General features: G+C 35.1%; 1 protein-coding gene, 2 non-coding genes and 1 pseudogene across 4 annotated transcripts; 3 read left to right on the top strand and 1 right to left on the bottom strand.

Moving 5' to 3' along the window:
- Positions 1–7,909: 7,909 nt before the first annotated feature.
- Positions 7,910–14,891, top strand: LOC107639667 (MATE efflux family protein). Of its 2 annotated transcripts, none has more exons than XR_015881194.1 (13): positions 7,910–8,252; positions 8,817–8,941; positions 9,349–9,501; positions 9,621–9,763; positions 10,671–10,806; positions 11,314–11,410; positions 11,516–11,616; positions 12,279–12,442; positions 12,775–12,846; positions 12,966–13,160; positions 13,773–13,868; positions 13,998–14,119; positions 14,439–14,891. XR_015881194.1 is itself a non-coding variant. In XM_016343219.3 (13 exons), exons 1-13 carry the CDS (start codon positions 7,972–7,974, stop codon positions 14,497–14,499), a joined length of 1,668 nt encoding a protein of 555 aa, XP_016198705.2. In that variant the 5' UTR covers positions 7,910–7,971; the 3' UTR covers positions 14,500–14,891. The 2 variants fall into 2 exon arrangements, 1 of the variants encoding a protein (XP_016198705.2); XM_016343219.3 differs by having other exon boundaries at positions 12,966–13,082.
- Positions 14,892–19,613: 4,722 nt separating this feature from the next.
- LOC107636903 (uncharacterized) lies at positions 19,614–21,369 on the bottom strand (annotated as a pseudogene).
- Positions 21,370–44,343: 22,974 nt separating this feature from the next.
- LOC148568923 (small nucleolar RNA R71) lies at positions 44,344–44,451 on the top strand. Its single transcript, XR_015882720.1, has one exon. It is a non-coding gene; the product is annotated as a small nucleolar RNA R71 (small nucleolar RNA).
- A 20,745-nt stretch (positions 44,452–65,196) lies between these two features.
- On the top strand, positions 65,197–65,304 carry LOC148568924 (small nucleolar RNA R71). The gene has a single exon (XR_015882301.1). It is a non-coding gene; the product is annotated as a small nucleolar RNA R71 (small nucleolar RNA).
- The last annotated feature ends 6,785 nt before the right edge of the window (positions 65,305–72,089 follow it).

The following is a 72,089-nucleotide window of genomic DNA, read 5'->3' on the forward strand; positions in this document are numbered from 1 at the left end:
TTATGAAAACAGAGGTCAAGTAAGATGTCCTAGAGGTATCCGGCTTAGAACTCGAGCGGATGATCCCATTAATCGAATACATAAAATTTGACATCCTACCCAAAGAGGAAAAAGAAGCCAAGAAAATTCGTAGGGAGGCACAAAGCTACACCTTGGTGAAAAATATCATATATAAAAGAGGAATATCCACACCATTGTTGAAGTGCGTCCCGACCTCAAAGACAACAGAAGTTTTGGAAGAGGTGCACAACAGTATTTGCGGAAACCATCTTGGAGCAAGGTCTTTAGCCAGGAAAGTTATCCGAGTAGGATTTTACTAGCCGACCTCACAGAAGGATGCTACCGAGTTCGTGAAGAAGTGTCAGCCATGCCAAATGCATGCTAACTTTCATGTCGCTACCCCTGAAGAACTTATAAGCATAACTTCTCCATGACCTTTTGCAAAATGGGGATTGGACCTACTCGGATCTTTTCCCCAAGCACCTGGACAAGTAAAATACCTCATAGTGGGAGTAGACTACTTCACAAAATGGATTGAAGCAGAACCCTTGGCCACCATTACAGCCCAGAGATGTCGAAAGTTTCTCTACAAAAATATCATTACCAGGTATGGAATCCCCTATTCCATCACCGCGGATAATGGAACCCAGTTCACCGACTCTACATTCAGAAACTTGGTAGCCAGTATGAAGATCAAGCACTAGTTCACCTTGGTTGAACACCCACATGCAAATGGGCAAGTTGAGGCAGCCAATAAATTCATACTGGCTGGATTAAAGAAAATGCTTCTAGATGCAAAGTGGGGCTTGGGTCGAGGAGCTTCCTCAAGTATTGTGAGCCTATCAAACCACACCTCAATCAGCTACTGCAGAAACATCCTTTCGACTTGCTCATGGCATAGAAGCCATGATACCAGTTGAAGTCAATGAGCAAAGTCCAAAGGTGAGATTCTATAATGAGGTCGGCAATATTCAGGCACATAAAGAAGAACTCAAACTACTCCCTGAAATTCGAGAACAGGCCATATAAGGGAAGCAGCACTAAAGCAAAGGATGACAAACAGATACAATAAGAAAGTCATTTGTAGAAGCTTCACCTCAAACGACTTGGTCTTGATTAGGAATGACATCAGCGTAAACAAGTCAGGTGAAGGAAAGCTCGCTGCCAATTGGAAGGGGCCATATAGGATAATAGAAGTACTCGGAAAAGGGTATTACAAAGTATCCGACCTAGAGGGTAATGAGCTCCCCAGGTCGTGGCATGCCTACAACATGAAGAGCTATTATAGCTAGAAGCAAACTCTATTCTCTGATGTACTCTTTTTTCTAACTTCATGATTTTTCCCAAAAACGGGTTTTCCTGAAGGAGGTTTTAACGAGGTATCAAAGTGGGAACTAAGGGTTAAAAGTTTTAAATCCCTTAGTAGCTAGACAACAACTTTTGTAAAAGTTATCTCCATCAATCAATAAGCATTTACTTTATCTCTTTATAAATTCCATTAGTATTATTATCCTATGAAACACACCGATTTAAGCTCAAAAAAGTATGCAAATTCTTTGACCGACCTGAGTGGTCGGCAAGATAACAACGAGGTACAAATCGGTGTAAAGAGGTTATAAGAAACGATCATGATAACTCGAAAGTAATATCGCTAACAACTTACAAGTCGGAAAGCCCGAGAAAAACAAAAGTGTATTGCAAAAATAACCTATGAAAATAGTTCAAATAAACAAAATTGAATATGTAATTTCGAAATAATGGAACACAAAATGAGATAGGAAAACCCTTCGAGGATAGAAGCGAAGGCTTTCTCAAATTTCTAAAAAGAGTTTTTGACAATAAATAAAATTGTCTAACTTAGACAAAAAGCCCACACGATAAAAAGATTTTCTCACAAAAATAGAAGGGTTTTTTTGTAAAAAACTCAGGAAGAAAAAAAGCATCAAAACATCCGCAAGCATGCATAATCAAAATATTTTGTTAAAAAGGCCCTTATCCAAAAAAGGACTAACCAAGCAAACAACTTTTTTGTTAATGACCATAAAAAAGGTTAAAATGTCAGGAAACCACCACCTCAAACAAACATATAAAAATAAAATTGTTCAAAAAGGGCCCACAAGCTGGGCCCTAATAGCTAAAATCACTGGAAAGGAAGATTGGAGACATAAAGAGGAATGGAGCTTGGGTCTGCAGCAGAAGTCAGAGGGGTCACAGGAATCTCTTCGGCAACAGAAGTCGGAGCCTCAGAAGAACTCGGCAGAAATCCTTCCTGTTGGTCCACCTTGCGGGAGGAGACTCAACGATTCGTTACCTACGAGTCTTCAGCTCGGAATCGGTTTCAGGACGAGGAGGAGAGACAATCGCGCCATCAATGACCACTTTGTCAGGATAGAGGGGTGAAAGGTCCAAGTCAGGAGCAATAACCCTGACTTATTCCTTAAACACCCTGAAAGCCTCTTCTGAGCTCTCAACGATTGAATCCTCCAGGTCCTGATAGGCCTCCCGATTCGACTCCAGCTACTTTTGAAGATCAATATTCTCGGAAAAAAAGCCTAACATAATTCTGCTCCGCCTTCTCCTTCAACCCCTCAGTCATGGCACATTGGCCCATCAATTTTTTCTCTCTCTCCTGGAGTTGGGTCAGCTCCTCCTTCAACCAGGCATTTTCCCCCTGCAGCCTCTTTTTCTCTTCTTGATACAGGACAATCCTCCCCTAAAGGTCCTCCACGGTTTTTAAAAAGAATTCAAGGGAGTTTTGTCGAGAATATAAAAAAGGGCAGTACAAACTCCAGCAGTCCGAACTCCTCCCCGAACCAAAATCTGAAGATGATTTCGAAGGGAGGTATCATCCATAGCAATTTGGCTATGAGAAAAGATGTGCTTCCGAATGAACTTTGGACCATCGAAACAGGCCTCTCCAGCAATAGAACCGGACTCTAAGGTCTTACGCTTCTTCTTTTCAAGTTCGGAAGAAGGCTGGACTGGGGGGACAGGGGGAGGAGGAGGAAGAGAAGAAGCAGAGGCAGGGTTTACCAAAATAGGGCGAGAAGAGGTCTTCGAGTTGTGAGGAGGAGTGCTAGAAGCTCCGACCTTCGCAACATCAGCTCGGGCACGAGCCTTCCTCTTGGCCTCCTAGACATTTTGGTAAGCAGTGCTAGATCCACTTTTCACCATTTCTGAAAAGAAGAAAATAAAAGTTAATCAACATACAAAATCGGAGGAAAGCACATTGCAAGTCGAAACTCGTAAGAAATAGATACAAAGAAACATAAACTACCTAGCTGGGTCTGCACAAAACTCGGAGAGCCTAGAAGGAACTTCTTTGTATCTAGATTTGGAGCACGTCCCCAAGCCTCTCAAAAAAACTCAACAATAGCCTCCTCTACCTCATCCAAATCGTCTAGACCATATTTTTCTACAGGGGAGGCCTCCGACCAATACAGAGGAAATCGGGGTTCATTGTTATCATTCAAGAAAAGAAGGTGATGGCCTTCTACGGCCTAGACCTTAAAGAAAAAGTTTTTAAAGTCGTGGAATGATTCATCAAAGATTGAAAAAACCTTTCGTCCCTAAATAGCTCAGAAGGATACCTACCGTTGCTTGTTATTCTGAGTGCTAAATGGTTTTGTCAGATAGAAAAAGATCTTTAAAGAGGTCAGAAAGTCCAGCTCTCGGCTAACTAGTTGGTAGACTTAATGAAACCCCAAGAGTTAGGGTGATGCTGGGAAGGAGCTACTCTACAATGAGACAATATCTCCACCTCGAAGTCAGAAAAAGGAAAAGCAACCCCTAGGCGGGCAAATAGACAATCGTACACAAAAAAAAAGAGAATCAGAATTAGCAATTCTCCCACAACAAATCCGGTCCTCAGGATCTGGGGCCACCAATTCATACTTGGGCTCATCCTCATCAACACTACAGATCCTATGATGCTTCCTAAGTTTAGTAATAAAAACATCATCCACTAAGGGATGCTCATACAAAACGGAAGAATCTACCCAGCGCGACAAAGCTTCAGGAATACAGGAAGACATTTTCAAAAAATAGGGGGCGTAGGTAAAAGCAGTAAAACCTACATAAAAGAAAAAGAAACCATAAAAAAAACAGGGTTCTAACAGCAAGGCAGTCCTCTCAAAGCAAATAAAGAAAAACGGCCAGCAAGCAGTAAAAGAAACAGCTTCTCCGAAAAGAAGGACATAAAAATTCCAAAGTTTCTCACTACATCAACAAACATACATAAAAAATATACCCGAAAACCCCTCTCTAGCGTACAGCATAAGTAAAACACGACCAAGAATAATAAAAGAAGGCAAGAAGAACTAACCTTCTTTTGAAAAAAAGGGAGGGATTCTAGTAGCCGACCTGAAGTACCCACGAACGAAGAGCCAAAAGGGAGTTTTTTGAGCAAAGGAGTATGAAAGCAGGGAAAAACTTCGAAAAGAAGACGAAAGAAAACAAAGAAAGAAGAGGGAAAAGTATTTATAACAGGTCAGAGGCACAACGGTAAAATAAATCATTAAAGAAACGCGTCGTTACAGTGTTACTAATATAACTGCCTCCACGTGTAAATGCGAAATCCCAAACGGATGTGACGTTTGATTAGATACGACAGTTGAGAAATTCGAAATCACGTTGCTTTTAAACTAAAATTACGTCGGTTTCCGACTTGAACGAACCCAAGTTCAATTAATACTCGAATCCCACTCATGGCTAAAAGATCAGACTCGAGTAGGGGCACTGTTTATACCCTAGTCCAACACTATGATTCAGGCCCAAGTAAGCCAAAAAGGTCCAATCTAGAGGTTGGCCTTCACCACTTATCCAACCTCGTCAGAACAGGTCGAGCTCGACATAAGCTCCTCTCCAAAGAAGTCGGGTTCGACATAAGCTGGCAGATAACACTTATTCAAATAAGTAACTGCCCCTAAAATCTCTCACCCACTTCTAGAAGAGATATCTCAACAACCCTAAGATAAAGGGACGGTTATCCACCTTCAGAAGTAAAACTACTCCAACGGTGATTATTAGATCATCACCTATAAATACATTGACCCACTCAGGTAAAAGCAAGTTCCAATACATTCTAAACCTGTTTAACCCCTTGCTGACTTAGGCATCAGAGTGTCTTTGCAGGTATCACCCTCCATTCCATCCAACGCACAACTTGGACGGCTGCTCTCGAACGTGAACAAATCAGAGGCCACCTTCCACTAACGTTTGGGTCAATTCTTCAAGCCCAATCCACCTATCTCAGGTTACCCACATAACAAACATTATTACTTATATTTTAAATACGCTATTGTCTTTTGGATTCATGAATTTTTTTTGTAATAAAAATTTTAGTACTATGTCATAAAATTATGTTTTAAATATTTAAATTTATAAGACAAAATGTATAAATAAAGATAAACTATCAAAATCATCTCTAATTTTTTAAAATGTTAATAAAAATATTTCTCACTTTTATTAATCACAAAAATATTTTTAAAATATGACAAAAATGTCAAACATTATATATATATTCTCTAGGAGTGTTTTAAAGATTGGTTTTTGATATTTTTTATAAAAAAAAGATATTTTTATCTTTAAAGTTTGGTATTTCAGGTTACGTGGATTTGTTTTGCGATTTTTATTGGCAATGACTAAAATTACTTTTAAAAAATAAAAAATATAAAAATAAAATTTATATTCAAATTTTTGTATATATTCTTTAAATAGTTATTCAAATATTCTTATAAAATCTTAAATCAAATGTATAAGTGGTTTAGTAAATATAAAAATCGCCGTTTCCTACTTAAAAAAAATAATGTTCTTTTTAGTTATTTTTTTCGTATTTTATAATATTTTAAAAATATTTTTATTGTTATAAAAATGAGACATATTTTAATGAAGAAAAATAAAATTTTGTTAGTTGCATGAACTATATACATATTATAACATCAATAATAATATTAGATATACATTAAAATTAATTATTAAAATTAATTATTATTATAAAATATTTCTTAAAATATAAGATACATATTAAAAATAAATTAAATAAAATATATATTTATACATAAATATATAATATCTAATTATAGTAATTAATTTTAATATATAAATAACATTTTTGTTTAGTCATTTATATTGATTAATTTTAATTTCCATTGACAAAGAAGAGGAGAATTATCAATGATTCAATACTAAGTACCAATACAAATTGTATTATTTAATTTATATTTATAAAAACAAAAGTAGTTTAGAAAGATGCCAACAACTAATGAAAGATAGTAAAAGTGGTATTCCTACACAATAGTACACATTCAAGATCGGAGAAACAATACATTCTATTTGTTTCAGTGTTTTGTAATGATAACTTGAGAACAATTGAGTTAACAATTGAGTTTTTGTCTCCTTCTCTCTTCGTACACTTTTATATATTTCTATCTCTTTTAGGAAGCGGAAATACGGGACAGTTATGTATGATTTTACATGTTTCTTTTTATATTTATCTTTTTTTGTGTACATAATAAAAAAATATTTATTATATCTCATTTATTTATTTATTTTTTCTAATACTTGATTTATGCATCAATGATTTATAAAAGTAAAAAATATTATTATGCTGTAATTTTTAAAAAATCAAACTTTAAATATTTTAATCATTAAAATATTAATACTATATTATAAAATTATTTATCTCAAAATTTAATCTGATAAATAACAACACATATCAATGAGGTATAACTCAAATGACATAGTCTCTCCATACTCATTTAGAAGTTGCAGTTTTGAGTCTTCCTATCTTTAGTAAAATATATATATATATATATATATATATATAATTGAAATTTTAAATTTTAACTAATTTGATTTTTGGATGTGTATTTAAATTCTAATTAATTAATAATTAAATATATTAAATCTGAAATAAAAATTTAAAATTAAAATTAAAATTTTAAATTTCAGTTTTATTTAATTTTTATTTTGAATGTGTATTTAATTTTAAAAAGACACTAAATGTATTTATAATTTTTAGATGTATTTATTTTATTTTTTTAATTATTGTAATAAAAAACTGAATATTATACAACTTTTAAATGATACCTAATTGAATTGTATTTAAATAATGTTACGTCAAAATATTTAAAGCACTTTTAATTGTCTAAAATATCATGTAAATAACTAATTTATTAAATTAAATTTAGATTATAAAATTTAATTGGTAACTTGATTTTAATTATTATATATCTTTTTTATAATTGTCTTTTATTAAAAATATATTTTAAAATTATCATTAATGTGTTTGTAATTTTACGAGAAAAATGCATTAATGATTTAATAATCCTATCAATATGCATGTACAATCAAATTAATATACGATTAAAATGAGTTTTTACGGTATTTTCTTTTTAAAAATTTATGGAGTTTCAATTTTCTAAACAATAAGAGAGTATCCTAACAGCACAGACTAATAAATCTATTCTTTATGTAGGTTTAGATAGACAAAACAAAATTATTTGGACCTTTTCTCTTTGTAAAATTAGACTTGTCCACTTTAGATCTAACTTTATTATTGAGTTAGAATATGAACAATAATTAACACTTAAATATTTCAAATGGTAGTTTATTCTTTATAAATCTTTTTTTTCCTCACAAAATTTATATTTTAAATTTGTGATTCATATTTTACCACTACCAAATTGAAAATCTCAGATTCAGAATATGAGGCCGAAACCATTAAGTTAACAATCATTTGAGGCCCAAGCAGTACATGGCCCCACCAAATACATATTTATTATTGCTTTTATTTATTTTTTGCGACAGAGTAAAATTACGTGTCCATTAAAATGAAAAAAAAAAAAAAAAGAAGGAAAATAAATAAAATGAAAATGAAAATAAATATATGGTTATGTTATGCCGTTATTCAGTGCATGACATTCCGTCAAATTTCGTTCTTCACACTGTGTGGGTGGTGCAGGTGCTTCAATGGCATCTTCTCAATGTCACCGCTTTCTTTGCATTCACTCTCTGCAACTTCAACCTCACCATTGCTATCATCCACCATTCAAATCTCCTACTTTAATCCCAAAGCCTTATCATTGCTTTTCTCGCATTCGAATCCGAATCGCACCAAAAGCTTCTTTGAAAAACAACCGTGCCACCACCACCACCACCAATGATTCCGTTGAAACTAGCTCCCTTGAAGATGAATCTTCTCGCAATTCGTCTTCTTCGGATGATTCCTTTGCTTTTCTTCGTCGATTCGGGTAATGCTTCAATTGAGTTACTATCAGAGCTGGATTTTTTTTCCTTTTCTTTTTTCTATTTTTTTTGGGCTTAGTTTATGCGTAATTGGGGCTTAAAAGTGTGTTTCTTGGGGTTTCAGCTGAAATGTGTGGCTTTAACTTGATCATGATTGAGCTTTGTTTGAATTTAATTTGTTGCAGAATTTGGGATTTGAGTTGAAGTTAGTTTCTTCTTTTTGAAGAGATTTGAGTTGAAGTTAGTTTCTTCGTTTTGAAAGAGATTTAAAATTAATGAAGCTATTGTTAGCTCAATCTTACATGTAAATGGAACTTTTGAAATTAGTCTATGGCTTTATTCTTATGTTATTTATTTGTGATTTGGGATTTTGAAGTTTGTTTCTTCGATTTTAATTAAGATTGAACTTTGAGGATTTAATTTGATAAAGTTTCTGCCTTCTCTTTCTTTGAATCTGATTTAATGTGTGACTGAGAATTTTCAGTTAAAAAGTTTGTCTTTCTTTTCTATTTTTAGGTTATTTGCATGTAAATTGGAGTTTTGAAGTTTAATATACCTGCTTTGAACAGAGATGGGTGGCTTAAATTTGATGAACTGGGGAAGGAAATACTGTCCATTGCACTACCTGCTGCTTTGGCATTGGCAGCTGATCCACTTACCTCACTGATCGACACAGCATTTGTCGGCCACATAGGTACTTATTATTACAGATGGTGAATTAGTTAGTTAGTTATTAGTAACTTTCTGTTAATAATCTCTTCAATCATTAACTCAAACATACTCTTGTATAAAGTAAGCTAATTTGATTAAATTAATTTTATTTATTGGTTTGCATTTTCTTGTTTTAAACTGGTCGAAAGTATGGAATTGTAATTTAATCTGCCTGCAGCTTATTTGGCTTAATTTTATTCTCACCCTGAAAGCCCATTCTGAATTGCTAGTTTGTTGTTTATTTAATAGATAGTTGTAATCTTGTAATTGTAGTTGGTGATGACGGTTACAAGTATTTGCTTGTCTTAGGTTCTGTTTGTTTGGACATACATTTGATTGATGATTGTTGTTGTAGTGAGAAATCCCCCTTAATTATATTTATATATGCAGGGCCTGCTGAATTGGCTGCAGTTGGGGTTTCAACTTCTGTGTTTAATTTGGTGTCAAAAATATTTAACATTCCTTTACTTAATATTACCACATCCTTTGTTGCCGAGGAACAGGCACTGATCAGCAAGGATTCCAGTCAAACTGATGAAAGTAGTAAGCTTTATAAGAAAGCTACACCTCTTTAATAGTCTGACTAGTTTTCCAGACATGGTCATAGGTTCCCTTCTTTAGATGCCTCTACTGACGGTTTTGTTCACTTTGGTATCATCTAGATTTTGGTGGCAAATACCAAAGCAAGAGGCGTATTCCTTCAGTATCAACTTCTTTAGCACTTGCTGCTACTCTTGGAATTGCTGAAACTGTGCTTCTTTCCCTTGGTTCTGGCATCATTATGAACATCATGGGTATACCTGCTGTATGTCAACCTTGGCTGATTATTGATCAATAATTACCTTGTATATTTATTTTGTGTCAACATGTTATTTTCTTCAGAGTCTACACTTGGTTGTCCAAGACAACACCACCCGGCCAACCATATGAATAGGAAAAAAAAGAGAGGGAAGGGGGGGAGGGTGGAAGAATGGATTTTTTTTTTTCCATGTAATATAAATCAGTGAATGCTTTTTTACAACTTCTCTGTAGAACTATTGTGTAAAATCTCAGTTGGAAGCAATCTTACTTTAAGTTGAATCATGAAAGTTCAATTTGCTTCTCATAGGCTTGTTCTCTGTTACACAGTTGCAGATTCATTACTTTTTTTTTTCTTAATCTGTTTTTAAAAGCAGTCATTGCATTTTTCTTTTAAGCCATTCTTTTTATTCTATATAGTGGTGCATAACTTTTTTGATGAATTGACGTCAATATTGCACAATAATAAAAGGAACTGAATTTCATTTCCAAATCCATGTTCAATTCTAATAGACATGTGATAGTTCTTGTTACTAATTCTTATATTTAAGGGTTAGAACCTTATTATAACACCAATATCATTATGTACTAGTTACCTTTCAGTTAATTAATTATGTTGCCATCCACTTCAAGAAATATATTGACAATTAGTCAATCAATGTAAACTTACTTTTTCTTGCTTCAAATTCCCTGTCATCGGTCATTATATGCATAACAAGAGATTTTTCTATGTCCCAGTATTTCTTTTCTCCTTTTAGTTGGTCTGAGCTTAATAGAAATAAACATTGCATTTTTGGAAAACCATTTCACGGAACATTTCGTTATCTATAATTGAACCTTACTTCTGTCTCCTTAGACTTGATAAAAATCTTATTAATATCATCTACTCCATAATCCATTTATTTTCTGTACAGGATTCCCCTATGCGTGGACCTGCTGAGAACTTTCTTATGCTAAGGGCCTTCGGCGCTCCAGCAATTGTGATTGCATTAGCTGCTCAAGGCACTTTTCGTGGATTTAAGGATACAAAGACGCCTCTATATGCTGTTGGCAAGTACTGCATCAGCATCCTATACCTTTATCTTTTCTCGCTCAAATTTGATTGAAAATTAGAAATATTACCCCCCCCCCCCCAATCCTCCCCGCGTGTGAAACTAGAATTCCGTCCTCTTCCCATGGCATTTTCTGTGGTTTACTCCATCCTTTTTAACTCCATGGTTTCTTTTCTTTTCGTAAAGGCCCTGTTTTCCTCCTCTTTTCAACAGTCTGCACTCTTAGTAAAGGCTGTGTTTTCCTATTATACTCAATCCAGAAAGAATGGAATCTTACAACACAGGCTAATAAATGAATGACAAAGCAAATAGCTTATATGGAATATCTGTTCTCATTTTCATTTCTTGACTCTTTACTGTTACTGCATAGAAGAAGCACAAGCAGATTCTCAAATTATTTCTTCGACAATATTTAGTTTTTGTAGACTTATGTCTGCACTTTAGTCTTGTTGATGTGAAAAATTTGTGGATGTATTGATGGGGATTGCTTCGCTTGAATTTTCAGGTGCTGGCAACGTTCTTAATGCGATATTGGATCCAATATTAATATTCTTTTTTGGCCTTGGCATTAGTGGTGCTGCAGCTGCTACAGTGATCTCTGAGTACGTCAACAATGTGGTAAACTTAGTTTTATCTGTGCATTTTGCACATGCCCCTGAATTTATGTAATCTTCTGCATTTGACGCAATTTTTCTTTTGCTCACCAGATACTTAATTGCTTTTATTCTTCTATGGAAATTGACCGGCAATGTGCTCCTAACGCCTTTTCACTTTGATGGGAGAAAATTTTTCAGCTATCTGAAATCTGGTACCTCTTTCTAAATTAAGTCGTAGTGTTGCTAAGTCTGTCCATATACAGAGGAAGTTTTTTTGTTTCGGTAATGATAATAAAATTATCAGAGCGGATTGGAAAAATTATTACTAGTTCTTTCTGTACAAATGCATTGAAAATTTCAAGATGAACTTCAAATTTGCATGATTATTAGCTTTATAACTAATCAGATTAACATGAGTTCAGGGATCAATAGTTTCAGTTTTTCTTTATTTCATGCTTTGAATGGATAGTGTATTCTATTTGTGGTTTTGTATTTATTGCTACTGTTGGCTATAGATTTTACATGTAGCTTCAAGTTGGATTGCGCATTTTAGTAACTAGTAAACTGGAACGAGAATTTCGAGAAACTGGAAGGATTTGCTGATAGGATCAGATATGATTGACTGATTTGAAAATTACGATCCCATAGAGTTCATTTTTCAAGAATATTATGATCGCATTGTTCCTGAAAGGAGAATTTGATTGAATAGATCACTTTAACAGGGCTTTTGTGTCTGTTCACACATTATAATGTGTATTTTGTACTTTTAGTCACGAAATATGGTTTTTGTTTTCTTAACTCTAACTGGATCGGAGACATAACCGAGCTAATTAGGCAGTTAGTTTTACTTTGACTGTTGCATTTTGTATTGTAGGTGGTCTTCTTATCGGCAGGACTGTGGCTGTGTTTCTGACTTTGACACTGTCAACCTCTATGGCAGCTAAGCAGGGCCCTATACCTATGGCTGGTCATCAAATTTGCATGCAAGTTTGGCTGCCGATATCTTTGCTCACTGATGCTCTGGCACTTGCTGGTCAGGTTAGATCTTGCATTCATAAATGACTATGAAGTAACAAAGTACCGCAGAGAACATGATCAAAACATATCTCTCGTTAGTTTATCATATTCAGTTTCCAAGACACAAATGAATCTAGTCGAATGAAGTTTTATTTTATAATTATGAACTGCATTTGTTTATTTTATGGACATTTGGGGGCTTTCCCTGACCAAGTAAACAAGCAGGTTGGGTATGGTCAAGTTTTAAGACTTTTTGCTCATAAGCCAAAGTCTTTTCAAAATTCTGAGTGGGGCTCAAAATGATGTCCTGTTATTGTGTAATATTGTAATGAGTAATGACATTTATTTTACAGACACTTCTTGCCAGCAGTTACTCGCAGGGAAATTACGAGCAAGCACGCCTCATTACATATAGAGTATTACAGGTGCTTGATTATTGCCTCCAGCAACTTACTTTGTTCTTACTTTCTTAGTTGAATGATATAACTTGTACACAGATCCATCCAGAATTCGTTTCACCTACTCTCTTTTATGTGTCAAGCAGATTGGTTTAGGAACAGGAATTACTTTGTCCGTGATCTTATTCTTTGGGTTTGGATCATTTTCAAGCTTATTTACCACAGACTTGGAAGTTCTGAGTGTTGCTCGGTCAGGCATATTGGTAAGAAATAACAATTCTTGTTGACTTTGATTGATTTAAAAGTCAAAGCAACGAGCCTGCAGAAGTTGAAGTTTGTGTGTAAGTCAGGTCCTTAACACCAACTAAAAATTGAAATCCAGTTCAAGACATTAATTGGAGAGCATCTTTTTCTAGCGACATCATTTTCATGCAAAGCATAAGAATCGACTCTTTTTTGTTTCCCTTCTTTTCCTCCCAAATAATGGAGCATCACAAACAATTTATCTTTTCAAGGTTACTTAGTGATGATGAATGTATAATCTTATATCTTAGCTAGATTATCTTCAGGATTTTTTTTTCTTTTTTCTTTTTGGGAGGTTAGACTTGACATTAACTAACCAGTATAAATTGTTGTGAAGTGTTGAGCTCCACTTAAATAAGCAAATGGTTTATTGTTGGTTGGCTAATAACTGAAGGTTCATTTTGTTGTATGTTTATATATTTGTAACATCAGACTATCACGACTCTAGTATTGATGAATCATACCTTGCATGACAAAAGCTTCTTGGACTGATTGAAATATAATATCTTCTTTTTAGCTAGGCTAAGTTTCAGCGTGGCTATTAAATGTCTACTCAGCTATTATATTATGCATGATCCTCCTTTCTGTCTGTGGATGCATGTACGTATCAGTAATGTTTGAAATATCTGAAATTTAATCATACTGTGCAGTTTGTGGCTGGAACTCAACCAGTGAATGCTTTGGCATTTGTCATTGATGGGCTTTACTATGGGGTATCAGACTATGGTTATGCTGCGTACTCAACGGTAATTGTAAAACCTGATGATTACAAATACTTAAAAGTCTCATGACTAATTTTGCTTTATATCTTTTTCTCGTCGTTTGTTCCCTCCTCTATCCTTACATTTTGTTTCTTGGGTTTCGTTATGGGGTAGATGCTGGTTGGACTAGTTTCTTCAATGTTCTTGCTTGTAGCTGCTCCAGAACTTGGACTTCCTGGAGTCTGGGCAGGGTTGTTTCTCTTCATGACTATGCGTGTTCTCGCCGGAGCATGGAGGTAGATATTTGGCATTGACACATCTAATTCATTATTATGGTGACAGTTGGGACACTTTTTGTTGGTTGTTATGACTCACTATACCCTCCATATTGGGAACCTTGCACCAAAAGGAATCCCAGCATGAAACTGGACATGCTTGTCAACATGTGATATGGCATGCTGTCACATGTATGAAAATGTCTTGCAACTTTATTTGAGTTAATCTTTTTCATAGTCCTACTCCTATAGCTAGAGCTATAAGCAGACTTGAGAAAACTTTAGAGGGAATTATGGAAAGTGATTTAAATATAAATAATTTAAACACATGTTTTGATAGGTTGAGCAGCAAAAATGGCCCGTGGAGTATGATCTGGTATAAAGATGGCGGTGGAGACTGACCGACATTATTTTGAAGTCATCCAGTAAAGGCCAACTTTTTGAATGGCCAGAACATGATCAAGAGCTCTATGTTGTGAAAAATAGGCCTGATTTCCATACCCTTGCAATTGGATAGAATACATAACAGTGTAGCAGTACTTGGTGCAAACCAGTTTACCAAAATGAAAATGTTGCTGATACAGCTAGATAGAATTTATATAGTTTCCAAAGAAGTACAGAGAGGGAGAGAACAAGTCATAGAAGAAATTTGTATTTATTAGGAGATTGCAGTCTTTTGTTTAGCTTTCGTAGGGAAAGGCAACCTTGCATATTTGTGACAATTTATGCATTCTTTTTCTTTTGATATGTGATTCTTCTAAATGGAATATAGTCCTTTGCATTGTTCAAGACAGCAATTTTCACATTATTAAACAATTCTGGAAATATAGAAGAATGAAGTGATTTGCAATTTTACGTGTTTTATGTTTGAGGTTGAAGTACATGTTCAAACTCTTAATTAACACTCTTAATTAACACGAAGGATCTCTAATTTTCACATAAAATGACACCACAGTTCAACATTTATAGCTTTATGCATAGTACTTATATAGTATATAATTATATATAGTGATCGAGATGTGGAAAAAGATAATGCAAATTAGGCCTTATTTGAATCATTATAGTGGGGCAAAAACAACATACTGCAATAACCCCACCGAAATGAAAAAAGGAACTAAAAGCACATCACTCATTAACCCCTATTATTATGAAATACGGAAAATAAATATCAGGAACTAGACCCTCTCCATGAAAAGCACACATCGAGTAACTTTTTTCTCTATAATCATGACCTACTTCCATGTTTGCAAACTGTATATTATTTAAGTGTTCAGGCAAGTAATCACCCAATGGATTCAAGAAATTATAATCATGACATATTTCATGTCTGCAAACTGTATATTATTCAAGTGTTCAGGCAAGTTGGTTTTTCACCAACACAGGAAATTTGTGAATCACTTCAATTCCATCTCCTTCACTGATTAGTTGTTGTTGCTGCTTATTGTACTCCTTCCACTTCTCAAGAGTACTCTCTACTGAAGCACTTCCTCCACTGCGTCAACTTCTGTCGAACAAAATCAAAATTCTGTCAACTTCGTTTAACTCCTTAAAATGGTTTGTTAATAAAGCACGGGAATTCATAGAAGATAGGAATTCATATACAGAAACCTGTAAGAATTATAGAAAGAAAATTCTCCAACCACAATGAAACAACAATTGAAAAGAAGACAAAAAAAAATGATGGAACAAAAAAAGAAAATTCTCCAACCACAATGAAACAACAATTGAAAAAAAGATAAAAAAAAAATGATGGAACAAAAAACACAGCTAAAATAATTCAACAAGGAGAAGAAACTAGTTAAGTGTAATTACTGACTTAGGAATAGTTTCAATCTTAACGGGCTTTGAAATTGTTACTGAAATATATAGTTCAAGGTTTTTTCGTTGTTGAGGATGCGTAACATTCCCATGTAACAGTGTGTAAGGAATTTTGAGAGATTTTGAGTATTTGTACTAGATGTAGCCAATTTGTATGGGATGATAAGTACGTACTTAGAACTCACTGCTGTAATCAGCAACGTCATAAGTAACTTGGAGACTAAAGACGTCATGAGTAACTTGGAGACTAAAGAGCTTGTTTGATTTAGCCATTCGGTGGTGTAATCAGCAACATCATTGGTGACCTAGAGATTAAGAATTTGTTTAGTTTAACAATTGAATCAGAAAATGCAAGTTTAATTTTTAACTCTTCAAATTTTTTTTGTTTATTTTTTTCTATCTGGATGTATATGTAATGGAAAAGTATATGAACCAAAAGGTTACCAGCCAAAAACTAAACAAAACCACATTAATTTATATTAATAATTAATTTTAAATTTATGAAATTCAAAATTTAAAAAATTTAAAATTAATTAAGTAAACCTAATTAAAACTTATAAAAGTCTTTCTTTTCTCTCTCACATTAACCTACCCACCTCCAATAATCACACACAGACCTCTCTCTCACTAATGCTGCTGGAAGCGCCGGCGACTTCCATGCTCTCCGAGACGCCCTCAACAAGCGCATCCAGTACAACGGCTTCAACACGAAGTCCACCTTCGACTTCGTCACCGACAAAACCTTCTCCTCTTCCCTCCTCAACCACCTCCTCAATTAGCTGCAAAAGGATGTTGGAAGAAGAGCAGTGTGGCGACGCCGTTCTTGGAAGGCTGGATTTCTGGCTCTACTATGTTACCTACATTTGCGGAGGAACTATTGGGCTTGTGTACAGCAATAACCTAGGACAGATTGCGGAGCCAGTGGGCACGAGTTGTGACATTTCTACACTTGTGATGGTGTATGCCTCCTTTTCCTTCTTCGGTCGCTTGCTTTCGGCTCTACCGGACTATATTGGTAGCAAATTGTACTTTGCAAGGACTGGTTGGCTATGCATTGCACTAATACCCTCCCCGGTTGCATTCACATTTATGGCGCTATGACAAACTCCCCTCGCACTCCCCATAGACACGGCGTTGATAGGCTTCAGTTCCTGATTCAAGTCCCGTGCTTCTCATCAGAATAGCCATGAGAGGGATTATTAAAAAAATATTTATTTAATATGAAAAAAAAACATCCTAATACTTAACAAAAGAAACGTTCAATTATATTTTAGCAAAAAAAATTAAATATATAAATAAAATTTAAAAAAAATATAAAATTTTTAAAGAAATAGAGACATTCACATTTGTAATACAAAAAAATTCGATAAATATATAAAAGAACATCCATTTAGTATGAAAAAGAAACATTCTGATACTTAGCAGAAGAAACATCCATATATATTAACTCGTAGAGATTTTGGATTGACCCAAAGGTATTTGGCTGATTTTTGGCTAATACCCTTTTGGTTTCCTAGCATTGCTCATATGTAATATGTATAAATTCTCATTCACTTAAAATAAAATTATAATTTTTGCTTCAATGCTTAAGTCACGTATAGTTCTCTTTATATAAAATTGATAATTAAAAATTATTAAATAATTTAAAAATTTTAACTAAATTAATATTTTTTTTAACTATTAACTTTATAACTCTACATCAATTTTCATCTATAATTTATTTTTTTACTAATTTTATCTTTTAGCCTCATCTATAAAAAGAAACATAAATAACAATTATTAGAATTCTCATATTTTATTTTTTTATGCCTATGTTAAGTAAAAATTTTTTTTATTTATATCATTTTACTAATTTTTTTTATTTTTCCTATTTATATTATGGTTGTTGTTATTTTTTTAGAATTTTTTTAAATGTTGTGATGGATATTGTTATTTTTTTTAATAAAATTTTTAATATTCATTATTGATATAAAATTTTTTAATCTAAGAAGACCAAATTACATAAAAAAGAGTACCAAAAAAATTCTAAAAAATTATGACAAAAAATTAATAAATACTAATACATAAATTTAAGTTCTCTTTAAAAAAGTTATAGAAAAAAAAGTGTTAACAAATGATTTTAAGTAATATTAATTTATTTTTTTCTAATAATTTTTTAAAAAAATTCCACTTTTCTCTTAGAGATGCTAAAATGAAATTTCCTTTTCAATATTTGTAAAAGGTACATTTACTTCTTTTATGATTTTTAAAAAATCTCCTTCTTACTCCATTTTAAATTTTGTGTTAACTAATGTTAACTTTATTTATTTTTCAAAAAAAAAAAATTATTTTTACAAAAATATCCTCTAGCAAAAATTTTATTTTTTTTGTTATTAAATTTTGCTTACCAAAATACCCTTTAATAACTTTTTTACCAAAATAGTTTAAAAAAATTTAATAATTAAATTAATTTTTTCTAAGATACCTTTAATAATTTTTTAATTATTAAATTGTGATTTTACTAAAATTTTTGTAAACAATTATAGTTATATTTTACTATTAATTTTTTGATATCAATATATATTATTTTAACAAAAATTTTGGTAAAATCACAATTTAATAATTAAAAATTTATTGAAGGGTATCTTAAAAAAATAATTTAATTATTAAATTTTTTTAAAAATATTTTGATAAAAATATAATTTAATAAAAAAATAATTTATTAAAGGGTATTTTGGTAAGCAAAATTTAATGACAAAAATATAATTTTTGTTAAAGGGTATTTTTCTAAAAAATAATTTATTTTTTCTTGAAAAATAGATAAGGTCAACATTAGTTAACACAAAATTTAAAATAGATTAAAGATGAAGTTTTTTAAAAGTTATAAGAAAAGAGAAGGTATATTTTAATACATATTATTTTATATATTTTTTAAATTGAGATATTTTTATCATTATCCTTATATTTATATCTCAGCCTTAAAAGCAAATACAGACCAAGTTATATGACATATGAGACGTTCTTCTGGTTAACCCTTCAAAAGAGGGAAGGGACAAAGGCTCAAAAGACACTGATAAAATTTGGATAAGACCATTTATTTTGTTAGTTTTGATAATCTATAAAAATGTTGCTGATACAGCTAGTTAGAATATATATAGTTTCCAAAGAAGTACACAGAGAGGGAACAAGTCATAGAAGAAATTTATACTTATTAGGAGATTACACAGTCTTTTGTTAAGTATTCGTAGGGAAAGGCAATCTTGCATATTTGTGACAATTTACGCATTTTTTTTTTCTTTTGATATATGATTCTTCTAAATGGAATATAGTCCTTTGTATTGTTCAAGTCAGTAATTTCCACATCACTAAACAATTCTGAAAATATAGAAAAAAGAAGTGTTTTGCAATTTTACGTGTTTTATGCTTGAGGTTGAAGTATATACATGTTCAAACCCTCAGTTAACACGAGAGATCTCTAATTTTCACATAAAATGGCACCACAGTTCAACATTTATATCTTATTGCATAGTTCTTACATAATATATAATATATATAGTAATTGAGATGTGGAAAAAGATAATGCAAACTAGGCCTTATTTGAATCATTATAGTGTGGCAAAAACAAATACTGCAATAACCTCACCAAAATGAAAAAAAAAAAAAGAAACTAAAAACACAAAGCATTAATCCTATTATTATGAAATACGAAAAACAAATATCACGATCTAGATCTTCTACGTGAAAAGCACACATCAAGTAATTTCTTCTCTTCCAATAAACCAAAGTCATAGTCTGGACTCAAGAAACTATAATCATGACCTACTTCCATGTCTGCAAACTGTATATTATTCAAGTGTTCAGGTAAGTAACCACCCAAATTTTGCAACTGTTGCGAAGTATCAGAACACCTAGTATCAGAACACTTCCTACTCTGCCCAGAGCTACATCCGCACTCTGAATTTTCATGATTTCTTTTCTCTTGTAATGTAGAGTCCTTATTAGTATTATTGATATTCAAATCCTCATTTTCTGACACATTTGCAATTGATCCAAAAGTACCACTCGTAACTAGATAATTACTTCTCTGCATAGAATGATTTTTTGAATCTCCTATTATATTGGCTGCTTCATTCTTGCAATCACTAACAATATATTGCTTATATGTAAATTGATCAATTTGTGACTGAACATTATTCATCTCGGAACATGTTCTGTAAAACTGCAGAATTTCTGCAAGTACTCCCTCCATATCTTTGGTTGGAATAGTTGCCTCAGATTTGAGATTATTGAACTGCTCATACTTTGGATTACTGTTTGGAATCATATTATGCAAATATCCAAAGCAATGGTTTGTGCAGTTCAACTCATTACTAGATTTGTAATTTTCCACTTCACTCTTCTCCGTCATCCCCTGTGCAGTAGTATCACAAGAGTTATAATCAGCTCCTATATTCATAGCCATGCACGTCATAGCCATGCACGTAGGATTCTCTAGCATGTAATTATTACACTCTTCAACTATACCAGAATTCCTTTACATACTTAAAAGGCTCTTGAAGAATTCCTCCCTCACATTCCATCTCCAATAATTCGTTTGCCTGAGAAAACTTAAGTTGTTCTTCCAGACCCATACCGAGATTCCCCTCCAACCAATCAACTTTTGCAACATTATCACTGTTCAAAATATCTACATAGGTTCCACTTGGTGATTTTTGATCAAATCCTGTACTAATAGATGATCCATTAGAACCTATTGATTTTATGCCATAATGGTGAGGAAAGTTCAAACGAGCGCCAGGGCCATACATGGTCCTTGCTGCTTCATCATAAGCAAAAGCAGCTTCAAGTGCAGTAGAAAAAGTTCCAAGCCAAAGCCTGTTTGCTTTTTCACCAACATGCTTGCTGTTGATAGGTTTGCGGATTTCTGCAACCCATTTGCCCCAAATCCTCTGCCTCACACCCCTGAATTTATAATCATAATTCTGTGGTCCACCTTTACCTCTCATACACCCTTTTCTGGATCCCTTTGCAGGAACTTTGTGAATCACTTCAACCTCATCTCCTTCACTTATGAGTTGTTGTTGCTGCTTATTGTACTCCTTCCATTTCTCAAGAATACTCTCTACTTCCAGTGCGTCTCCTACGCGATCTCCTATTTCTACAGCAAACACCAAAATTCTGTCAACTTCAACTCCTTAAAATAGTTTGTTACCAAAGCATGGGAATTCATAAAATATAGGAATTCATATATAGAAACTTATAAGAATTATAGAAAAAAATCTCCAACCCCAGTGAAATAACAATTGAAAACTACTATGAAGACAAAAGAAATGATAGAACAAAAACTATAGCTAAAATAATTCAACAATAAGAAGAAACTAGTCAAGTGTATCAAAAGTATTGAAAAATCAGAAAGAAACTATTGACCTAGGAATAGTTTCAGTCTTTTTGTTGTTGTTGAGGATGCGTGACATTCCGATGTAACAGTGTCTAAGGGTTTTTGAAAATTTGTATTGATGTAGCCGCTTGGTACGGGATGATAGATAAGTACTTAGAACTCAGTGCTCTGTAATCAGCAACATCATGAGTAATTTGGAGACTAAAGAGTTTGTTTGATCTAGCCAATCAGTACTCAGTAGTATAATCAGTAACATCATTTGTGATTTTTTTTTTCTCTCTAAATATACATGTGATTTTATCTTTATTTAAAATTAGTAATTAAAAATTATTAGATAATTCAAAAATTTTAACTAAATTGATAATTTTTTTAACCTATTAACTTTACATGAAAATAATTCTACATCAATTTTTATTTATAATTTATTTTTTTTACTAATTTTATCTTTTAATCTCATCTATAGAAAAAAAATATATAACAATCATTAGAATTCTCATATTTGATTTTTTTTATGTCTATGCTAAGCAAAAGAAAATATTTTTTTATTTATATCATTTTACTCATTTTTTTATTTTTTCTGTTTATATTATGGTTGTTGTTATTTTTTTAGAATTCTTTTTAAATGTTGTGATATTGTTGTTTTTTTAATAAAATTTTTAATATTCATTCTGGTATAAATTTTTTTAATTTAGGAAGACCAAATTAAATAAAAAAAAGAGTATCAGAAGTATACAAAAAAATACAATAAATACTAATACATAAATTTAAGTTATTTTTAAAAAAAGTTATAACGAAAAAATATTAACAAATGATTTTAAGTAATATAAATTTATATTTTTTTTTAATAATTTGTTTAATCTAAATATAATTTTAAATAATATAATTCAAATAATATTCATTTTATTATAATTTAGTTTAATATAAAACTATCAAACATAAATAATAGTAACACTCACTCATTCCTGATATAAATTAATTTCATAAAATCAACTAATACTAACTTCTATTTATAAATTTTAATCTAACATATATACTAAGAAACACTAAAATTGGGTTCCACAACAAAAATAAAAACATAAATACAAAAATAAAATAATTTTTTACAAAATCTATCTTAATATATATTATTTTATATGTTTTTTTTAAATTGAGATATTTTTATTATTATTTTTATGTTCATGTCTCAGGCTTAAAAATAAACACAGACCAAATTTAGATGACATATACAATTTTTTTTATTATCCTTTAAAATAGAGAAGGGGTAAACGCTTAAAAGATACTCATAAAATTTGTACAAGACCATTTATGTGACTAGTTTTAATAATGTATGATGTGAATTTTGGTCATATCAAGTGAAGACATATGACAACAGGAGATTTTATAGTGTGGCAACAGACAGGTGTTTGCAGAAAAACACATGGCCATGTATAAATTAAGGGTCTTTTTTCGCTTTGAAGTACTCTTTACTAAGTACTAATAGTACTTCCTCTTCTTGTATTGCATTGAGCTACTCTTAAATTTCATTTATGTGAATTGCATTTGTTTCTTTGTTCATAAATTTTTTCTGGAACAATTTTTTATTTATAATAATAACAAAGTTGGTATTAGTTTTTAGCCATATTAAATATATAAAAAACTAAATTATCAAATTAATTACATATGTATAATATATATTAAAATTATAAAACATATATAAAAATTTTAAAAGTAATATATATAATAATTAAAATAATTAATTTTAATAAATATATAATATCAAATTATTATCATTTCAATAGCCATTTTCTTTTAAACAGTGACCGTCGTTATTTATTTAAAATGATTGAAAATAATTCTTTAATTAAAAATATAAAATAATAATTTTTAATTATTTAATTTTATTTTAAAATTTATAATTAAAATTTTAAAATTAAAAATTTATAATTTAAAATGTATAATTTAAAATAAATTAAATAATTATAAAAAAACTAAGTTATGTTAACTTACAAAAAATGTTGCATTATGTACTCCTTTTGAATACATAAATTTTAATACAATATGTTAATAGAGTACATTAGGTGTGCTCTATTAGATATATTGTAAGGCAATGATATATGATATAAATTGATTTGGTACTCAAGTATAATTAACATTTTTGTACCATTCTTTTTTATTCTGACTCTTTTATATGTCAAAGTATAATAAATAAATTTTTTAAATAGGCCCATTATTAAGTGTTAATTTGGCTTTAGTTATTATTTTTTATTAAATTTTTTGTCTATATTATTTAATTTAATTATCAAAGTACCATATTTTAATAGTCAAGAATGGCACTCTTCCATTATAGATTTATTCAAACATAAATACCAAAAGTTATGGGGTACTATTACTAAAAATAAGAATGATAATATTATTACTTATATGTTGAATACGCTATTCTCTCTTGGACTCATGAATTTTTTTTGTTGTAATAAAAATTTTAATATTATGTCATAAAATTATTTGTTTTAAATATTTAAATTTATAAAAAAAATATAAATAAAGGTAAACTATCAAAATTACTTTTAATTTTTCAAAATGTTGATAAAAATATTTTTTACTTTTTTTAATAACAAAAATATCCTTAAAATAGTTTAAAATACGACAAAAATATCAAACATTAATAACAAAAGTGTTTTAAAGATTGGTTTTTGACTATGATACACAGACACTGATACGAGACATGATACACGATTTTAAAATTCTTATAAGACACAGAACACGGCATATATAAAAAATATAAAGTATATTTTAGATAAATTGTAATGATATTTTAGTATTTTATTGATATTAAAATATAAATTAATCTTTTAATTATTTTTAATATATTTTTTTAATTATATAAAGTATTTAAAATATTTTTTGTTTTAATAATTATTAATATATTATTTCTAAACTCATTTCAAGAATACATGTTAAAAATAAGGTTAGACACGTTGACATGTGATGGTATTTAGGTGTATCCAAATGTGTCAGGAGAAAATTCTTTTATGTTTTATTAGGACACTGTTAGACACATAAAACACGCGTCGGACGAGTGTTAATGAGTGTCGTGTTCAAAACATCTCCGACACACGGACATGGCAAATCAAAAAAAGTGTCCGTGCTTTATAAATTTTTAAAAAGAAAAGTGTTAAGATAAGTATATGATGTGGATGACCATTAATATGGCTGGCTGAAGTTTTCAAGGAAAAAGCTTAAGATTCCTATGAAGACTAGCTTTTAATAAAGGTCGAAAAAGATAACCTTGTACAAGTATAAATAAGGCTACATAGCCTGAGAGATTGGACACACAGCAATAAACAATTCTCTCTCTCTTTTCGTTGCAATACTTCTTTCTCTTTCTTTATATTTTTATTCTTGTTACCTCTTTATTCTTGTTACCTCTTCCTTATTTATTTAGTTATTTTATAACACGTTATCAGCACGAAGCTCTAACGAAATTTTAGGAAGACTCCAGGTAACAAATTTTCTTTATGTCGAAACTCTTTCATCTTGAATTTAATGCTCTTAATATATTTGGAAATAATTATTTATCATGGATACTAGATGCTAAAATCCATCTTGATTCAATGGATCTTGGAGATACCATTAAGGCTGAAAATAATACATCCCAGAAGGATAAAGCCAAATCCATAATTTTTCTTCGTCATCATCTTGAAGTATGATTGAAAAATGAATATCCCACATTAAAAGATCCTACAGATCTGCGAAAAGACCTTGAAGAAAGGTACAATCATCAAAAGACAGTGATACCTCCTCAAGCCCGATATGTTAAAGAAAACTTTTTCGACCTTCCATGCCTCGAATGTGTTCCTGCAGTAGCTATCGAGAAAAAGGATTTAAAAATTTTTTGAGCTAATTTCTTGCCTTCTTGTTGTTGAGCGCAACAATGAGTTACTCTTAAAAGAATCATGAAGCGCGCCCAGCTGGCGCCGCCCCATTTCCTGAAGTAAATGCAGCAAACTACCCCAGAAGAGGTAAATGGCAAGGTTTAGTAGTAAGAAAAGTTATGGAAGGAAGAAGAATTATATTCACAAGAAATGATCTCACCATAAGTGAGATAAAGAAAGAAATATTGGGCAAAGTAAATCAATTGAGGATAAATACTTCCGTTGTGGTGGAAAGGGCCATTGGTCACGTACCTGTCGTACCCCAAGGCACCTAGTTGATCTTTATCAAGCATCTTTGAAAAAGGATGACAAAGGAAAGGAAACAAGTTTTGTTTCAAATGATGAAAATTCCACCACTCATTATGATGTATCTAATTTCTTTAAGGATTCTGAAGGAAATATTGGCTATTTGATCAATGATGGAATAGTTTGATATATGTATGTGTTTGTTAAGTATTCATGTGAATAATTTTACTGTGCATGTACTTTTACTCATTTTATTATTATTATTTATCTTTGAAGAGAAATGGCAAGGATATATTCTGAAGATATTTGCCTTGCAGATAGTGCAAGTTCGCACACTATTCTTAAAAGTAATATATATTACCCATCTTGTGCCAAAAGAAGAGTATGTTAATACTATTATTGGCTCGGGCAATGTGATAGAAAGCTTTGGAAGAGCTATAATTTTGTTTCCTGAAGGAACAAAATTTGTAATAAATAATGCACTATTATCTACCAAGTCTCTGAGGAACTTGTTGAGTTTCAAAGATATTCACCGAAATGGATATCATGTTGAGACAATGAATGAGGGAAATCATGAGTACTTATGTATCACAACTCATGATTCAAATAAGAAAGTTATATTGAAAAAATTACCCTCACTTTCATCTGGGTTATATTATACCAAGATTAGTGCAATTGAATCACATGCCACTGTAAACCAGAAGTTTACTAGCCTAAATGAAATCATAACTTGGCACGACCGATTGGGTCATCCGGGAACAACCATAATGAGGAGAATTATTGAAAACTCTCATGGACATTCACTAAAGAACTAGAAGATTCTTAAAACCATGTGGATCTTTTAGATATTTTATGGTCCTGATAGACGCATCTTCGAGATGGTCACATGTGTGCTTATTGTCTTCTCGCAACCTGGCGTTTGCGAGATTACTAGCTCAAATTATTCGATTAAAAGCACAATTTCCAGAAAATGCAATCAAAGCAATTCGTCTTGATAATGCTGGTGAATTTACTTCCAAAGCTTTTGATGCTTATTGTATGGCTAATGGAATAAGTGTTGAACATCTAGTAGCTTATGTTCATACACAAAATGAGTTAGCAGAATCACTTATTAAACGCCTCCAATTGATTGCTAGACCCTTAATTATGAGAACAAATCTCCCAACCTCGGTTTGGGGGCATGCTATTTTACATGCCGCAGCACTTATTCGTTTGAGGCCAACGAGTTACCATCAGTTCTCTCCTATGCAATTAGCTTTTGGCCAGCAGTCAAATGTTTTCCATTTAAGAATATTTGGATGTGCAATATATGTTCCCATTGTACCACCTAATCGCACCAAAATGGGACCCCAAAGAAAATTGGGGATATATGTTGGATATAATTCTCCCTCTATAGTGAGGTATCTTGAGATACAAACGGGAGATGTATTTAAAGCCCGGTTTGCAGATTGTCATTTTGATGAATCAAAATTTTCAACATTAGGGGGGAGAGAATAAGCTTCCTGAAAAGGAACTTAATTGGAATGCATCATTGTTGATGCACTTAGATCCTCGATCAGGGCAATGTGAACTAGAAGTTCAAAAGATTATACATTTGCAAAGAATAGCAAATGAATTGCCTGATGCATTTTCCGATACAAAGAGGATAACCAAATCTTATATACCAGCGGAAAATTTCCCAATTCGAATTGATGTCCCAGTAGGACAAGTAGCCACTGAAACAAATTCATGCCAGAAGCGTGGCAGGGTGAAAAATACCCCAATTCGAATTGATGTCCCAGTAGGACAAATAGACACTGAAGCAAATTCACGCCAGAAGCGTGGCAGGCCTGTCGGTTCCAAAGATAAAAATCCTCAAAAGAGAAAAGAGGTAAATATTATTCCTATTGAAAAAGACATAGTAAAGACACCTACAGTTGTCCAAAATTCTGATATAACGCCAGAAGACGTTCAGGTACCTAAAAATTGTGAAAATGACGAGATCTCGATAAATTATATTTTTACAGGAGAGAAATGGGACCGAAATAAGATAATTGTCAATGAAATATTTTCATATAATGTGGCATTAAATATCATGCATGAAAGTAAGGATCTTAAGCCAAGATCAGTCGAAGAATGTCGACAAAGGAATGATTGGCCAAAATGGGAAGAAGTCATGAAGGCTGAATTAGACTCACTTGCAAAACGTGAAGTCTTTGGACCTGTAGTCCGTACACCTGAAGATATAAAACCTGTTGGATACCGATGGGTATTTGTGAGAAAACGAAATGAGAAAAATGAAGTTGTGCGCTATAAAGCCCGACTTGTGGCACAAGGTTTTTCACAAAGGCCCGATATAGATTATGAAGAAACGTATTCCCCTGTAGTGGATGCGATAACATTGCGTTATTTGGTCAGTTTATCTGCATATCATAAACTGCATATGCATTTAATGGATGTGGTAACAGCCTATTTGTACGGCTCGTTAGATCGAGATATCTATATGAAAGTCCCTGAAGGATTAAAGATATCTAAACCATCCAATGAATATTCGCAAGGGTTATACTCAGTCAAATTACAAAGATCTTTATATGGTCTGAAGCAATCTGGACGAATGTGGTATAATTGTCTTACTGAGTATCTGGCCAAAAGTGGATTCAAGAATGATGATATCTGTCTATGTGTTTTCGTAAAGAAATCTGCATCTGGATTCATTATAATTGCTGTGTACGTTGATGATTTAAATATCATTGGGACTCCTGAAGAGATTCCAACAATGTAAAAATTCTAAAAGAAGAGTTTGAGATGAAAGATCTTGGAAGGACTAAATTTTGTCTCGGCCTGCAGATTGAGCATATAAAAAATGGGATCTTTATTCATCAAACAACATACACAGAGAAGATCTTGAAAAGATTTTATATGGATAAGTCACATCCATTGAGTACTCCAATGATCATAAGATCTTTGGATGTGGAAAAGGATCAATTCCGTCCTAAAGAAGAAAATGAAGATATCCTTGGTCCTGAAGTACCATATCTTAGTGCTATTGGAGCATTAATGTATCTTGCTAATAATACGCGACCCGATATATCATTTGCTGTGAATTTACTAGCAAGATATAGTTCCTCTCCAACCAGAAGACATTGGAGTGGAGTCAAACAAATCTTTTGATATCTTCATGGAACGGTTGATATGGGATTGTTTTATCCCTATGGATCCAAGTCACAGTTAGTTGGCTATGCAGATGCTGGATACTTGTCTGATTCACATAAAGGGAGATCTCAAATAGGATACCTGTTCACATATGGTGGTACAGCTATATCATGGAGGTCCATGAAACAGACGATTGCTGCAACATCCTCTAATCATGCTGAAATACTAGCGATACATGAAGTTAGTCGCGAGTGTTTTTGGCTGAGGAGTGTGATCCAATATATTCTATCATCATGTGGACTGATTGATCAAAAGATAGCTCCAACTGTCCTCTTTGAAGATAATACAACATGTATTGCTCAACTTAAAGGCGGATATATCAAAGGTGATAGAACAAAGCATATTTCTTCCAAATTCTTCTTCACTCATGATCTTCAAAATCAAGGGACAATTGATGTCCAACAGATCCACTTAAGTGATAATCTGGCAGATTTATTCACAAAGTCACTCCCAAAATCTTCTTTTGAAAGATTGGTACATCAGATTGGGATGCGCTGATTTCGAGATATAAAATAATGTTGGCAAGAGGGAGAGACTATATTCTTTTTTTCTTGGTCAGGTTTTTTTCCCATTGGATTTTTCTTGATAAGGTTTTTAATGAGGCAGTCCCTATCACAAAGGATATTGTACTCTTTTTCCTTCACTAAGGTTTTTTCCCACTGGATTTTTCTTTAGTAAGGTTTTAACGAAGCAATAATCCTAAATGGTCATCCAAGGGGGAGTGTTAAGATAAGTATATGATGTGGATGACCATTAATATGGGTGGCTGAAGTTTTCAAGGAAAAAGCTTAAGATTCCTATGAAGACTAGCTTTTAATAAAGGTCGAAAAAGATAACCTTGTACAAGTATAAATAAGGCTACATAGCCTGAGAGATTGGACACACAACAATAAACAATTCTCTCTCTCTTTTCGTTGCAATGCTTCTTTCTCTTTCTTTATATTTTTATTGTTGTTACCTCTTCCTTATTTATTTAGTTATTTTATAACAAAAAGATATTTTTATCCTTAAAATTTAGTATTTTAGGTTAAGTCGATTTGTTTTGCAGTTTTTATTGCCAATTAATAAAATTATTTTAAAAAAATAAAAAGTATAAAAATAAAATTTATATTCAAATTTTTGTATATATTTTTTTAAATAGTTATCCAAATGTTCTTAAAAAATTTTAATTCAAATGTATAAACGACTTAGTAAATATAAAAATCGTTGTTTGTTATTTAAAAAATAATATTCTTTTTAATTATTTTTATCGTATTTTATAATATTTTAAAAATATTTTTATTGTTATAAAAATGAGATGTATTTTAATGAGAAAAAATAAAATTTTGGTAGTTGCTCTTGCATGAACTATATACATATTATACACATCAATAATAATATTAAGTATATATTAAAATTAATTATTATTATAAAATATTTTTTAAAATATAAAATATATATTAAAAATAAATTAAATAAAATATATATTTATATACAAATATATGAAGAAAAAGAGGAGGAACCATCAATAGTTTAATACTAAGTACCCACACAAATTGTATTACGTCGTAATTTATATTTATAAAAGCCAAAATAGTTTACGAAGATGCCAACAACTAATAAGAAATAGTAGAAGTGGTATTCCTACACAATAGTACACATCCAAGATCGGAGGAACAATACATTGCATTTGTTTCAATGTTTTTTTATGATAACTTGATAACCGAGTTAACAATTAAGATTTTATGGCTTTCTCTCCTCGTACACCTTTTATGAATTTCTACCTCTTTTGGGAAGAAGGGATACCAGTAGGGGTGAGCACGGGTAGCGGGTACTCGATTACCCGTCTGAATCTGAACCGAACCAATTAAATTAGTTCTGAAATCAATGGGTAATCAGGTCCAACTCGAATCAAACCGATGATTTTTGTTGGTGATTGGTTCGGGTATCGGTTTTGGAGGTGTGGAACCCGAACTAACCCGCGAACCCGATCATATATTAATTAAATAACAAAAAATAAAATAATATATACGACTTTTTCATTAGACAATGATTATACATTATTAATATGTTTGGATTTTAATGAGTTTAGTTTTTAATGTATTTGGTGTTTAACATGTTTGGATTATTTCTATTGATGTTACATGTTTATTGTACTTATTGAATTTTTAAGATAAAAATTTGGTTTTTTTTATGAATTTCAAAGTCATTGGGTATCTAATTACCCGAACCGAACCAATTATATTTTGATCGGTTCGGTTCTAATTTCACCATAAATTCGAACCAAACCGACCCGTGCTCACCCCTAGATACCGGAACAGTCATATATGATTTTACATGCCTCTTTTAATATTTATCTTTTTCTTTTTTTTTGTGTGTACATAATAAAAAATATTTATTATATCTTATTTATTTATTTTTTCTCTTCCATCTAATACTTCATTTGTGTGTCAATAGTTTATAAAAAAAAATATTATTATGCTGTAATTTTTAAAAAATCAAAATTTAAATGTTTAATCATTAAAATATTAATATTATATTATAAAATTATTTATCTCAAACTTTAATATAATAAATAACAATATATAAACCCTTAACTTAATCAAAAGATAAGATTCTCAAAAGAATACAAATATAAAAAAGGTGTTTGTTGTTTAATAGAGGAAGACAGTTCGTACTCCGATCAGTTGGTAAAGCCATACTAATCTATACCTTATAATATTTTAAACTTTGAGACAGCTTGCTAAATAGAGCTCATAGTATTCTAACCCAGTTCTAGTGGAGACAGCAAAGTTCTGAAAAGTGAATGATGTAGATTAGTTAGGATAAAATGACTAGACCTAAAAAAGAAGGCAGGTTTGATTTCAAAGATCTCAAACTCAACTGACTCTTTTAGATAAATAACAAATCTAGTTACTTGGAAGTGTAGCAAACAAACCAAAATTAGCCGCTCCACAACGGAAGTAGAGTACAAATCACTTGCTTAAGCTCAAACTGAAATAATGAGCATCTAGCAATTGCTTGGTGAACTTGGAATTCCTCAATCCATAGCACCCATAGTCTATTGTGATAACAATATCACGTGTCTACTTGCTTCGAATCCAGTTATGCATAACAAGTGCAAGCACTTGGAAATAGATTTACATTTTATTCGTAATCTTGTTAATAGGAAGTAGCTGTATTTAGTTCACATTTCAACCTTAGATCAAGTTGCCGATTTGTTTACTAAACCCCTCCCAGTCATCCTCTTTGATAAGTTTAAAAGCAAACTTAGATTAGGATCCAAATCCTCACTAAATTTGAGGGGGTTGTTAAGGATAGTGTAATAAATAAATGAAAAATATAAAAGAGTTAAAGTTAGTTAGTTAGTTTCTGTTATGTTTGCTAGAGTGTGTTTAGCTCTCTCTCTTTCTCTGGTATGTGTGTATTAAGGAACTCTCTTTGCAATGTGTGTATATGTATATATATAGTAATACTGAATATAGCATTCAATTTATTGAGTACCATCTTATTTTATTTCAGATTCTTCAATTCTCCTTTTTCTCATGTGTTCATAGTTGATCTGAGTTGTTGGTGCACGGAATTGAACTCTGCACAACTGAACTGGCAAGTGCACCGGGTCGTCCAAGTAATACCTCAGGTGAGTGAGGGTCAAATCCCATGGAGATTGTCGGATTGAGCAAGCAATGGCTATCTTGTAAATCTTAGTCAAGCGATTAGAAAAGATGGTTATGTAATTGAATGCATAAACGAAATAATAAAGAACGAAATACCAGATTGATGTGAAAACAGTGATAAGGATTCAGTTAAGGTTTCGGAGATGCTTTATCTTTCCGGATTAACTTTTTTTACTATCTACTTCAATAACGAATGATTCATTCAACGGCAACCGTAAGTGATTAACTCATGTCCTCTCGTCAAGTTAATCTCTTCTAAACCACAGCAGTCTACCATATCCGAGTAACTCATGTCCTCTCATCAAGTTAACTCATGGCTTCTCACTGTAGCCGCAGATGAAGCTCTAAGCAATCCACTCCCCTTAGCGATCCTACTCAAAACGCCAAAGACAAGGTCAGATCTTCCGGATCAGAGAATGCTGCTTTTCTGACTCTAGCCTTAGTGCCACAGAGACCTCAGTAACCCACGGTTAACGGGATTTCATGTCACGTATCCAAAGTTGCCCAGGTACTCTCTTGGAATCCACAATGCATTCTCTAGCTTTAGTTCAATGCTATCCGGGTCAAGACTCGCACGGAATCCATGTAGAACAAGGATGAATGTCACGATTCACCCCCATTTCATTAAGATTGAAGAACGAGAATGCATAAGAGAATAGAATCAGACATATTGAAATAGAAACAGTAATATTATCAATCCATGAGAATCAACAGAGCTCCTAACCCTAACTTAGGAGGTTTAGTTGCTCATAGTGTAACACCCTAATTACCCTAAGCCTTACCTCTAGCCGTAAAGCAAAGGTTATGACAATTCTAATGTTTATACATATTTATATATAGAAGAAAATAATATATTCTAGAAGCTCGATGAAGGATTAAGCTCAAAGACAGAATTACAAAAGCGCGAAACGTTCACACGAAGCTAACGCACAAGATACAAGATATAGATGCAAGAGAAAAGAACATATATAGATATAAGAGTATAATAATCATAGGGAACTAGCCGCAGCTTGCGGAGTTTAAGCCGACTAGTTATAAACAGAAAATACAGAGTTTTGGAGTTAAAACAGCTTATACAACTTATCTCTCAAGTAAGCATCTAAGGCCATAAAGATAAATAGACAAAGAGATGTGGGAGTAACTACAACAAAGTAAAATAGAAATAAAACAAGGAGGAACCATACTCTGCTCTGTCACCATATCCGCAATCTCACTGAGGTGGATTTGTAACCTGCGTCTGAAAAACAACAACATATGGTATGAGAACCGGAGGTTCTCAGTATGGTAACAGTGCCCAATAATGTAAGATATAAGGCTCCGGGACGCCGAAGGCAATCCTAGAACTTCACATTGCATACGGATATTCAAGTTTAGAATAAAATAAATAACTAAAGAGCTTAAACCATAAACTGGGTTATCTAAACTTAGGGGAATTCTAACTAATACTAATCACACCGCTGTATCCCACAGCCTTCGCCAACCTAATCTCCGTGCGATCCCATCGCCACCACCTACCTAACCTCCTCAGCACCAGACAATCACAAATAATGCAAGCAAGTAATATACAGGTAGTAGTCATATATAACAAGTAATTCAAGAAGCAAGTAGGCATATTATACAATTAGGCAAACTCAAGTAATCAAAGCAAACAAACACATAAGAGATGCATATGATGAATGCTTGTCCTATTGGCTCGTGATATCACTTGTCGGTCTATGAATGCCAACCCAACACATCCTTCCGAATGTCGCCTTTCTGCCACGTCCGAGGATATAGCGCCTGGCATGCTTTTATTCCGAGGATATAGTGCCAGGCATACTATCGTTTCGAGGATATAGTGCCTGTCACACTTGCATGCTCATTTTGAGGATATAGTGCCCGGCACACTCTTGCGGCAGAGAAGGAAAGCAATAACAACATCTATTTCCTCATAAATCATTCCGAGGAAAGCAACAACAACATTAAAAAACAAGCCAAAAAGCCTTCAATAGGTGTCCCAGAAGTTTACAAGCTTGTTGGAAAGTTGAAACAATTAAAAACAAGATTTTAATTGAAAAATAGGGCATGTGTGTACGCACAAGGGTGTGCGTGCGCATGCCCAGGAGGATTTTCAAAATGTGTGCGTACGCACAGATAGTAAAATTTCGACCCTGTTCATCCGCACAAGGCATGCGAATGCCCTCAATAGAGTGCACCTTCCAACGTGTGCGTGCGCACAGGGCTGTGTGTGCGCATAGGTTGTAAAACTTCGTTGGTTGTGTGTGCACACAGGTCGTGCTAGTGCTCTCAACAGCAAGCCTTCCCCTGTGTGTGCTTGCACACAAGGCTGTGCGTGCACACAGGTTAAAAAACTCACAGGGGTGTGCGTGCGTACACAAACCAGAAATCACAAATTCTGCAGCATGTATAGAATTCAGATTTTGACATCAAACTTTGAATGATCATAACTTCCTCTACAAAAATCCATTTCCTACAAACTTTATATCCGTTTAAAGATTTTTCAATGAACTTTAATTTAAAGTAAATTTCAACAAAATTTAAAAACTGAGGCTCAAGTTATGATCCGTCAAAGTTCACCAAAAATTTATTTTTACCAAAAGTCTAAAAACCTCAGTTTTACTAAAACTTCCAATCCAAAACCAAACTAATCACAACCCAAACAATAACAAAACAACATAGAAGTCTATACCCTTCCTCTTCCAACGCAACCATCCATAATATCCCAATTACACCATTCAACACCATCAAAACCCTTAATCATCAACATCCAAAATCGTCATAAATATTCATAATCATCATCAATCAACAACAACATCAACAACCATTACAATTCCTTATAAATCACAATAATCATCACCAAACAATATCTAACATTACCCAAATTCATCAAAATGTTCATTCTTCACATTATTCTCATAAAACTCACATCCTTCACCCATTTATCATCAACATTAATATTCATACTCCTCCACAATTAATTTCAACATTAGCAATCATTATCAACATTCACTTTCCCACAATCCTCATAAACAATAATAAATTGCATCATTCACCATTAATCTTCATAGTCATTAATTACCAACAATCAACATCAAAATTCATATATTCCATATTCCAAAACTCTATATCATCATTCCCAGCATACAACTTATCTTCAAACATCAAAATCACATACAATTAAACATACACCCAAACATCCAATCCTATCTTAAGGCCAACTAGCGTAACTGTCCAGAAACATTACATATTACATAAAGAAAACCGAAACCATACCTTGACCGATTTTCAATATGCGTAAAACACCAAAAGCTTGATTCCAACAAGATCAACAAGCCTCAAGCACCAACACCACCTCCAAGACTCACCAACTATCAAGCCATACACATATAACATACCAACATCAAGCTTAGGGTTCACAAAAATAACTAAACACAAGAGTTTAGTAAGACCTTACCTTGCCCAATGAGATTAGGGGTAAAATTCAATAATTACCCACTACTAGAGATCACCTAAACAACCAAAATCACAAAACTTACTCAAAAACCAAATCCCAAAACGCAGAAAGTTAGGCCAGAAAACTGGGGCTTAAGTTGAGATATCTTACCAGATTTTCTTAGATAGAAACAAAGAGCTCGGCAAGAGCTTTGCGTGGCCGCAAACGGCTTGTCAATCGGAGTTCCGTAGCTCAAGTTATGGCTCTCGGAAGGTGATGATGAATAATGACAATGGGGTTCCACCCCCCACCATCACCATATCTCTCTCTCTCTCTCTCTATCTCTCTCTCTCTCTCTCTCCAACAAAATGAGTTTAAAACTCATTAAACACACATATATATGTTGGACCTTGGGTCCGGTTTAGGCCCGATCCAACCCGTTAGCGGTTTTAGCCCGTTTGGCCCACTTTGGGCTAAAACCTTTAAGATTAGCGCCCGGTTTTCGATTCTAAATTATTTTTTATCCTGTCAAAACAATAAATCAACTTTTAAAATCTTATTTTCTGAAATACGTGGCACTGAACAGACTAGAGCCGGTACTGCCAGCTTAAACGCCAATACGCATTTTTACAAAAACTTTTCGAAAAAGATACATTTTCCAACTCAGAAAAATTTATTGAAATCAAATTTCACCTTTAAATTTTCAAATTAAAACTTCTAAATTTTGAATCTACTCCGGGCACTTAAAAACTATTATTTTACTAAAGCGGTTAAGCCGGTTCTTACACATAGCTTACAGAAAATAGTAGTAAAAAGTTCGAATAAGCCAAAGAGAGATCCTCTTTACAATGGTGATCTTTGTTCTATTTATACTAATCTAATAATGAAAAGAATACAAAAATATGATAAACTAGACTTAGAGGTGCAAAAAATCCACTTCTTGGACCCACTTGGTTAGTGTTTGGGTTGAGCTTGGGGTGACTCCACGTTCTGGGACTCCTCTTGGGGCGTTGGATGCCAGGCTTGCTTCCTTTTGGGCGTCCAAACGCCATCTTGGTCCTTCTGGGGCATCCAAACGCCAGGCAGGGGGTCAGTAGGGCGTTTAACGCCCGTTTTGGGCCATCATTTTCAAAGATAATTATGAACTATTATATATTACTAGAAAGTCCTGGATTTTAGCTTTCACACGCCATCAATAGCGCATCAATGGGACCTCTATTGCTCTAAAAATGCTCGTTCGAATGTACGGAGGTCAGAATCTGACAACATCTGCAGTTATTTCTCTGTCTCTGAATCATACTTTTCCAGAACTTGCCAGAATCACCCAAAAATTACCTAAAATCATAGGAAAAATATCAAAACTAAAAGTAGCATCCAAAAAATGATTTTTGCACTAAAACCTACTAAAACTTGATAAAACTTAACAAAATATAACCAAAAACACTAGGAAAACAGTACTAAAAAGTGTATGAAATATCCGCTCATCAGTTGTGTTCATTGATCTTGATCTCCCTAGGCTGTGAAACTCCTGACATATAGAATATTTAAAAGTTAAAGTAAATTTCATAAATTGCATAAGAATTTATGTCAATAAGTGTAACACCCTACCACACAGAGCTTTACGCTTAAGTCGTAATACCACGCCACCTGTGTTTTACGACTTAAGCGTAAAGCTCTGTGTGGTAGGGTGTTACAATAAGAGATCATTTTTTTTCATATAAAGAGAAGTTAGGAGAATATCAAGAAAAACTAAGTCAATATTCATATATTTGCATTCTGTATAATTTAACATTATAGGCATTCAATCATGAGTCACGTGTGTCATAACATAAGTAAACAAGAAGCATCTAAAAGTGACATCACTTTGACTAACAAGGACTTTTGAAAATAATAATTGAATGATATTACATCATTGTTGTTTCTATTTTAAAACTCAGAGTAGTTAGGAATTGATATAATGCACCATATAGATAAACTACTGAGAAACATATATTTCTCACTGGTATGCGAAATTGTTACTCAGGTTGTGAATTATTATTCGAAATTGATTCCCTGGCGATGGCACCAAAAACGGATGCACAGAACCATGGTCTAAGCATATCTTCACAACTTCGCATAACTAACCAGCAAGTGCACTGGGTCGTCCAAGTAATACCTTACGTGAGTAAGGGTCGAATCCCACGGAGATTGTTGGTATGAAGCAAGCTATGGTCACCTTGTAAATCTCAGTCAGGCGGATATAAAATAGTTATGTAGTTTTCAAAATTTAGTAATAAAAGAAGGATAGAAATACTTATGTAAATCATTGGTGAGAATTTCAGATAAGCGTGTGGAGATGCATTCGTTCCTCTGAACCTTCGCTTTCCTGCTGTCTTCATCCAATCAGTCTTACTCCTTTCTATGGCTAGCTTTATGTAAGGATGTCACCGGTGCCAATGGCTACTTTCAATCCTCTCGGGAAAATGGTCCAAATGCTCTGTCACAGCACGGCTAATCGTCTGGAGGCATCACCCTTGTCGTTGGTTGCATCCTATTCCTCTCTGTGAAAATGGTCCGATGCGCTGTCACTGCATGGCTAATCATCTTGGAGGTTCTCGATCATACTGGAATAGGATTCACCCTCCTTTTGTGTCTGTCACTACGCCCAGCACTCGCGAGTTTGAAGCTCGTCACAGTCATTCAATCATTGAATCCTACTCGGAATACCACAGACAAGGTTTAGACTTTCCGGATTCTCTTGAATGCCACCATCAATCTAGCTTACACCACGAAGATTCTGATTAAGAGATCTAAGAGATACTCATTCATTCTAAGGTAGAACGGAAGTGGTTGTCAGGCACTCGTTCATAGGGAATGATGATGATTGTCACGTTCATCACATTCAGGTTGAAGTGCAAATGAATATCTTAGAAGCGGAATAAGTTGAATTGAATAGAAAACAGTAGTACTTTGCATTAATCTTTGAGGAACAGCAGAGCTCCACACCTTAATCTATGGAGTGTAGAAACTCTACCGTTGAAAATACATAAGTGAAAGGTCCAGGCATGGCCGAATGGCCAGCCCCCAAAACGTGATCACAGGATCAAAATATAATCCAGGATGTCTAATACACTAGTAAAAAGTCCTATTTATAATAAACTAGCTACTAGGGTTTACAGAAGTAAGTAATTGATGCATAAATCCACTTCCGGGGCCCACTTGGTGTGTGCTTGGGCTGAGCTTGAGTGTTGCACGTGTAGAGGTCCTTCTTGGAGTTGAACGCCAGCTTTTGTGCCAGTTTGGGCGTTGAACTCACTTTGCAGCTTGTTTCTGGCACTGGACGCCAGAATTGGGTAGAGAGCTGGCGTTGAACGCCAGTTTGCGTCGTCTAAACTTGGGCAAAGTATGGACTATTATATATTGCTGAAAAGCTCTGGATGTCTACTTTCCAACGCAATTGAAAGCGCACCATTTTAAGTTCTGTAGCTCCAGAAAATCTACTTTGAGTGCAGGAAGGTCAGAATCCAACAGCATCAGCAGTCCTTCTTCAACCTCTGAATCTGATTTTTGCTCAAGTCCCTCAATTTTAGCCAGAAAATACCTGAAATCATAGAAAAACACACAAACTCATAGTAAAGTCCAGAAATGTGAATTTAACATAAAAACTAATGAAAACATCCCTAAAAGTAATTAGATTCTACTAAAAACATACTAAAAACAATGCCAAAAAGCGTATAAATTATCCGCTCATCACAACACCAAACTTAAATTGTTGCTTGTCCCCAAGTAACTAAAAATCAAATAGGATAAAAAGAAGAGAATATACTATAAATTCCAAACTATCAATGAAACATAGCTCCAATCAAATGAGCGGGACTTATAGCTTTTTGCCTCTTGAATAGTTCTGGCATCTCACTTTATCCATTGAGGTTCAGAATGATTGGCATCTATAGGAACTCAGAGTTCAGATAGTGTTTTTGATTCTCCTAGTTCAGTATGATGATTCTTGAACCCAGGTATTTTATGAGTCTTGGCCGTGGCCCTAAGCACCTTGTTTTCCAGTATTACCACCGGATACATAAATGCCACAGACACATAATTGGGTGAACCTTTTCAGATTGTGACTCAGCTTTGCTAAAGTCCCCAATTAGAGGTGTCCAGGGTTCTTAAGCACACTCTTTTTTTGCTTTGGACCTTGACTTTAACTGCTCAGTCTCAAGTTTTTACTTGACACCTTCACGCCACAAGCACATGGTTAGGGACAGCTTGGTTTAGCCGCTTAGGCCAGGATTGTATTCCTTTAGGCCCTCCTATCCACTGATGCTCAAAGCCTTGGGATCCTTTTTATTTACCCTTGCCTTTTGGTTTTAAGGGTTATTGGCTTTTTGCTCTTGCCTCTTGGTTTTAAGAGCTTTTGGCTTTTTCTGCTTGTTTTTTCTTTTTCTTTCTATATTTTTTTTTTCTGCAAACTTTGTTCTTTGCTGCTTTTTCTTGCTTCAAGAATCATTTTTATGATTTTTCAGATTATCAAATAACATGTTTCCTAGTCATCATTCTTTCAAGAGCCAACATATTTAACATTCTTAAACAACAACTTCAAAAGACATATGCACTGTTCAAGCATACATTCAGAAAACAAGAAGCATTGTCACCACATCAATATAATTAAACTAAGTTCAAGGATAAATTCAAAACTCATGTACTTCTTGTTCTTTTGAATTAAAACATTTTTTATTTAAGAGAGGTGATGGATTCATAGGACATTCATAACTTTAAGACAAAGTTACTAACTACTAATGATCATGTAATGAAGACACAAACATAGATAAGCACTTAACATAGAAAACGAAAAACAGAGAAAGTAAGAACAAGGAATGAGTCCACCTTAGTGATGGTGACGTTTCCTTCTTGAGGAACCAATGATGTCCTTGAGCTCTTCTATGCCTCTTCCTTGTCTTTGTTGCTCCTCCCTCATTGCTTTTTGATCTTCTCTTATTTCATGAAGGATGATGGAGTGCTCTTGATGTTCCACCCTTAGTTGTCCCATGTTGGAACTTAATTCTCCTAGGGAGGTGTTGATTTGCTCCCAATAGTTTTGTGGAGGAAAATGCATATGAGGCATCTCCGGGATCTCATGGTGATGAGCTTCCTGCGCCTCTTGAGCTCCATGAATGGGCTCTCTTGCTTGCTCCATCTTTTTCTTAGTGATGGGCTTCTCTTCCTCAATGTGAATGTCTCCTTCTATGGAAGCTCCAGCTGAGTAACATAGATGGCAGATAAGATGAGGAAAAGCTAGCCTTGCCCCAGGAGAGGGCTTTTCGGCTATTTGTAGAGTTCAAGGGAGATGACTTCATGAACCTCTACTTCTTCTCCAATCATGATGCTATGGATCATGATGGCCCGATCCACAGTAACTTCAGATCGGTTGCTAGTGGGGATGATGGAGCGTTGGATGAACTCTAACCATCCTCTAGCTACAGGCTTGAGGTCCAATCTTCTTAGTTGAACCGGCTTGCCTTTGGAGTCAATCTTCCATTGAGCTCCTTCCACACATATGTCCATGAGGACTTGGTCCAACCTTCGATTAAAGTTGACCCTTCTAGTGTAGGGGTGTTCATCTCCTTGCATCATAGGCAAGTTAAACGCCAACCTCACATTTTCCGGACTAAAATCCAAGTATTTTCCCCGAACCATTGTAACATAGTTCTTTGGATTCGGGTTCTTACTTTGATCATGGTTCCTAGTGATCCATGCATTGGCATAGAACTCTTGAACCATTAGGATGCCGACTTGTTGGATGGGATTTGTTAGAACTTCCCAACCTCTTCTTTGAATTTCATGTCGGATCTCCGGATACTCATTTCTCTTGAGTTTAAAAGGGACCTCGGGGATCACCTTCTTCTTGGCCACAACATCATAGAAGTGGTCTTGATGAGCTTTGGAGATGAACCTTTCCATCTCCCATGACTCGGAGGTGGAAGCTTTTGTCTTCCCTTTCCCTTTTCTAGAGGATTTTCCGGTCTTAGGTGCCATCAATGGTAATGGAAAAACAAAAAGCTTATGCTTTTACCACACCAAACTTAGAATTTTGCTCGTCCTCGAGCAAGAGAAGAAAGAATAGATGAAGGAGAAGAAGAAAATATGGAGAGGAGGGGGGAGGTGTGTTTCGGCCAAGAAGAGGAAGAGAGGGTTGTGTTGTGTGAAAATGAGGAAGAATGGAAGGCTTTATATAGGGAAGGGAGGGGGGTAAGTTTCGGCCATTTAGGGTGGGGTTGAGTGGGAAATTGATTTTGAATTTTGAAGGTAGGTGGAGTTTATGAGGTAGGTTTATGGGGAAGAGTGGGTGGATGTGAGTGGTGAAGAGGTGATGGGGAAGAGAGATTGAGGTGATTGGTGAAGGGTTTTTGGGGAAGAGTGTTTATGGGATTGTGTGAAAGAGGGGTGAGAAGAAGTGAGTGGAGGTCGGTGGGGATTCTGTGGGGTCCACAGATCCTGAGGTGTTCAAGGATTTACTACCTTGCACCAAATTAGGCATGTAAAATGCCCTTGCACACAACTCTGGGCGTTCAGCACCAGGTTGGTGCCCATTTTGGGCGTTCAACGCCCATTTGTTGCCCATTTCTGGCGTTGAACGCCAGAACCATGCTTGTTCTGGGCGTTCAGCGCTAGCTCCTTTCCAGGGTGCAATTCTGGCGTTCAGCGCCCAGAACCATGCTCTGTTCTGGCGTTGAACGCCAGGTAGATGCTTCCTCCAGGGTGTGATTTTTCTTCTGCTGTTTTTGATTCTGTTTCTAAATTTTTTGTTTATTTTGTGACTCCACATGATCATGAACCTATAAAGACATATAACTAAGAAAAATATAGTTAGATAAATAAACATTGGGTTGCCTCCCAACAAGCGATTCTTTAATGTCAATAGCTTGACAGTGGGCTCTCATGGAGCCTCACAGATGTGCAGAGCTTTGTTGAGACCTCCCAACACCAAACTTAGAGTTTGGATATGGGGGTTTGACACCAAACTTAGAGTTTGGTTGTGGCCTCCCAACACCAAACTTAGAGTTTGACTGTGGGGGCTTTGATTGACTCTGCTTTGAGAGAAGCTTTTTCTGCTTCCTCTCCATGGATGCAGAAAGAGATCCTTGAGTTGTAAACACAAGGTTGTCCTTATTTAATTGAAGGATTAATTCTCCTCTGTCCACATCAATCACAGCTCTTGCTGTGGCTAGGAAAGGTCTTCCTAGGATGATGGATTCATCCTCTTCCTTTCCAGTATCCAAGACTATGAAATTAGCAGGGATGTAAAGGCCTTCAACCTTTACTAACACGTCCTCTACTTGTCCATAAGCCTGTTTTCTTGAATTGTCTGCCATCTCTAATGAGATTTTAGCAGCTTGCACCCCATAGATTCCCAGTTTCTCTATTACAGAGAGGGGCATGAGGTTTATTCCTGAACCAAGGTCACACAGAGCCTTAAAGATCATGGTGCCTATAGTACAAGGTATTATGAACTTTCCAGGATCCTGTTTCTTCTGAGGCAATGTCAGTTGATCCAGATCACTTAGTTCATTGGTGAACAAGGGAGGTTCATCTTTCCAAGTTTCAATACCAAATAATTTGGCATTTAGCTTCATGATTGCACCAAGGAACTTGGCAGCTTGCTCTTCAGTAACATCCTCATTCTCTTCAGAAGAGGAATACTCATCAGAGCTCATGAATGGCATAAGGAGGTTTAATGGAATCTCTATGGTCTCTAGATGAGCCTCAGATTCCTTTGGTTCCTCAAAGGGAAGCTCCTTATTGATCACTGGACATCCCAGGAGGTCTTCCTCCTTGGGATTCACGTCTTCCTCTCCCTCTTTGGGTTCGTCCATGGTAATTAATTCAATGGCCTTGCACTCTCCTTTTGGATTCTCTTCTGTATTGCTTGGGAGAGTACTAGGAGGGATTTCAGTGATCCTTTTACTCAGCTGGCCCACTTGTGCTTCCAAATTTCTAATAGAAGACCTTGTTTCATTCATGAAACTCACAGTGGCCTTAGATAGATCAGAGACTAAATTTGCTAAGCTAGATGGATTCTGCTCAAAATTCTCTGTCTGTTGCTGAGTGGATGATGGAAAAGGCTTGCTATTGTTAAACCTGTATCTTCCACCATTATTAAAGCCTTGTTGAGGCTTTTGTTGATCTTTCCATGAGAGATTTGGATGATTTCTCCATGATGGATTATAGGTGTTTCCATAAGGTTCACCTAAGTAATTCACCTCTACTATTGCAGGGTTCTCAGGATCATAAGCTTCTTCTTCAGAAGATGCCTCTTGAGTACTGTTGGATGCAGCTTGCATTCCATTCAGACTCTGAGAAATCATATTGACTTGCTGAGTCAATATTTTGTTCTGAGCCAGTATGACATTCAGAGTATCAATTTCAAGAACTCCCTTCTTCATAGGCGTCCCATTACTCATAGGATTCCTCTCAGAAGTGTACATAAACTGGTTATTAGCAACCATGTCAATGAGTTCTTGAGCCTCTGCAGGCATTTTCTTTAGGTGAATGGATCCACCTGCAGAAGTATCAAATGACATCTTTGATAGCTCAGATAAACCATCATAGAATATATCCAGGATGGTCCATTCTGAAAGCATGTCAGAAGGACACTTTTTGGTTAGCTGCTTGTATCTTTCCCAAGCTTCATAGAGGGATTCACCTTCTTTCTATCTGAAGGTTTGAACATCAGCTCTAAGCTTGCTCAGCTTTTGAGGAGGAAAGAACTTGGCTAAGAAAGCCGTGACCAGCTTATCCCAAGAGTTCAGGCTGTCTTTGGGTTGAGAGTCCAACCATATTCTAGCTCTGTCTCTTACAGCAAAAGGGAAAAGCATGAGCCTGTAGACTTCAGGATCTACTCCATTAGTCTTAACAGTATCACAGATCTGCAAGAATTCAGTTAAGAATTGAAAAGGATCTTCAGATGGAAGTCCATGAAACTTGCAGTTCTGCTGTATCAGGGAAACTAGCTGAGGTTTCAGCTCAAAATTGTTTGCTCCAATGGTAGGAATGGAGATGCTTCTTCCATGTAAATTGGAATTAGGTGCAGTAAAGTCACCAAGCATCCTCCTTGCATTATTATTATTTTCGGCTGCCATCTGCTCTTCCTGTTCAAAAATTTCTGAAAGGTTATCTCTGGATTGTTGTAATTTAGCTTCTCTTAGTTTTCTCTTCAGAGTCCTTTCAGGTTCTGGATCTGCTTCAACAAGAATATTCTTGTCCTTGCTCCTGCTCATATGACAAAGAAGAGGGCACAGAAAAAAAAATAATAATAATAGGGATCCTTTATACCACAGTATAGAGGTCCTTGTGTGAGTAGAAGAAAAGAAGAAGAAAATCTGAACTCAGAGAGAGAGAGGGAGTTCGGATTTTTGGTGAGTGATGTGAGGAAGAGATGTTAGTAGATGAATAAATAATTAGAAGGAGATGAGGGAGAAGGATTTTCGAAAATTATTTTTTTGAAAAAGAGTTAGTGATTTTCGAAAATAGTTTTTGAAAAAGGTTAGTAGTTTTTCGAAAATTAAAAAAAAATCAAAATAATTAGTTAATTAAAAAGAAGTTTTGAAAAAGAGGGAAGATATTTTCGAAAATTAGAGAGAGAGAGTTAGTTAGGTAGTTTTGAAAAAGATAAGAAACAAACAAAAAGTTAGTTAGTTAGTTGAAACAAATTTTGAAAAGATAAGAAGTTAGGAAGTTAGAAAAGATATTTTGAAATCAAATTTTTGAAAAAGATAAGATAAGAAGATATTTTTGAAAAGTTATGATTGAAATTAGTTTTTGAAAAAGATTTGATTTTTAAAATCTCAATTAATGACTTGATTCACAAGAAATCATAAGATATGATTCTAGAACTTAAAGTTTGAATCTTTCTTAACAAGTAAGTAACAAACTTGAAATTTTTGAATCAAAACATTAATTGATGTTGTTATTTTCGAAAATATGATATAAAATTAAGAAAAAGATTTTTGAAAAATATTTTTGAAATTTTCGAAAATAACTAAAAAATTGAAAAAAAGATTTGATTTTTGAAAAAGATTTTGAAAAAGATAAGATTTTTTTAATTGAAAATTTGATTTGACTCATAAAAACAACTAGATTTTAAAAATTTTTGAAAAAGTCAAATCTAATTTTCGAAATTTTAAGAGAGAAAAAGGGAAATATATTTTTTTGATTTTTGAATTTTTATGATGAGAGAGAAAAACAAGAAAAATGATGCAATGCATGAAAGTTATGGATCAAAACAATGAATGCATGCAAGAATGCTATGAATGTCAAGATGAATACCAAGAACACTATGAAGATCATGATGAACATCAAGAACACATTTTTGAAAAATTTTTAATGCAAGAAAAACATGCAAGACACCAAACTTAGAATTCTTTAATGCTTAGACACTAAGAATTCAAGAATGCATATGAAAAACAAGAAAAGACACAAAACATGCAAATGCAAAGATCAAACAAGAAGACTTACCAAGAACAACTTGAAGATCATGAAGAACACTATGAATGCATGAATTTTTTCGAAAAATGCAAGATGAATATGAAATTGACACCAAACTTATAACATGACACATGACTCAAACAAGAAACACAAAAAATATTTTTGATTTTTATGATTTTATAATTTTTTTTCGAAAATTATTTGAAAAACAAAAATAAGGATTCCAAAATGTTTAATATGAATTCCAGGAATCTAGCATTCTCCTTTTGTCTAAAGCTCCAATCAAAGGGTTAGGCATGGCTTAATGGCCAGCCAAGCTTTAGCATGTAATCCAGACATGACACGCCTGACATTCCCTACAGTCGTGGCTTTACAGCCAGCCAGGCTTCAACATGCTTTATGAAACACTAGAATTCATTCTTAAAAATTCTGAAGAAAAATATATTTTTGAAAACATTTTTAATAAATTTTTTTTTTAAAAATTTTTTGAAAACAAAGGAGAAATTTTTTTGAAAGATTTTTTTTGAAAGATTTTTGAAAACTTTTTGAAAAGAAAACGAAAAGAAAGTTACCCAATCTGAGCAACAAGATGAACCGTCAGTTGTCCAAACTCGAACAATCCCCGGCAACGGCGCCAAAAACTTGGTATGCGAAATTGTTACTCAGGTTGTGAATTATTGTTCGAAATTGATTCCCTGGCGATGGCACCAAAAACGGATGCACAGAACCATGGTCTAAACATATCTTCACAACTTCGCATAACTAACCAGCAAGTGCACTGGGTCGTCCAAGTAATACCTTACGTGAGTAAGGGTCGAATCCCACGGAGATTGTTGGTATGAAGCAAGCTATGGTCACCTTGTAAATCTCAGTCAGGCGGATATAAAATAGTTATGAAGTTTTCGAAATTTAGTAATAAAAGAAGGATAGAAATACTTATGTAAATCATTGGTGAGAATTTCAGATAAGCGTGTGGAGATGCATTCGTTCCTCTGAACCTCCGCTTTCCTGCTGTCTTCATCCAATCAGTCTTACTCCTTTCTATGGCTGGTTTTATGTAAGGATGTCACCGGTGCCAATGGCTACTTTCAATCCTCTCGGGAAAATGGTCCAAATGCTCTGTCACAGCACGGCTAATCGTCTGGAGGCATCACCCTTGTCGTTGGTTGCATCCTATTCCTCTATGTGAAAATGGTCCGATGCGCTGTCACTGCATGGCTAATCATCTTGGAGGTTCTCGATCATACTAGAATAGGATTCACCCTCCTTTTGCGTCTGTCACTACGCCCAGCACTCGCGAGTTTGAAGCTCGTCACAGTCATTCAATCATTGAATCCTACTCGAAATACCACAGACAAGGTTTAGACTTTCCGGATTCTCTTGAATGCCGCCATCAATCTAGCTTACACCACGAAGATTCTGATTAAGAGATCTAAGAGATACTCATTCATTCTAAGAGATACTCATTCATTCTAAGGTAGAACGGAAGTGGTTGTCAGGCATGCGTTCATAGGGAATGATGATGATTGTCACGTTCATCACATTCAGGTTGAAGTGCGAATGAATATCTTAGAAGCGGAATAAGTTGAATTGAATAGAAAATAGTAGTACTTTGCATTAATCTTTGAGGAACAGCAGAGCTCCACACCTTAATCTATGGAGTGTAGAAACTCTACCGTTGAAAATACATAAGTGAAAGGTCCAGGCATGGCCGAATGGCCAGTCCCCAAAACGTGATCACAGGATCAAAATATAATCCAGGATGTCTAATACACTAGTAAAAAGTCCTATTTATAATAAACTAGCTACTAGGGTTTACAGAAGTAAGTAATTGATGCATAAATCCACTTCCGGGGCCCACTTGGTGTGTGCTTGGGCTGAGCTTGAGTGTTACACGTGTAGAGGTCCTTCTTGGAGTTGAACGCCAGCTTTTGTGCCAGTTTGGGCGTTGAACTCCACTTTGCAGCTTGTTTCTGGCGCTGGACGCCAGAATTGGGCAGAGAGCTGGCGTTGAACGCCAGTTTGCATCATCTAAACTTGGGAAAAGTATGAACTATTATATATTTCTGAAAAGCTCTGGATGTCTACTTTCCAACGCAATTGGAAGCGCGCCATTTTGAGTTCTGTAGCTCTAGAAAATCCACTTTGAGTGCAGGGAGGTCAGAATCCAACAGCATCAGCAGTCCTTCTTCAACCTCTGAATCTGATTTTTGCTCAAGTCCCTCAATTTCAGCCAGAAAATACCTGAAATCACAGAAAAACACACAAACTAATAGTAAAGTCCAGAAATACGAATTTAACATAAAAACTAATGAAAACATCCCTAAAAGTAACTAGATTCTACTAAAAACATACTAAAAACAATGCCAAAAAGCGTATAAATTATCCGCTCATCACTCACCCCTCTCCCTATACTATCTACAGGAACAATGCGGTGCAAAGCAATATGCTACGCAGTTGAGCTGAAAAGACCAATATACTATATAAGATAATTAGGAGTGGAATATCAAGGACATAGATATGGAATGTTAAGCACTTGTTCAAATTCATATTAAAGATTGAGGATAAGTAATTGTTTTAGACATAGCTATGCAAAGTGAGAGAATTAGGGTTTCTTGTGTGTCTTGTTTTATCTTTATTGAGTGACTACAATTGTGGCTATGACGTTTGTTTTTATATTATATGATTATTTGATATGAGTAAAGTTTATCACTATTTTTACCTTTATAATTTAGTATGCCCATTTTTTTGTATTAGTATCACTAGGTCCACTTATATTTTTCAACTAGTAATGATTCTAATGATCAAGACTCTCTCTATTTTCAAATGGCTTTCAAAAATAAAAACTAGTTATCCACTATTTTTTATAAATTATTTTATATAAATATTTTATTTCAAAAATTTCGTAAAATTTGAGTATCAACAACCAATATAATCCAAATAAGGATTAAGCCTAATTTAAAAATATTAGGGTGTTACATTTTTTTATCAGAGCAATTCTATGCTTGCAAGATTAATTCATTATCATTTAGTTATAATTAATGTCATGCAATTAAATCTCTTCTATGTGATGAAATAAGATTAGAAATGTGTGATCATCTAGTAGTGTTTGCTAAAGGTTATTATGCTCCCAAATGTATTATTTGACACTTATCACCGTAATTATTTAGTCAAATGTATATGTGCCAATGTTAAAACATCGCTTGCCTAGGAACATTCTACTCGTACTTAAAGATATAGGCAAATGCACATGAGACATTCTCAAAACAATCAAAAAAATAAATAGAATATTATGCATATACTCATATAGAATAATAGGTGACAAATTATAATAGGAATAATTCTGAAAATAAGAGACCAAAGAACTCACAATCTGCACCATAAACAAATAAGATTAACTTGTCTAATTTCTCTTAAGTAAATGCATATGATTGATTTAGTGATATGTGGCTAATTATGCCCTTGCATGTGATTTATATGATTTGTATATTTGAGTTTGATGTGCTAGACTTTGCTCAATGATTGATGATCTTTATTCCTAGTAGGAGATTAGGCTGTAAATTTAGATTTTCACTTAGGGTAATATAAAAACAGTAAGTTTCGTAACCAATTTCTCAATCCATACACCACCTTTTCAAGTGGGGTAAACTTTATATAAAAACTTGATAAGTTTAGTTTGTCGTCACTAAAGTTTAGAATTATCGAAGATCTTTAGAGAGATTTATTGTAACACCCTTACTATCATGATATCATACTTAAGTCATGATATCGCTAATGATAAAAGTATTACATGTATACCCTATATTACTTACTTATATATATAGGAGCCTTTAAGAACAAAACTTAAAGCTAAAGGCATTTTTTAAATACATACATACATTCCATATTTTGACTGCACAAGATAATCAACAATCAATACAACTCAAACAACTAAATCTAATATACTTCTATACACATAATATACTTCATTTACAAGAATAGTTTCTACAAGTATCATACAAACATATATTAATAACAGTAGTTCCTATCATTTTTACAAGAATTCATAACAATAACAAAGCGAGGCATCTAAGAAATAAGCAAGGCACTCAAAAAAAATAAAATAAAGTGATGCATGTCTAATACTTAGTAATCTCTGTAAAGGCTTCCTCATCCGTTACCTGAAAAATATTGGAATGTAATAGGTAAGAACCAAACCACACGGTCTCAATAAGGGGTTTCAAAATTGTCATAAGAAGATATAAAACATAAATTACCTTACGGCAGTTGATTAGTGCTTGTCTTATGAATCATTCTCTTGCAAATTTCCTTCGTCTTTCTAACTTTTAGGATTCAACTGCTTCTCTCTCATAACTCATTCCTCACTACCTTTATCTTTTTTAATTATCCTTTTCTCACAATTAACCAATTTAATTTGCTGTTGTTTACTTTTCTTATTTCTAATTATGAGTATGTTATTGTTTCTTTTTAGAATTTACCATCCAGTCAATCTCTTTCTTTAAAGACTACTATCACTCATTATAATTCCAAACAAACAATCTCAATCACAAGCAAGCATACAATCAAGCAAATAATCATAACACATTCCAATTACACAAGCATAGACAATAGACAAACAATTTCAAGCAATATACAAACAAATTCAATATGATGCATGCCTGTCCTACTAGCCATGAACTCATGTGTCGGTTATACTGCCAAATTTGATACATCCGGTAGCTAACATTGACATCATATCTCTGTTGCGCATCCCCAAAAGGAATATAATCGAGGGAGTGTGCCCTACCACTTTTTCTTGGATATATCATCAGGGTGAATAAATCGAGAGAGAGTGCCCTACCATTTTTTTCTGTGAGGCCGTGCCATATAAAACGAAGGAGAGTGCCTTTCCACCTTGCAACAAGAGAGACTATGATGCAACAAGAAAGTGAATCATCAACCTAACTTGTTCACACCACAGCTGAAAATTGAATCGAAGGGAATCATTAATCTTTTATCCAATTTTCTGATGCAACAAGAGAAAGAATCCTCAACCTCACTTATCCACCTCAACATAGAGCAAGTGGGACAAAACCACCATCTTTGTCAGGTGCAGGTGTCTTATCAGTAATGTAAGTGGGACAAAATTCACATCCTTACCAATCAGTAGTTATATCTCAATCACAATCACATAAGCAGAAAAAAACACACGTCCTTGTCAATCAATAATCACATCTCAATCACAATTACGCAAGCGGGACAAAACCCATGTCTTTGTCAATCAATAATCACATCTCAATCACAATCACGCAAATGAGACAAAACATTTTTCCTTGCCAATTCAATTGTTATATCACAATTATAATCATATTCAATCATAATCACAATCTTAACCAATTTCATAAGTTATAATTCATCATAAACCCCTATATCACTAGAACATTTAACATCATTGTCAATTCGTGAGTGGGACAAAGCCACCATTCTCACCGTAGGCAGGACGAAACCAGCATCCCCACAACTCTCTTATTTCATTTAACAAGTTTTATAGGGGAATTATTTCAATTAGACTTATTAAATCCATCCTTGACACATTTCAAACCCTTAGAATGGTTCTTAGACTCCATACGGAGGTAACTGGAGAATACAGGCTTGCCAGAAAGGCTTAACAACTCAAAATCACACAAGCGGGACAAAATCCATGTCCTTGCTAATTAAAAATCATATCACAATTCAAATAACATACTTTCTTTAATCATATATTAAACCTTTTCTTTTTAAAATCATACTTTGACCTTTACTTTCAATAATAATATATTAGGTCCACACTATGCATGGAATCACATTCCTTACTTATTTATTCTTAAATTTACAATCGAGTTTGCATACCCTTCAAAAACTTAATCAAATTCATACTTTGTTGTCAGATAATAAAACATATCATTCACTTTTGAGCTTTTTCAAGCTGACCCAAATAATGCTTAGGTTCATCCTAATACTCAAATTCCACTTTAGTTCCTTAATACATTTCTAAATTTAACCAAAATCTCATTCTTTCAAACTAATTTGAATAACAGAAATCTTAAACTTTAAGGGTCGTAATACCTCAACCGACCCAAGAAAAATTCACCATTTCTCAGCTACTCTTTTCTCAAGCATAGTCTATGTACATATATAACAATTCACTCATTTAATCACAATTATTATTCACATTAATTGACCACATCTAATCGGTCATAACTTTGCATTTCAATCCTCAACGTCAATAAAAATCTTTATTTATTAATTCTCACCAAAATTCTTAATCTCAATAATTACATTATAATAAGAATCTCAATCAAAATTACAATCCTCAAGAAAATCACAAACCTTTAGAGATAGAATATTTAAAGCTTATTAAGATTTATGCTAGTTACTCTTACTTGTAATCTTAGAAAACTTTTGACATAACTTCTCTAAAATTGGACTTAACCACCATTAAAGGTTTTCTCATATCCAACCAATTACATTCTGAAATCCTCAACATCCATCAAGAACCAGTTACTTCACCAATTCTCATAAACATAATCCTTAAACCATCAAGAAACAGTTATTTATGATTTATTTATTTATTCGAGAATATATTTTTAGAGATTTTTATATTAATTGAGTACTTTCTTATTATTGATTTAAAATTTTAGTGATAATAATAATAATAATAATAATAATAATAATGATGATGATGATGATGATGATGATGATGATGATGATGATGATGATGATGATGATGATTTTATATGCTTTGAATTTGAATAATTATATTTTGAACTTTATTTTATAATTTAAAGGAAACTAACTTGATTATCTTCAATTATTAAATTAGAGTATTTATTTGAAAATAAAATTTAAGTTGATAATTAAATAGTATTTTTATAGATATTATTATTAGATTAAAATTGGTTTTCAATTACTCTATTATCCCTAATTTTATTAAAGTTATCAAATTACCCAAAAATTTCCAAATTAAAACCATAACCCTAACCCTAGATCTATTACAACAGACTCACCCTTTTTTCCCCTAAACCTAGCCGCCATTTTCCCTTTCCTTTCTTCATCAACACACACACACTAATGGCAAGAGAGGAGAGAGTAGAAGAAGAAAGAAAGATATCTGAAAGAGAGTGTTGCGCCCAGGGAGGGTCGTTCCACCGTTACTGCCACTGTCCAGCTCATCGCCGCCGCTGATGTCAAACTTGAGAGAGGGTGAGAGTGCGACGATGAGAGGGGAGGAGCTGTCACCAATGCGTCGCCGCCGCTGGAGGAGCTTTGCGCATCGTCGTTGCCAGCGATAGAGGAAAAGAGAGATGTCAAGCTGTTAGAGGCAGTGCCTTGTCGCCATTAGTGTCACGGGTCATCGTTCGTCGCTTCCAATGCTGCCGCCAAGTAAAAAACGAGCAAGAGGGAGATAGATCCGTCGCTGTCGACGCTATTTAGTGGGGGAGGAAGAATTGCGACGAGGAAGGGGAGTAGGAGCCATCGCGGTGGTCGCCGCCGTTGCTGTTGGGTTGTCTGGGAGGAAGGGGTGACCGTGGTGAATGTTGGTATTGTTGCATGTGAGAAGGAAGGCTGGATTTACCATCCTTGCTGTCATTGAACCATTGTTGAGGGATGCCCGCCGTGCCTGGGCACGAGAAAATGACTTGGACATCGTTGAAGTTAACCGTTGGAGCTGCAGCAGTTCCGTTCTTTGGTTCTTCTCTGAGTTCAGTAAGTCGATCTTATCCCAAAACCCTTACCGTTGTTATTCTCTTATAAGTTATTGAGTTTTACGTGGCGTTAATATCTCAGGGTTGAGTTTTATTTCTTACATGCTTTGTTTGATGAATTGTTGCTGCTACAAGGATGGACTAAGTTGACGCTACTGTTGCGAATTAAGGGTTTTAAAGGAATTTTGTCGTGTGGTTAAGTAGCGATTGTGGTAGGGTTCTTTTAGTTTATTTTATATTACAGAATTGTTATAAATAGGTGTTGATATGAAAAACATATTTATGTGATTATGTGAATCTTATGGATGTGATTGTTTGCTTGATGAAATTATTGGTTGCTTGAGTTGTGTGTGGTTGTTGATAAAAAAAATGAATTTGGAAAGTTAATTTGATTGAGTATTATGAAAAGTGGTTTTCTTGGTTTTGAAGTTAAATTGATATTGAAAAATAAATTTATATTAAAAATGGTTGAAATTGGATTTGGTTTGTTTAATTTATTGAAAATGATATTTGAGGATTGAAAATGGTTTGAGATGTTGGGTTTGATTTATTTGATTTATTGGAAATGATTTTTGAGAATTGAAAATGAATTGAGATATCAAATTCGGTCTGATTTTGGAAATGATTTGAAAAGAGTTTGAGAAATAGTTTGGTTAGGACCCTTGAAGGGTGGCAAAGTCCGAATTTTAGAGGAGATGCTGCCAAAATTTTTATAAAAATTGAAGCTTTCGTTGGAAATGGTTATTTAGAAAGATTTGGATTTTAAGGATTTTATTATTTAATTTTGAGTTATTAAGAAAAAGATTATATTTTGAGTTAATTTATTTAGAAAATAATGAATTATGTTTTAAGTATGAATTGTTGATGAACGAAATGGGAGTGTGATAATAAGGAATGAAGGATGATGAGGATTGATTTTAAAGTTTGATTGTTGAATGAATTGAATGATATTGAGAATGAATTTGAAAATAAATTTGAATTTGATTGAGATATATATGACCGGGTAAGAGGCAGTGGCGTTGGTTACTTGCACCAGATAAGGTATGAGACTCATCAGCTATAGAGCAGACATACATCATATGCATTTGCATGCATTGTTTGGGTTTGAGTTTGTTTTGGTTTGCCTAATTGCTTAACTATTATTAACTGTTATCTGAGCTACTTATTGTAACTATTATCTATACCTGTATTTTTCTTGTCTGTTTTGCCTGTGTTTGTTCTGGTGAGGTACTTTTGAAATTGAGTATTGGTGCAGAATTAATGATAGTGTTAATTGATTACATGATTGGTCTCTGATTAAGGTTTAGTTAAGTATGAAAAATCAAGCTGATTCATCATAGACTTATTGAACCTATGCTTGGAACAGGTTGGTCATTCATAAGGTCTAGAAAACTTTCAAGATTTTCTTATAAGAAAAGAAAGGTTTTGGATTTTGGATAATTAACTGATTTCTTTAAAAAAGATTTTGGATTTTTGAATGTTAAACCGTTTCTTTTCAAAAGATTCATAAGACAAGCGATGATCACTGTGTTTGAAAATAATTTTCTTATTAAATATCTCCTTATGGCAATTTTGAAAATTCGTGGTCAGACCATGTGATTAGATTCTCACCTCCTACAACTTTACCTTTTCAAGAATCGGATGAAGCTTACGAAGAGTTTAATTGCGTTTTGTTTATACGATATTGTTATATTAATTTAGTTATTTATTTTTTTCTCCTCGCCATTAATATTGTATTTTGTAAAGAGGGTTAGGAGTCGTGATGATTATGTTTGTAAGTTATTGTATAAAGAACTTAGTTATTGTGTGTATATATATATATTTTAGTGGTTGTGATTGATTTGTGTGTATGTATGTGCATTTTCAAATAAAAAGTATTTCTGTTTCTTTTAAACGAATGGTTTATAGGGTCTCAAGTTTTGGAAAGGCTCATATTTTGTTATTAAGTATATAGGAGTCGTCGTAATACTCCTCACTATCAAAGTGGTGCAGCCGGAGCGTGACATTCTAGTAGTAAGTGTAAGAACCGTAACTAATCAATCGGTTAATTAAGTGATAAATTGCCCTAATTAGACTTTGAAAAGTTAAAGTGAGAATTTGAGGATTTAAAGGTGATTTTCGGACTTGGTAGGTCTTTCTGAGTCAGAAAATGTGCTTTCTGCGAAAAACTGTGAAAAATCGCAAACCGACAGTTGAACCGGTTCAACCGGTTCAAGTCTGGCCGGTACCGCATGAGAAAAAGTGAAAACCGGCAAAAACCTTAGAAAAATATTAGAAGTTGAAAACTGGGCGTTAATTTTAAAGGTTTGGCCCGAAGTTAGGCCAAATGGGCTAAAAACGCTAACAGATTGGACCGGGTCCAAGTTGGGCCCAAGCCCAACATATAAAAGGCTCAATTAATGAACCAATCAGCATCACAACACACTAACAAACACACACAATCAGAAATTGAAAGGAGGAGAGGAGAAGAGATTGAGCACTATTCATCTCAATCTTCCAAAGCTCATATCTTGAGCTAGAGAGCTCTGATCGCCGCACCGTTTGCGGCTACGCATTCTTTGTGAAGAGCTCTATAAAACTCACCCAAGAAACTCTTGAGCTAATCACGAAATATTCCCAGTTCCTCTCTTCAAAGTTTTGAGTTTTTAGGGTTTTGGCTAAGTGAGGTTTTGTGATTTTTGGGTGTTTAGGTACACCCTAGCCTTTGATTGGTGTTGGTTTTGGCTTCCAAAACTGTTGAGCAAGGTAAGAGGCATTGAAACTCTTGTGAAATTTCAATTATAATGAGCCCTAGGTTGATTTATGATGGTTTATGTACATATAGCTTGTTTATGGTGATGTTTGGAGCTTGTTGATGCTTGTGGAGATTCTTGGTGGCATAGATTGTGCTTGAAAGCTTGTCTTGGGCTCAATTTGGGGTTTTGGTGCATATTGGGGATCAGCTAAGGTATGATTTCAGTTTTCTCTATGTAGTATATAATATTCTTGGACACATAGGCTAGTGACCAATAAGATAGGTTGAACTAAAATGATGGTTGGTGTGTTAAATGTTGATGAAATGATGAATGTTGGGTTGATTTATGATGAATTATAATGATGAGATGATGTTGAATGTTGTATGGATTGGAAGTTGGTTCCTTATGATAATTGTAGTGTTGTGATTTATGAAATGGTGATTTTGATTATAAGTGTTATATAGTTGATGTTGGAATTGAGAGTAATGAAATGAGAAGGAGAATGTGGTAAGGTTGGTGTATTATGATACAACAGGTACAATTTGATGAATAAGGAGTTTTGGATGGTTTGGTATGATTTTGGTATGGGTATGGTAAGATATGGTGGTAATTGTAAAATTTGGTAAAATTGGGTTTTTGGTGAACTTTGCTCGATCATAACTCTTGCCTCAGTTTTCAAAATTGATTGAAATTTGTTTAGAATTAAAGATCTTTGAAAATCCTTTAAATCGATATAAAGTTTGTAAAAATTAGAATTTTATAGAGGAAGTTATGATCACTCAAAGTTGATGTTAAAAATCTGAAATTCTACAATGTTGCAGAATTTCATGATTACTGATATGTGCGGGCGCACACTCTCGTGCGGACGCACACCCTGCAAGAATTTCAACCTGTGCGCACGCACAGGCAGGGAAGTGCGCTCTGTTTGCAGCGCTAGCACAGCTTGTGCGCGCACATATCTAAGGAAAAACTTCAACCTGTGCGGACGTACACGTCGGGATGGTTAGTCTGTTGGGGGCGCTAGCACAGGTCGTGCGAGTGAACAGACCAATTTAAGTTTTGACACCTGTGCATACGCACACTATTAAAAATTTCTTGGACGTGCGCACGCACACACCCCTGTGCGGCCGCACACGTCCTGTTTCTCAAATTTTGCTTGTTTTTCAACTATTCTACCTTCCTAACAAGGTTGTGAGCTCCTAAAACACCATTTTAAGATTTTCGGGCTTAGTTCTGAGTATTAGAACATGGGATGTAACTTAAGGATTCTAGTATATGGTTTTAAGATAAATTAGAAAACGGAAGCCTAGGTTTCTGGTGTGCTGATAAGGAGTTTGACGTTAGGTGAAGCATGAATGATATATGGGATGAGGAATGATGAATTATTGATATTTGGAAACTGAGTTATGAATGACAGTGATTGAGATAAGTCGGGGCTCGAATTGAGGTGATGGATCTCTGTATATGTAAAAATGCTTTTTGAAAACCACTGAACTAATGATTTTCTGAGATTATGAGACGCTATGCGCCCGGGCAGGGGCTGAGGTTGGATCCCGCCTATTTGAGGTAGCGTCAGTGGCGTAAGGGCGGTGGTTCATCCCGCTTGCGCTTAGATGTGAGGTCGGTGGCGATAGATCCCGCTCGCATCCCTTCGGATCTATAGGGCATGTAGGCGCCGGTACCTGGACAGTGATCTGGGCACTATATCTCGGGGGTTCCCATATTAGAAATCTGAAGGGCGACGTCTCCATGGAGATGTGTCGGGTTGGCAGTTGAACCGACAATGTGATATCACAGCCAGTAGGGCAGGCATTCATCATGTACATTTTCTATCTGTTTGTATGCTTTGCCGACTTGATACTGTTTTCCTACCTGTATAAAATGTCTAATTGCTATTTGAATTAATTGCCATATATGATTCTACCTGTGTTTTACTTGTATTGTATATATATGTGTTTTCTACTGAGTTTGAGGAGATTCGAAAAGCGGTGGCTGGTATGCGAAATTGCTACTAAGGTTGTGAATTGTTGTTCGAAATTGATTCTCTGGCAATGGCACCAAAAATGGATGCACAGAACCATGGTCTAAACATATCTTCACAACTTCGCATAACTAACCAGCAAGTGCACTGGGTCGTCCAAGTAATACCTTACGTGAGTAAGGGTCGAATCCCACGGAGATTGTCGGTATGAAGCAGGCTATGGTCACCTTGTAAATCTCAGTCAGGCGGATATCAAATGGTTATGGAGTTTTCGAAAATAATATAATAAAATAGGGATAGAAATACTTATGTAATTCATTGGTGAGAATTTCAGATAAGCGAATGGAGATGCTTTCGTTCCTCTGAACCTCTGCTTTCCTGCTATCTTCATCCAATCAGTCTTACTCCTTTCTATGGCTGGCTTTATGTGATACATCACCATTGTCAACGGCTACTTTCGGTCATCTCTCGGGAAAATGATCCAATGCCCTATCACGGCACAGCTAATCGTCTGGAGGCATCACCTTTGTCAATGGCTTCATCTTATCCTCTCAGTGAAAATGATCAACGCACCCTGTCACGGCACAGCTATTCATCTGTCGGTTCTCGATCATGCTGGAATAGGATTTACTATCCTTTTGCGTCTGTCACTAACGCCCTGCAATCGCGAGTTTGGAGCTCGTCACAGTCATTCATTCATTGAATCCTACTCGGAATACCACAGACAAGGTTTAGACCTTCCGGATTCTCTTGAATGCCGCCATCATTCTAGCTTACGCCACGAAGATTCTGATTAAGAGATCTAAGAGATACTCATTCAATCGAAGGTAGAACGGAAGTGGTTGTCAGGCACGCGTTCATAGGGAATGATGATGATTGTCACGTTCATCACATTCAGATTGAAGTACGAATGAATATCTTAGAAGCGAAATAAGATGAATTGAATAGAAAACAGTAGTACTTTGCATTAATCTTTGAGGAACAGCAGAGCTCCACACCTTAATCTATGGAGTGTAGAAACTCTACCGTTAAAAATACATAAGTGAAAGGTCCAGGCATGGCCGAGATGGACAGCCACCTAAAACGTGATCAATAGTCTCTTAAGATGAACAATGGATTAAAACTGAGACCAAAGATATCTAATACAATAGTAAAGGTCCTATTTATAATAAACTAGCTACTAGGGTTTACAGAAGTAAGTAATTGATGCATAAATCCACTTCTGGGGCCCACTTGGTGTGTGCTTGGGCCGAGCTTGAGTGTTGCACGTGTAGAGGTTCTTCTTGGAGTTGAACGCCAGCTTTTGTGCCAGTTTGGGCGTTCAACTCTGGTTTTGGCTCCTTTTCTGGCGCTGGACGCCAGATTTGGGCAGAAAGCTGGCGTTGAACGCCAGTTTACATCGTTTATTTTTGGCTAAAGTATGGACTATTATATATTGCTGGAAAGCCCTGGATGTCTACTTTCCAACTCAATTGGAAGCGCGCCATTTCGAGTTCTGTAGCTCCAGAAAATACACTTTGAGTGCAGGGAGGTCAGAATCCAACAGCATCAGCTGTCCTTCTTCAACCTCTGAATCTGATTTCTGCTCAAGTCCCTCAATTTCAGCCAGAAAATACCTGAAATCACAGAAAAACACACAAACTCATAGTAAAGTCCAGAAATGTGAATTTAACATAAAATCTATTAAAAATATCCCTAAAAGTAACTGGATTCTACTAAAAATATACTAAAAACAATGCCAAAAAGCGTATAAATTATCCGCTCATCACAACACCAAACTTAAATTGTTGCTTGTCCCCAAGCAACTGAAAATCAAAATAGGATAAAAAGAATAGAATATACTATAAATTCCAAACTATCAATGAAACATAGCTTCAATCAGATGAACGGGACTTGTAGCTTTTTGCCTCTTGAATAGTTTTGGCATCTCACTTTATCCATTGAGGTTTAGAATGATTGGCATCTATAGGAACTCAGAGTTCAGATAGTGTTATTGATTCTCCTAGTTCAGTATGATGATTCTTGAACACAGCTGTTTTATGAGTCTTGGCCGTGGCCCTAAGCACTTTGTTTTCCAGTATTACCACCGGATACATAAATGTCACAGACACATAATTGGGTGAACCTTTTCAGATTGTGACTCAGCTTTGCTAAAGTCCCCAATTAGAGGTGTCCAGGGTTCTTAAGCACACTCTTCTTTTACTTTGGACCTTGACTTTAACTGCTCAGTCTCAAGTTTTCACTTGACACCTACACGCCACAAGCACATGGTTAGGGACAGCTTGGTTTAGCCGCTTAGGCCAGGATTTTATTCCTGTAGGCCCTCCTATCCACTGATGCTCAAAGCCTTGGGATCCTTTTTATTTCCCTTGCCTTTTGGTTTTAAGGGTTATTGGCTTTTTGCTCTTGCCTCTTGGTTTTAAGAGCTTTGGCTTTTTCTGCTTGCTTTTTCTTTTTCTTTCTATATTTTTTTTTCGCCTATTTTTTTTTTCTGCAAGCTTTGTTCTTTGCTGCTTTTTCTTGCTTCAAGAATCATTTTTATGATTTTTTAGATTATCAAATAACATGTCTCCTAGTCATCATTCTTTCAAGAGCCAACATATTTAACATTCTTAAACAACAACTTCAAAAGACATATGCACTGTTCAAGCATACATCCAGAAAACAAGAAGCATTGTCACCACATCAATATAATTAAGCTAAGTTCAAGGATAAATTCGAAACTCATGTACTTCTTGTTCTTTTGAATTAAAACAGTTTTTATTTAAGAGAGGTGATGGATTCATAGGACATTCATAACTTTAAGACAAAGTTACTAACTACTAATGATCATGTAATGAAGACACAAACATAGATAAGCACATAACATAGAAAACGAAAAAACAGAAGAAATAAGAGCAAGGAATGAATCCACCTTAGTGATGGTGGCGTTTCCTTCTTGAGGAACCAATGATGTCCTTGAGCTCTTCTATGTCTCTTCCTTGTCTTTGTTGCTCCTCCCTCATTGCTTTTTGATCTTCTCTTATTTCATGAAGGATGATGGAGTGTTCTTGATGTTCCACCCTTAGTTGTCCCATGTTGGAACTTAATTCTCCTAGGGAGGTGTTGATTTGCTCCCAATAGTTTTGTGGAGGAAAGTGCATTTGAGGCATTTCCGGGATCTCATGGTGATGAGCTTCATACGCCTCTTGAGCTCCATGAATGGGCTCTCTTGCTTACTCCATCTTTTTCTTAGTGATGGGCTTGTCTTCTTTAATGAGGACATCTTCCTCTATGTCAATCCCAGCTGAATTGCATAGGTGGCAAATGAGGTGAGGAAAGGCTAACCTTGCCATAGTGGAGGACTTGTCAGCCACCTTGTAGAGTTCTTGAGGTATAATCTCATGAACTTCCACCTCTTCTCCAATCATGATGCTATGGATCATGATGGCCCGATCTATAGTAACTTTAGACCGGTTGCTAGTGGGAATGATTGAGCATTGAATGAACTCCAACCATCCTCTAGCTACAGGCTTGAGGTCCACTCTTCTTAGTTGAACCGGCTTGCCTTTGGAGTCAATCTTCCATTGAGCTCCTTCCACGCATATGTCCATAAGGACTTGGTCCAACCTTTGATTAAAGTTGACCCTTCTAGTGTAGGGGCGTTCATCTCCTTGCATCATGGGCAAGTTAAACGCCAACCTCACATTCTCCGGACTAAAATCTAAGTATTTCCCCCGAACCATTGTAACATAGTTCTTTGGATCCGGGTTCTTACTTTGATCATGGTTCTTGGTGATCCATGCATTAGCATAGAACTCTTGAACCATTAGGATGCCGACTTGTTGGATGGGATTTGTTAGAACTTCCCAACCTCTTCTTTGAATTTCATGTCGGATCTCCAGATACTCATTTCTTTTGAGTTTGAAAGGGACCTCAGGGATCACCTTCTTATTGGCCACAACATCATAGAAGTGGTCTTGATGGGCTTTGGAGATGAACCTTTCCATCTCCCATGACTCGGATGTGGAAGCTTTTGTCTTCCCTTTCCCCTTTCTAGAGGATTCTCCGGTCTTAGGTGCCATCAATGGTAATGGAAAAACAAAAAGCTTATGCTTTTACCACACCAAACTTAGAATTTTGCTCGCCCTCGAGCAATAAAAGAAAGAATAGATGAAGAAGAATGGAGGGCTTTATATAGGGAAGGGAGGGGGGGAAGGTTTCGGCCATATGGGTGGGTTTGGGTGGGAAATTGGTTTTGAATTTTGAAGGTAGGTGGGGTTTATGAGGTAGGTTTATGGGGAAGAGTGGATGGATGTGAGTGGTGAAGAGGTGATGGGGAAGAGTGTTTATGGGGTTGTGTGAAAGAGAGTGGTGAGAAGAAGTAAGTGAAGGTAGGTGGGGATCCTGTGGGGTCCACAGATCCTGAGTGGATCCTGTGGGGTCCACAGATCCTGAGGTATTCAAGGATTTACATCCCTGCATCCATTAGGCATGTAAAAATGCCTTTGCATACAACTCTGGGCGTTCAGCGCCAGGTTGGTGGCCATTTTGGGCGTTCAACGCCCATTTGTGTGCCATTTCTGGCGTTGAACGCCAGAACCATGCCTGTTCTGGCGTTCAGCGCCCAGAAGCTGCCCATTTTGGGCGTTCAGCGCCAGAACCATGCTCTGTTCTGGCGCTGAACGCCAGACAGATGCTCCTCCAGGGTGTGATTTTTCTTCTGCTGTTTTTGATTCTGTTTTCAATTTTTCTATTTATTTTGTGACTCCACATGATCATGAACCTATAAAGACATGAAAAACAATGAAAATAAAAATTAGATAAATAAACATTGGGTTGCCTCCCAACAAGCGCTTCTTTAATGTCAATAGCTTGATAGTGGGCTCTCATGGAGCCTTACAGATGTTCAGAGCATTGTTGAAACTCTCCAACACCAAACTTAGAGTTTGGATATGGGAGTTCAACACCAAACTTAGAGTTTGGTTGTGGCCTCCCAACACCAAACTTAGAGTTTGACTGTGGGGGCTTGGGTTGACTCTGTTTTGAGAGAAGCTTTTCATGCTTCCTCTCCATGGTTGCAAAGGGAGATCCTTGAGTTTTAAATACAAGGGAGTCCTCATTCCATTGAAGGACTAGTTCACCTCTGTCAACATCAATCACAGCTCTTGATGTGGCCAGGAAAGGTCTTCCTAGGATGATGGATTCATCCTCTTCCTTTCCAGTATCCAGGACTATGAAATCAGCAGGGATGTAAAGGCCTTCAACCTTTACTAATACGTCCTTTACTTGTCCATATGCCTATTTTTTTGAATTGTCTGCCATCTCTAATGAGATTTTAGCAGCTTGCACCCCATAGATTCCCAGTTTCTCTATTACAGAGAGGGGCATGAGGTTTATCCCTGAACCAAGGTCACACAGAGCCTTAAAGATCATGGTGCCTATAGTACAAGGTATTATGAACTTTCCAGGATCCTGTCTCTTCTGAGGCAATGTCAGTTGATCCAGATCACTTAGTTCATTGATGAACAAGGGAGGTTCAACTTCCCAAGCATCAATGCCAAATAATTTGGCATTCAGCTTCATGATTGCACCAAGAAACTTGGCAGTTTGCTCTTCAGTAACATCCTCATTCTCTTCAGAAGAGGAATACTCATCAGAGCTCATGAAGGGCATAAGGAGGTTCAATGAAATCTCTACGGTCTCTAGATGAGTCTCAGAGTCCTTTTGTTCCTCAGAGTGAAGCTCCTTATTGATCACTGGACGTCCCAGGAGGTCTTCCTCCTTGGGATTCACGTCCTCCACTCCCCTTGTAGGTTCGGCCATGGTGCTTATGTCAATGGCCTTGTACTCTCCTTTTGGGTTCTCTTCTGTATTGCTTGGGAGAGTACTGGGAGGGATTTCAGTGATCCTTTTACTCAGCTGGCCCACTTGTGCTTCCAAATTTCTAATGGAAGATCTTGTTTCATTCATGAAACTTACAGTAGCCTTAGACAGATCAGAGACTAAGTTTTCCAAATTAGAAGTATTTTGTTCAGAGTTTTCTGTCTGTTGCTGAGTGGATGATGGAAAAGGTTTATTATTGCTAAACTTGTTTCTTCCACCATTATTAAAGCCTTGTTGAGGCTTTTGATCCTTCCATGAGAAATTTGGATGATTTCTCCATGATGAGTTATAGGTGTTTCCATAAGGTTCACCTAAATAATTTACCTCTGCTATTGCAGGGTTTTCAGGATCATAAACTTCTTCTTCAGAAGATGCCTCTTGAGTACTGTTGGATGCAGCTTGCATTCCATGCAGACTCTGAGAGATCATATTGACTTGCTGAGTCAATATTTTATTCTGAGCCAATATGGCATTCAGAGTATCAACTTCAAGAACTCCCTTCTTCATAGGCGTCCCATTGCTCACAGGATTCCTTTCAGAAGTGTACATGAACTGGTTATTAGCAACCATGTCAATGAGTTCTTGAGCTTCTGCAGGTGTTTTCTTTAGGTGAATGGATCCACCTGCAGAAGTGTCCAGTGACATCTTTGATAGCTCAGATAAACCATCATAGAATATATCCAGGATGGTCCATTCTGAAAGCATGTCAGAAGGACACTTTTTGGTCAGCTGTTTGTATCTTTCCCAAGCTTCATAGAGGGATTCACCATCTTTCTGTCTGAAGGTTTGAACATCCACTCTAAGCTTACTCAACTTTTGAGGAGGAAAGAACTTGGCTAAGAAAGCCTTGACCAGCTTATCCCAAGAGTTCAGGCTGTCTTTAGGTTGAGAATCCAACCATAATCTAGCTCTGTCTCTTACAGCAAAAGGGAAAAGCATGAGCCTGTAGACTTCAGGATCTACTCCATTAGTCTTAACAGTATCATATATCTGCAAGAATTCAGTTAAGAACTGAAAAGGATCTTCAGATGGAAGTCCATGAAACTTGCAGTTCTGCTACATCAGAGAAACTAATTGAGGTTTCAGCTCAAAGTTGTTTGCTCCAATGGCAGGAATGGAGATGCTTCTTCCATGTAAATTGGAATTAGGTGCAGTAAAGTCACCAAGCATCTTCCTTACATTATTATTATTTTCGGCTGCCATCTCCTCTTCCTGTTCGAAAATTTCTGAAAGGTTATCTCTGGATTGTTGTAATTTAGCTTCTCTTAATTTTCTCTTCAGAGTCCTTTCAGGTTCTGGATCTGCTTCAACAAGGATATTCTTGTCCTTGCTCCTGCTCATATGACAAAGAAGAGGGCACAGAAAAATAATAATAATAATAATAATATGGATCCTTTATACCACAGTATAGGGATCCCTGAGTGAGTAGAAGAAGAGGGGGAGACAAAGAATGTAATATAATGGAAGAAACACAACTGTGAGGAGGGTTGAGATGTGAGATGAGATGTTAGTAAATGAATGAATAAATAGAATAAGATGGGAGAGAGAGAATTTTCGAAAAGTTTTTTGAAAAAGAGTTAGTGATTTTCGAAAATGGTTTTTGAAAAATGTTAGTATTTTTCGAATTTTTTTTTTAAAATCAAAAATAAAAATAAGAATAATTAGTTAATTAAAAAGAAATTTTTGAAAAAGGGGGAAGATATTTTCGAAAATTAGAGAGAGAGAGAGTTAGTTAGGTGGTTTTGAAAAAGATGAGAAACAAACAAAAAGTTAGTTAGTTAGTTGAAACAAATTTGAAAAGATAAGAAGTTAGGAAGTTAGAAAAGATATTTTTGAAATCAAATTTTTGAAAAAGATAAGATAAGAAGATATTTTTGAAAAGATATGATAGAAATTAGTTTTTGAAAAAGATTTAATTTTTAAAATCACAATTAATGACTTGATTCATAAGAAATCACAAGATATGATTCTAGAACTCAAAGTTTGAATCTTTCTTAACAAGCAAGTAACAAACTTGAAATTTTTGAATCAAAATATTAATTGTTATTGTTATTTTCGAAAATTTGGTATAAAAATAAGAAAAAGATTTTTGAAAAATATTTTTGGAATTTTCAAAAATAACTAAGAATTTTGGAAAAGATTTGATTTTTGAAAAAGATTTTGAAAAAGATAAGATTTTCAAATTGAAAATTTGATTTGACTCATAAGAAACAACTTGATTTTAAAATTTTTGAAAAAGTCAATCCAACTTTTCGAAATTGATGAGAGAAAAAGGGAAAGATATTTTTTTGATTTTTGAATTTTTATGATGAGAGAGAAAAACACTAAAAAGATGCAATGCATGAAATTTTTAGATCAAAACATGTGATGCATGCAAGAATGCCATGAATGTCAAAATGAACACCAAGAACACTATGAATGTCAAGATGAACATCATAGACACAATTTTGAAAAATTTTTAATGCAAAGAAAACATGCAAGACACCAAACTTAGAATTCTTTAATGCTTAGACACTAAGAATTCAAGAATGCATATGAAAAACAATAAAAGACACAAACAAAAAATCATCAAGATCAAACAAGAAGACTTACCAAGAACAACTTGAAGATCATGAAGAACACCATGAATGCATGGGAGTTTTCGAAAAATGCAAGATGCACATGCAATTGACACCAAACTTATAACATGACTCAAGACTCAAACAAGAAACAGAAAAATATTTTTGATTTTTATGATTTTCTAATTTTTTTTGGTATTTTTTTTTCGAAAATTATATGAAAAAGAAAAAAATAAGGATTCCAAAATTTTTAACATGAATTCCAGGAATCTTGCCATGTTTAGTCTAAAGCTTCAGTCCAGGAATTAGACATGGCTCATGAGCCAGCCAAGCTTTCAATGAAAGCTCCGGTCCAAAACACTAGACATGGCCAATGGCCAGCCAAGCTTCAGCATGTAATTCAAACATGACATGTCTAACATGCCCTACAGTCGTATTAGACATGGCTTTACAGCCAGCCATGCTTCATGAAACACTAGAATTCATTCTTAAAAATTCTGAAGAAAAATTATATTTTTGAAAACATTTTTATAAAATTTTTTTTTCTTTTTTTTTTCCGAAAACAAAAGAAGAATTTTTTGAAAGAATTTTGAAAATTTTTTGAAGAGAAAACAAAAAGAAAGTTACCTAATCTGAGCAACAAGATGAACCGTCAGTTGTCCAAACTCGAACAATCTCCGGCAACGGCGCCAAAAACTTGGTATGCGAAATTGCTACTCAGGTTGTGAATTGTTGTTCGAAATTGATTCCCTAGCAATGACACCAAAAATGGATGCACAGAACCATGGTCTAAACATATCTTCACAACTTCGCATAACTAACCAGCAAGTGCACTGGGTCGTCCAAGTAATACCTTACGTGAGTAAGGGTCGAATCCCACGGAGATTGTCAGTATGAAGCAGGCTATGGTCACCTTATAAATCTCAGTCAGGCGGATATCAAATGGTTATGGAGTTTTCGAAAATAATATAATAAAATAGGGATAGAAATACTTATGTAATTCATTGGTGAGAATTTCAGATAAGCGAATGGAGATGCTTTCGTTCCTCTGAACCTCTGCTTTCCTGCTATCTTCATCCAATCAGTCTTACTCCTTTCCAAGGCTGGCTTTATGTGATACATCACCATTTTCAACGGCTACTTTCGGTCATCTCTCGGGAAAATGATCCAATGCCCTGTCACGGCACGGCTAATCGTCTGGAGGCATCACCTTTGTCAATGGCTTCATCTTATCCTCTCAGTGAAAATGACCAACGCACCCTGTCACGGCACGGCTATTCATTTGTCGGTTCTCGATCATGCTGGAATAGGATTTACTATCCTTTTGCGTCTGTCACTAACGCCCTGCAATCGCGAGTTTGGAGCTCGTCACAGTCATTCATTCATTGAATCCTACTCGGAATACCACAGACAAGGTTTAGACCTTCCGGATTCTCTTGAATGCCGCCATCATTCTAGCTTACGCCACGAAGATTCTGATTAAGAGATCTAAGAGATACTCATTCAATCGAAGGTAGAACGGAAGTGGTTGTCAGGCACGCGTTCATAGGGAATGATGATGATTGTCACGTTCATCACATTCAGATTGAAGTACGAATGAATATCTTAGAAGCGAAATAAGATGAATTGAATAGAAAACAGTAGTACTTTGCATTAATCTTTGAGGAACAGCAGAGCTCCACACCTTAATCTATGGAGTGTAGAAACTCTACCGTTAAAAATACATAAGTGAAAGGTCCAGGCATGGCCGAGATGGACAGCCCCCTAAAACGTGATCAATAGTCTCCTAAGATGAACAATGGATTAAAACTGAGACCAAAGATATCTAATACAATAGTAAAAGGTCCTATTTATAATAAACTAGCTACTAGGGTTTACAGAAGTAAGTAATTGATGCATAAATCCACTTCCGGGGCCCACTTGGTGTGTGCTTGGGCCGAGCTTGAGTGTTGCACGTGTAGAGGTTCTTCTTGGAGTTGAACGCCAGCTTTTGTGCCAGTTTGGGCGTTCAACTCTGGTTTTGGCTCCTTTTCTGGCGCTGGACGCCAGATTTGGGCAGAAAGCTGGCGTTGAACGCCAGTTTATATCGTCTATTTTTGGCTAAAGTATGGACTATTATATATTGCTAGAAAGCCCTGGATGTCTACTTTCGAACGCAATTGGAAGCGCGCCATTTCGAGTTCTGTAGCTCCAGAAAATCCACTTTGAGTGCAAGGAGGTCAGAATCCAACAGCATCAGCAGTCCTTCTTCAACCTCTGAATCTGATTTCTGCTCAAGTCCCTCAATTTCAGCCAGAAAATACCTGAAATCACAGAAAAACACACAAACTCATAGTAAAGTCCAGAAATGTGAATTTAACATAAAATCTATTAAAAACATCCCTAAAAGTAACTGGATTCTACTAAAAATATACTAAAAACAATGCCAAAAAGCGTATAAATTATTCGCTCATCAGTGGCGATGAGATCGCATGGACGATCGGTTGGTGAAGGCTGTGGGACAGCGGTGTTCGATTAGATTAGAAATCCCTTAAGATAGTTTACCCTTTTATGGTACAATGGTTTAAGTTTTGTTAAGGTTTTACATATTATGCTTATTTGGTTTAGAATGCTTTAAGCTTGAATTCTTGTGATGGATATGGAGTCTAGGATTGCCTTTGGCGTCCTGGGGTCTTATATCCTACATCACTGGGCATTGTTACCATACTGAGAACCTCCGATTCTCATACCATATTTCTGTTGTATTTTTCAGATGCAGGTCGCAACCCACCTCGGTGAGTTGCTTTGGATGATGGCAGAAGCAGAGGATCTTGGATTCTTTTGGAGTCTTTTTGGTTTACTTTGTTTATACATCTCTCTTTTTTATTTTGTTTAGCCTAGAGGCTTGTATTTGAGAGAACAAACTTGTATAAGCTATTTTTATCTGTCAGAATTCTGTATGGTTCTGTATACCGGTATATGGCTAGCCTGCTTAAACTCCGCGAGTTCGAGGCTAGTTTCCTATGATATTATATACTTATCTTTTGTTGTGTATCATCTGTTTCTTATGCCTTAAGATAGTACGCTTTGCGCTTTTGTAATCCGGTCTTTGAGCTATATCCTTCATCAGGCTTCTAGATTATATTATTCTTTCTATACTTATGTTATGTATCAGCTTAAAACTGTCGTAAGCTCTGATTAACCTTTGCTTTACGACGTGAGGTAAGGCTTAGGCTAATTAGGGTGTTACATTTAGTGGTATCAGAGCGGTTCGTCCTCGTGAGCCTGTGGGATGGACCGATTGTGCTTCATTGCATACTCTGTGTGTCTTTTCTTTCATGCTATTTAGGTTATCTACTTGACATTTCATACCATGCTTGTTTGTGAGTGCCCGTTCGGGATAATTGAAACACTAGGCTTTTGATACTTAGACTGATCTCTTCGATATCAATTGTTTGGTATAGACAGAAAACTCAATAGCCACTCGCGGACGAGGTCGAGCACGTACATGAGAAAGTAGGAATGAGCAGCTAGCTAATAACCATGCTGAGTTCATGGTGGCAATGACGAATCTGGCAAACACCATGGAAGCGAATGCAGCTGCGGATCTGCAAGTTGTGCAGAGGTTAGCTCAACCGGCCGGAAGCGGAAACGGAAATGGAGAAGGTGCTGAGGACAGCTTGAGAGGTGTTTCTCTAGCTGCTTTTTGGAAAGCTGGCCCACCAGTTTTCAATGGTTCGACAAACCATACTGAAGCAGACAACTGGTTCCGAGCTGTGGAGTGTGCATTGCTAACTCAATATTTACTGTATGACAAGTTCGTGGAATATGCGACTTATCAATTGGTGGAAGAAGCTCAACAATGGTGGCAAGGAGAGCGCCAACTGTGACACCAACAGAACGTGAACATTACCTGGGCGTTATTTGAGGAAGCTTTCTACAGGAAGTACTTTTATGAGTCATTAAGGGAGGCTAGAGAATTGGAGCTCTTGCAGCTAAAGCAAGGGTCCATGACTATAGCAGAATACACCAGCAAGTTTGAAGAACTCTGTAGGTTCTCGAGGATAAGTCAGGGTACTCCTGAGTTTTATGAGGAATGGAAATGCATCGGATACGAAGTGGGGTTGAGAGAGGATATCAGGCGTGCTGTGGCTCCACTGAAGATGAGGAGATTTTCTGAATTGGTGGACACGGCAAGGTTTGTTGAGGAATATGCAAGGACATTAGCCTCGTCAAGGAACACTCGTGGAGGGAATACTAGTAGGGAACTCGAAGATCATCTCGGACCAAGGGGACAGAACTTCAAGAAAGATGGACATACTCCTCAGCATCTGCAAGGTCAAGGGAATGTCAGAAGGGGCAGCAAAGCCCAGTTTCATCAGGCGAAAGGAAATGGTCAATGCTATAATTGTGGGAAACCTGGGCATATATCTAAGTATTATCGCCATAGGAGAAAACGAGATGAGGGCCGGAATCAACAGTCAGACCGTGTGTTTGCTTTGGATGCACGTGATACGACGGGGTCGGATCCTCCGATGAGAGGTAAGCGTATGCTTTGAGTATTAAATTACTTGGATATGAGTGTAGCTTGGTTTTATCTTTTTCAAAGTCGTCGTTAGGGCTACAAGGGCTTAGAGTTGTGTGGGAGTAAACTATGGGGAAGGAAGATTCTTTTGGCAGTAGCCGAGGGCGTCGAGCTGGTGATGACGAACGATCAGAGTGGACGTGCCGGAATGGTCACCAAGTATGGTTAGAAGTCTTGGCGGTTCCCTGTATAGGCGATGGGTGCAGTTCAGCGCTAGTGGCAACGAAAGTATCGACTAATGCCTTTGCGGTTTTTAACTATGATTTTTGCGGTTTTAAGGTTTAGAATGATTTCTAATCAAGTTTGAAACTTTGGTTTAAATAATTCGGTTTTGAAAGTTAGTCAGAACTCTTGATTTAAGAGATATGGTTTAAAAGAACAGTGGGTTCTCTGATTTTGTTCAATTGTGAAAATGGTTTCCAATTTCTCCGATCGAATGGGATTCATTTTGAAAAGTTTTCATGTAAGAA

The sequence above is a fragment of the Arachis ipaensis genome, chromosome B4 (assembly GCF_059453495.1).
Source record: "Arachis ipaensis isolate K30076 ecotype BB chromosome B4, ASM5945349v1, whole genome shotgun sequence".
Taxonomy (NCBI): domain Eukaryota; kingdom Viridiplantae; phylum Streptophyta; class Magnoliopsida; order Fabales; family Fabaceae; genus Arachis; species Arachis ipaensis.

Bases quoted from the DNA above. Each gene is read 5' to 3' on its own strand.
- LOC107639667 (XM_016343219.3), top strand. From the start codon at position 7,972: ATGGCATCTTCTCAATGTCACCGCTTTCTTTGCATTCACTCTCTGCAA. The intron at 9,764-10,670 runs GTATGTCAACCT...TTTTCTGTACAG, and splicing joins ACATCATGGGTATACCTGCT to GATTCCCCTATGCGTGGACC. The intron at 12,443-12,774 runs GTTAGATCTTGC...TTTATTTTACAG, and splicing joins CTCTGGCACTTGCTGGTCAG to ACACTTCTTGCCAGCAGTTA.